Here is a 60,218-nt window from a genome sequence, read left to right as displayed (position 1 = left end):
TAGGTGATAATATAACACATCTTGTTGCTCATGTTGGGAGTGTCCCATTGTCTATGTAGGATGGAAAATTTTAGTATTTGGTTGATATATATTTACACAAGATGCATGAGTTGTGGCTAATATTTACATTTGGCATAAACATATTGTCCATGTAAATATGTAGTGGTTGAACAATATGCAATCATATGAAATTGTGACTGGCTTATTGAAGTTCAAAGTGATTGGTATGTAGAAAGTGTATGAAGCATGTCAAATCGAAAAAGAGGCATAACATGCATTTCCTCTCATGATAAACATGTAAGCACGCATTTACTTAATGTTATACATTTGGATGTGTGGGTTCTTATAAATACTGCATCAATGGCTAGATGTAAGTATTGTGTGGCCTTTATTGAAGATCATATTAGGAAGGTTTATTTTATGAAGGATAAAATTGAGTTATTCTCTTACTTTTAGGATTTTAAAAATCGGACTAAGAAATAAACAGGTGTGTAGATAAAGTGTTTAAGGTTAGATGGAGGGGGAGAGTACATCTCTAATGAATTCAATGTTGAAACCAAGAACATGCACATTGTAGAAATTTCACAAGCCTTGATGGCAAAAAAGAACGTCTCATTATTATTGGGCTAAAGTTGTCTCTACAACTGTGTATATTATGAATATGACTCCTAGTGCTGTAGTACATAATGTGACACCAAAGGAGAAGTTTAGTGATGAGAAACTAGATTTGTCATATGTAAGTATTTAGATGTATTGCATATGTGCATGTTCTTGATGAGCTAAGGAAGAAGGATTCAAAAGTTGAAAAGTGTGTATTTATTGGCTATTCCCTTGAACAAAAGGGTTACAAGTGTTATAATCTAGCTACACACAAGATAGGATAAGTAGAGCTATTGCATTTGATGAGATGAGCAATTACGTTATTGAAAAACAAATTGTTGCAACAAATGATGTAAAAGAAAAGGTGATTCAAGAAAATGTGGTTCCACAATCATAGACATTGAGTGGGCTAGAAGAGTCCTCTTTTAGTAGGCCTACTGAGAAACTATAGAGTGGTAAGTTGGATGCAAATAGCACTCCTACAAGTGTAGAAGCTATATCACAAAAGGAAAAAGAAAAAGTGATTGAGCCACTTGGTATGCTAGATGTTTATACACACTATTTACATGTAGATGGTGAGTTTGATTGCTTGGATCAAAGTATGGATGAGAAGTCTGGTATTACATTTGTTCGTACACCTTGTATAACGAGAACTAGGGCTGATGTAAAGGTATCATAGAGTGCTTTACAAGTGTGCAGGTCAATGTTAGTAAGATATCCCATAAATAGGTTGACATATGATGGTCATGTTGCTCGCCATTATGCATATATAGAGAATGCTATAAAATCAACTAAGCCCACTTGTATTCAAGAAGTTGTATGCACATGGAGAGAAAGCCATGAATGAAGAAATGGTTGGATTGGATGTAAATAAGACTCAAGATTTGGTGCCATTGCTTGAGAAAAAGAAATCTATAGGCTACAAGTGATTTTACAAAGTAAAGTATAATGCAAATGAAAGTGCCTTGATAATCCCAAAAAATAATAATTCACCATCCATGCCAATGTAGTTGGTGCATTAGTCAAACTAAAAGGCATAACAATGAATTGGTAGTAGTGACCAAATTGTCTTCTAATGCAATCTTTAAACACATAAACTAAATCCATACAAATTTGATGATATCTTGATTTGAGATTTGTATTACTAAAATTTTTGTTTTCCCAAAGTCTATCTAATAAATCGTCCACTCTTGGAATGGGCATTGATTTTTAACAGTCACTTTGTTTAAAGCTTTATAGTCAATGCACATCCTATATATTTTATAGTCCTTTTTAACCAAAAGGTCAAGTGCACCAAATGGGAAAGAGCTAGGTCAAATTTTTTGCCCTAATTTTAGCCTAATTTTTGGTTCTACTGCTCATCCTCTCTAGGCCAAGGTGTTGTAGCTGATCTTTGGCATGCTTAAGCTTCAATAATTATTGGCAAAGTTGGCATTCTCCTCTTCTCCTATTTTTGAGAAATCCTAGCCAGACATCCATGAAAGATTCAGCTCAAGCTTCCATTTCTTTTCAATTTCTTGAAGATTCTGCATCATTTCAGCCCGAGGATTCATTTTAGGTTGGGATTCTTGAAGAAATTACAAGCATTGAGCACTAATGGCCAAGGATTGAAGCTCAAGAGCTTCTATGGAGTCAAAATTTGGGGGAAACAAATTTAATTCTTCAATATTAAGTATCTAAAGCTTTAAGATTGCTTCCAAGCATTAAATGCACAAGGATTGAAGATTATTTCAGCAACATTGGGCAAACGGAGGCTTCATCAAACATTTGGGGATTAATCAAGCCTTCATAAAAAATACAAAAGGTATTCCTCTTTTTCTTAATCTCTTTCATTCATCCAATTGTTGACCTTCATCCAATTGATTGAGAGATTAGATAATTGTATGATTTCCATCAAATTTCAGTCAATGATTGCTTAAATCAAACCATTCATGAAATGCAATGTTTACTTGATGCATATCGGATCCAATATCAATGAATTAAAAGCTCCTAACTGAAATTCTAGAATTGCATTCAATTCAAATGATTAAGCCCATTGATTGATAAGATTGCCTACTCTAATACATTGATTATTCACCCATGGCAAAATATATCATAATCCGTTGTAAAAGGTTAAGTCAGCAGTAAGTCACTGCTTGGTAAGACCCTCTTTCCATTCATTTTGCAAAATTTCAATTCTCTTGCATTTCATGAAAACAGCTGAATGGAAATTTCAATAATGCATATCATGTTGATTGATTAGAGCAGTATGTCATTGCCATGTTGATATTCCCATTGAGGAAAAAGGTGGATGTCGGGGGAGATAGTGAGACAAAAGAGAGGTGACCCTCCCTCACTATTAAAGATCTCGAAGGGGTGAAAACAACCAAGTTGGGGGGAACTTTGCCCACCTCTCGGTGATTCGAAGCCCGTGTAGGGAGCTTGTCCTACCATTTTATCCCTCACACAAGTAGAGCAAGTGGAGAATTGAAGATTGAAGCACTTTCAAAGACTCAAGTACCTTCAAGATCAAGTACTTTCAAAGACTCAAGTACCTTCAAGATCAAGCACTTTCAAAGACTCAAGTACTCAAGTACCTTTAAGATCAAGCACTTTCAAAGACTCAAGTACCTTCAAGATCAAAACAGGGGATTTACAGGACACTGCAGGGTAGATAAAGGTCATTATAGGTATCATTTTCATGATTCAAGTACAAGTGCAAGTACTACAGGGTGCCCACAGGTCTTATCCAGTTTCCTACAAGGTTTGGTAGCCATTAGGTACTACCATTTTTCTCTTATAGGTGGAAACATGGTACTTACATGTTAAAATATGGTGCAAGCCTCGACAGCTCAACCTCAAAGATTGAATTGCATCATTTTTTATCCTAAACCTATTATGAAGTGATATAGCTCATCTTGAAGACGGCATTTTTTTCTTTGATTTGAATTAAAACTTTTGAAAATCGGAGTTTCGTAGCTCAAGTTATAGCCAATTTTCTGACAAGAGATACTCCAGGACTACACAAGTGGCCCTATTAACTGGAAGCAACGATTGGAGTTGCGAGCACACGAGTCATTAATGGAGTCACGAGCATGGATAACAACCCTTTACCAATCCCGATACCATAATAGAAATAAGATAAGTCTCTTAAGAGATACTGCGATCTTAGAGTATTCACTTCGTAAATTATTAGAACAACTTATATGCTAAAAACTGTTGAGAAAACTAAGAACTCAAGAGAAATCATGAGGAATTTTTCAAGAAAATTTTATTAAGAACGAGTTCTTAAGAAATTAGTCAAGGATATAGTTTTAATCTAGACGCTTTGATAGAAGATTTTAAAGACATGAAATATCTCTAAGTTGAAGAAACTGACTTAAGGCCAAGAAACTTGGGTAATAAGAATGTCATCATAAACCTTAAACTGAGAAGTTAGAGACCCCAAAATCTAGATGACGGTCTTCTTTCAAGCAAGAAATATACTGCGTGTGATAGTCTGCTTGCTGGAAATAAATTTTTCCAAAGTGTAAGTGTGAACAGAGGCTTGTTGGAGTTGCTAAGCGAGTTTGAGATTTATTCGGTGGGAACACCCGCTAGGAAGAAGGAGATTTAAGAGTGAAATTTTGAAGCTTTAATAAGCTTAATAACCTTAAGCTTTTTAAAAGCTTAATGGTTTTTATCTAATCGACTAGGATGGTGGCATGTCGTGGATGACGTCGACGACCGCGAGTACATCCTTCCGCCGTTGATCGCTGAAATTGAGAGCTTAAGTTCTTTCTTACGCTTTTTAAGCTTAGAAGCTCAAACTTAATGAAAGTTTCTTCTATGTTTTCTCTGAGAATAAATGACTTGATAAAGGAGCTTGAGAAGTGGTCCTCCACCTCTTTGGGAGTGGTCCTTCATGATCTAATAGCATAGTAGGGGCTTCTTCACCACCAGGAATATGCTGGTATTAATGGTTCGTCGCGAGACTACTTGTAGAGCCCGTTCATTCCAGGAGCTTTGCCTTTGTGGGAGATAGTAAGTGATTGAAAGCCCTTGATCTCATATTTGCTCTGATATCACTCGTACACAAATTGAATGATGTATGCATGTGTAGTGAATGTTAGAAGGTCCCCAAGAACAAAGAACTCTACAAAAGCTCATAAAGCAAAAAGAGAGGTTTGCACAACATGAGACAAAAAGAAAAATTGGATACAATCTCCCCCCATGCCTTGTGTGAGCGCTTCACAAGGCATGTATTTATAAATTTATTAATCTCACAATCGCCCCTTAGAAGATCATAACATGGCCCACCCCTATTTAGATCGAGTCCTTATAGAGGAAGAGCTACACATTGCCAACAGGATCAACTTTGGTGACTTCCTAAATAACCAATGTCCTGGCCTACATTACGCACATAGGTATTAGACCGCATGACATGGACCGTCATGCTCACTTGGAATATAACCCACATTTCTATGCCTGGATAATGCAACAGTAAAGCATCGCAAGCTTGCACTTAATACCCTTAATCCTTCATTCTCCAATCCTAGGAAGGATTCATATCCTTCCCAGGCGAGGAGGGGATAAGGTAGAAAGTAAAGGTTTAAAGGAATAAAAACCAACTTATGATTGAGGAAAATTGTCAAAAGTTCTTTTGGATTGTGTGGATTTCTTGAAGCCAAAGTCTTTATTATGTACTTAAGCACTTCGCATCTCCGTAGCTTATCGTCATTATCTGCTTATTATTTTGCAAGAGTTATCTCGGGAAAACTAATGGTAAATTTTGGTATTGTGACAGGAACCTACAATGGCAAGCCAAGACAAAGGCAAGTTTCCATCGCAGAAGAAGAATAGGCGAAGTACAGCCTAATGGCAGAGATCAGGGCCTTCAACCAGTTCAAGTTCAAGAACATCATGAACTTGGATGACTGGCAGGCCATAAGGGAAAAAGTAAGACCCAAGATGAGTATGCACAACAAATCAAAGATTCTATGTTGGATAATACACCTCGAGAGAGCCCTGAAGAGGCTCAAATGCAAGGTGAAATCAGTGCACTCAATAATACCATGTGTGAACATGAGAATAGACATACTCAAAGGCATATGGAGATGTTATCTAGAGTGGAGTATATGGTATTGTCTACTAATCAAACGAAGTCTTCCATTGAGAAGTTGGTGGGTTCCACTACCCAAATGAAGGCTTCAATTGATAAATTAGTAAAATCCAATGCTCAAATAATGGCTCAATTCTCCCAATGGATGCAAATGCCAATGGAAACCAAGGAAGTTAAGGAGAAAGCTCATTCAAACATTGAACCTTTAGTCCCACTTCAGCCACCTAACCAAAATGATCAAGGTTACGGTATCATTGGGTGAAGGGGTATTCCCAATAGTCAATATGAAGTAGGTGAGGCTTCACAAAGGCATGATGACTATTTGGACAGTTTGAATGGTGCTAATTTCCAAGCTTATGGCTTGATTTTCCAACTTCCTAGAGGTCATCTACCAACGAGAAGGTTTCATACTAGTTCTCAGCCACCTATTAGAAGAGGACCATCTTATTTTGGAGGTTCAATGCCTACTACCCATGAGCAATGTATTTTGGTATATCAACCTTTTCATGAAAGAGAACTGAAGGATAAGATCATTTTGGCAAAGTACAATGGGCAATCATCTTCACCATTCAATCTAGAGGAATGGATTTCAAACTTGGAATCTTACTTTGATATATTTCCTAGAACTGATGATATGAATATTAATTTTGTATCTTTGCATTTGGAGGGATTTGCATATACTTGGTGAAGATACATTAAGAAAAAGAACATACTTGTAGAGAATTGGGATACATTCAAGACATTTATGGCTTAGGTCTTTGTCTCTCCTCTTGAAAAAGAGAAATTGGCACGGAGATGGTATGGATTAGAGCAAAGAGGCCTAAGTGTACAGGAGTATACAAATCAATTCGTCAACCTTACCATGTATGTAGAGAACATTAGTGATGAAGCTAAACTCCACAAGTATATGTATGGTTTAAAACCTTATTTATCAATTGATGTTATGGCACAAAATCGTACCAATCTTTTTAAAGCTATTGAGCTTACGAAACATTATGGAAGGAAGTATAGAAGGGAATCTTCATTTTAGTCTAGTTATGGACAGCCAAGGAATGTTTTAAAACAAGGACAAGCTGGCAATGTTTATGAAAGCAATGATGCACCAAGTGGGAGCTCAAAGTACCAAATTATCCATCGCTCAATGCTTCAAGACCTCGAAGAAATTTTAGGATAGCAAATAGTCCAAGAGTGGATTTTAAACAAGAGGATAGCAAGTTCAAATCTACTTCAGCTAATATGAATCCAAAGTCAATTCCTATGGACCTCTACAAAGAAAGGAAGGAAAAAGGCTTATGCTTCAAATGTGAAAAAAAGTATACAATTGATCATGCAACAAAGTGCATATACAAAAATGTAAAAGCCAAGGTTCATAATATGCTAATATTTGAAAATTATTTGAAAGGATGACATCGATGAGGTCAATGCATTTGTAGCTACTACTAAAAATGAGGATGTTGAGGAAGAAGTTGGGCAAGAACGTTTTTATGACCCTGCCGACACTTTTCCTTTTGATCCAAGTGGTAGTGATCCTTTCGATTCGGGAGGAACTCGTGATGAGCCATTTGCTACCACTAATTGTTCCATTTCCATGGATACTTAGATAGGTTCTAAGAGCCCTGATATACTTCGTATAAAGGGTAATATTTGTTAGAAAACATGGATCTAGAGCATGGCAGAAGCTATGGAGGATGGAAGATAAATACACAACTCATGATGACATAGACTTAGATAGAATAACTGTTATACAAGTGAATTAGGTTCCCATATAGATTAGCTTGGACTCATAAACACATTCTTGTATAAGATGGACAATGATACTAACAATAACTCAAACTTAAAGTTCCATTACCTTGTTATGAGTATCAACCAAGTACATGCCTTTATAGATCTTTGGATAGTACCACTCTCATCATTGTGCATATGGGATTTTGAACATCTCTTCCTAGAGCATACATCATTTGTCTATCTTCTAGCCTCTTCAAGGCATATATCTAGCCTCTATGGGCAAGCATCATTTGCTATTTTCAACACCCCCCCTCAAATAATGAGACTCTACCCTTGCTAGCTTTTGCAACCCCCCCCCCCCCCCCCCCCCCAATGATGATATGGCTTGAGAGACTAGCTCTTTAGCAACCTAGTCAAGTTAAGGCTTGAAACTTTATATCTTTGGTAAGGGCTTTTACATCCACTATGGGAAACAATATCCACTATGGGAAAACAAGATCCACTATGGGAAAAATTCTTTGTTATCAGTAGCGGAAATTTCTTTTTCTTCATGCTTCTTTGGTATCGTTTGCTTTTCTTGATCTTTTAGGTGTCTTTGATCTTCTTGGACTCCTTCTTGGTCTTTATCCTTTTCATCTTTGACTTGTTCTTCATTATTTTGTGCTCTAGTCTTCTTTGTGAGGTCCTTTTGGTCTTGTTTCTCAGTGAGTTTGAAATGGGTACATTGATGTGACTTGACATGACTTGTTGAACTATTCCATAAATCTTGGGATACATAGCTTTTGGGATTTCATATGGCTTTGACTCATGGCTTGACATTACATTGGATTTTCTTCTGAGATCATACAACATCTTGTCCTTCATTTTGCTTGCTTTATCACTCCTTACTTTGCTTGTAGCTTCTTTGACTTTGACTTTGCTCTTCTTGTTCCCCTCAAGCAAAGGTACCACTAACTTTGAGTTTTGTATAATGACCAAGGTAGCTAGAATGTCTTCAAAAACTTCAAATAAAATCATTGATTGCTCTTTTATGTAGACAGCTTCATGTATTCCTGCAAGTGGGTCAATCAAGTCTTCCATGTAGTTGAAGTGAGCAACAATGATTATATCACTCTTCATGAGAAGTATCCTTTTATAGTTCCTTATATTTAGCATTTCCATGACTGAGAATCAGTTGAGATAGATCGGTGAATGAGTTGAAAAAAATTGTGTCAAAGGACACAACAGTCTTTAGTGTTCAGCAACACTATTTAGTATCAAGAGATACTAGCTTGTTCTTGAATCTTCCAAGCTGAATCTTGATATTGGAGCACTTTCTTGCTAATTTGTTATGGTTTTTTTGCTAGATATTGAGTGGCATTGACAAGTCTGAGCTGAAGGAAGTAAGGGTAAAAAGATGAGCTTGAAGTACTTGATGTCAAGCTAGATGATGCTTGATGTCAGGTGGGTTGCTTGATCTTCAGGACTACTCCAAATCTTCTTTCTAAGGTTTACACTTGATGGAACCCGATCATATCTGAGTGTCAAAAGCTTTAGTGTGTTGAGAACAGTGAGGAAATGAAGTGAAGAAGGAGCTTGAGGTGAGGAAGCTATGGTGGATTAGGGTTTGATAGGCAGGCGACTAGTTTTTAACTCTGTGCAGCCACCACAGTGAACCATTTGCCACAAAATTTGATGGGAAAGAAGCTTATATAACAAGCTTTGAATGCCCTATATCAATCGTCAACATCATGGAGTGTAGACATGGCGCAGACTATACGTAAGCACGTATGCTCAAACATGGCATCGAGTTTCAATTTCTGCAATGCTGGAGTTGTAGACTACCAATGTCTATGTTTGAAGTTCTAGGAGGAAGCTTGAGCAGAGGAAGATATCTCCAAAAGAAATCACTAGAAGATATAGCTTGTAGAGAGAGATCTAGAAGCTCCAAGGTGGGTACATGCAGTTTGGCTATGGCTGCCACAAGGTGATTGTGAGATTCAAGTGAAGAATGGGAGTCATACACTCAAATTGAGCTGGACTAAGATGAAGAAGAGCTGAGAGAAGTGAAAAGAGAGTTGGGCCATGCTCAGTTGAGCTCTAATACCATGTCAGAAAACACGGATCTAGAGCATGGCAGGAGCTATGGAGGATGAAAGATGAATATACAACTCATGATGACATAGACTTAGATAGACTAACTGTTACACAAGTGAATTAGGTTCCAAGATAGATTAGCTTGGACTCATAAACACATTCTTGTGTAAGATGGACAATGATACTGACAATGACTCAAATTGATAGTTTCATTACCTTGTTATGAGTTCCAACCAAGTACATGCCTTTATAGCTTTTTGGATAGTACCACTCTCCTCATTATGCATATGGGATTCTGAACATCTCTTCCTTGAGCGTACATGATTTTTCTATCTTCTAGCCTCTTCAGGGCATACATCTAGCCTTTATGGGCAAGCATCATTTGCTATTCTCAACAATATTCATGGAAAGGATGTGTTTATCCTAATAGATAGTAGCAGTATACACAGTTTTATGAATAAATCCATTATGGATAGCTGAATTGTCTTTCCACTGCTTATAGTAGCCCATAAGAGTTCAGGTAGCCAATGGTGAAAAAGAAATCAGCACTAAAATATGCCCACAGGTTTCTTTACAATTGGCTAAAACTTATGAAGCAAAAGTAAACCTGATAACCTTGGAAATGGGATCCATAGATATTGTACTCAGGTATGATTGGCTAATGACATTGGGAAAAATTAATATGGATTTCTCACTGTTGTATTTGGAGTTTACCCTTGATGGATAACTCATCCATTTACCGGGAATTTCTTGGTAAATCAAATTTTCATCTTATTACCATTCAACAACTCAAAAAAATGTACAAGAGGCACCCACAGATCTTTGTTTTTCACTTGAATAAAGAGTTTAAAGATCAATCCACAAATTCAACAAATCACCTAGCTTTGAAAGCTCTTCTTGAGGAGTATAGGGACTTGTTTGAAGTACCTACTTCATTGCCTCCCAAGAGACCAGTAGATCACCCAATTGATTTGCAGCCCAACTCAAAGCCAATTAATAAGCCACCCTACAGATTGTCCAAGTGTGAGCATGAAGAAATAGCCAAGCATATCAAGAAGCTTCTTGAAATGGGATTTCATTGAATCCAGTTCTTCAACTTATGTATTTCTAGTCTTGTTAGTAAAAAAGAAAGATGGATCTTTCAGGATGTGTATTGATTATAGGAATCTAAACAAGATCACAGTGAAGAACTAGTACCCAATACCCAAAATTGACGATTTTCTAGATGAGCTCAAGGGGGCTAGATTCTTTACAAAGATTGACTTGAGATCGGGTTTTCTCTCGTCAAATCCGTATGTGAGAGGGTAATGAAATCAAGACTACCTTTAGGATCGAGGGGTCTTCCATTTTCTAGTGATGCCATTTGGGCTTACTAATGCTCTAGCTACACTCCAGAGTTTGATGAACAAGATCTTGCAACCTTTCCTCTTCCAGTTTTTCCTGGTATTCTTTGATGACATTTTGATTTACAGTAAGACCCTTCAAGACCATTTATCAAACATAAGGAAGGTTTTTTATGTATTGAGGAATCATAGACTCTTTGCTAAGGATAAGAAATGCTCTTTCATGAAAACTAAAGTGGAGTACTTGGGACATATTGTTAGTGAAAAATGGATCCAAGCTGACCCCAAGAAGGTACAGTGTGTTAAAGATTGGCCAACACCTCTAATACCACTACTTCGCTTAGAGGGTTTCTTGGTCTATCTTCATTTTATCGCCAATTCATTAAGCATTATGCAGCTATTGCAACTCCTTTGACTGACAAGTTGAAGAAGTAAGTTTTCTTTTGGGATGCACTTGTAGACAGTAACTTCAACCAGTTAAAGGAACTCCTTACTTCTGCTCCTATTCTAGAATACCCAATTTTTCAAAGGAGTTTATAATTTCGTGTGATGCCAGTAGTCGAGGCATAGGGACTATCTTCTAATAGGAGCATGGAGTGATTGCCTTTGAAAGTCACAAGCTTACATATAAGAAAATTGCTATGAATGTTTATGACCAAGAGATGTTGGCTATCTTATATGCAATAAAGAAATGACACTATTATCTGTATAGTAGCCGGTTTAGAGTTCAAAGTGATCACAAGGTCCTAAAGTATTTTCTCACTCACTCCAATCCTACTTCTAAGCAGCATAGGTTGATAGCTACATTACAAAATTATGAGTTTGATATCACTCATACAAGGAGCAAAGACAATGTATGACTGAGCTACATAGTGATTGGATGGAAGAATTACAAGAAGCCTATCTCTTGGATGAAGAGCTCAGTCATGTTTTTCAAAAATTATAGCAAGGTCTCATGGAAGAAAACTCGCTTTATCAACTTAAAAACGGCCTAATCTTACTAAATGGCAAGATTTTATTCCCTCTACTTCTTTTACACTAAAAATTATGGAAGAGTTGCATTATTCGTCTTCAGCTAAACACCTTGGAGTTTTTAAAACCTATGATAAGATCAAAACTCTGTTTTTGTAGCACAAAGATAAAAATCGACAAATATATGGGTGAGGATGCATCGCGTATCATGTTGTCAGGCGGTCGTCACTCCAAGGCGTACAAGTAAGGCGACGACCAAGGCATAGACCTTGGCATAATTGGCAACGGGCTACGAAGGCTTCATTGGCATTGTTGGCTGCACATGAGAAGCTCCCACTAGCTTGTAGGAAAATCTTCTCGAGAGGTCATCCATCTCAACAATGTCGTCACCCAACTACACTTAACTACCAAGTGACTATCCACTAGGCTAGTTTATTTTTGTTGTTCTATAGTATAAGCATAGTTTTAATAAGCTTGTCTTGGGGGAGTTTCCGAAGTCTTTCTTCCATGAATTGGCATATAATACCTCATTAATAATAATAATTTTTTTCATATTTAGAGCTAGTTTTAAAAATGTGTACTTTTATTTTTAATATAAATCAATTTTTGGAATGTATATGCACATTATCTATTAAAATAAACTAAGAACATTACAACTTGGATGAGTTTGCCTACAATAACTCCACTCATCCTAGCACCCTTCGAGGCTATGTTTGGTTATAAGGTGCCCTTACCCAAAGTCATTTTCAATGAAAGAATCAATCCTCATGGGAAAGAAGAATTGGAAAGAATGCATACCCTTCTTTAGTAGTGTAAGATGAATCTTAGGAAAGCCCAAGACCAGATGAAGATGTATGCAAATGAGAAGAGGTGACCCTTAGAGTTCCAAGAAGGAAAATTAATTTTGTTGAAGGTGCCCAAGTCTCAGTATTCTACCTTGAAGGATGGATCCAATAATAAGCTTGCTCATAGATTTTATGTACCCTACAAGATCTTGAAGCGCGTTATTGAAAACTTGGCATATAGATTGGAGCTACCCTCTTCCACTAAGATTCATAATGTATTCCATGTTAGTCAACTCAAGCCTTTCTATGGTGATCCCATGGATACAATTAATGAGTTGCCTTCTATACATCCCTGAGGCTGTCATAGGTCAGCGTGAGAAGAAGCTTTGCTCTCGCTCTATCTTTGAATATTTAATTAAATTGAGAGGCTTGCCACTTGAGGAAGCTTCTTGGAGTCCTGATTCTATACTAGATGAGTTTTCTTACCTATAGGACACATTGGTGGACTGAAGTATACTAACTATGGAACCACTTATGATGCAAACAAGGTCCTGACATCAGATTTTTTTAGAATTATTCTACCCAATTTTTAGAATTATGCCACTTGCAGAGGGTCAAAGTAGACATGTGGCATGCTTCGTTTGGATACTTCTAAGAAGTTACTGTAGATTTGGTTCAACAGGGTCTGCTCTTACAACAAGTTTTCTACTTCATTTTGAGTCGATCATTTGAAGACTTTAAGGCTTCAAATACTTCTGAAGCACTTCTAAACATATATATAGCTAAGGTTTACTCTCATTCTTTCATTTCAGCCCATATGTCTTAATATTTCATTCATTTCTCTATGTATAGCTGAAAATAAATTAGTACTATGTTTCATCCATTCTTTTACAACTTTTCTAAGTTTGTTTTTGAGGGCAAAGACCTTTAGGACAAGATGCATTGTAAGAAGCTGGAAATAATAGATATTTAGTGTAGAAATAATAGTAATACCATGTCACACTGATATAGGTATAAAAGGGAGAGACATGTATTTTTTCACATCTTTTGGAAGCATTAATACATTATAGTCTCTTACCTCATTACCTTGCTCATAGCTTCTATGGCTTCTCACCCCTTCTTGTCTTTCTCTCTCCATTTCTAGTCTTTCTCTCTCCTCCTCACTCTCTCTCTCTCTCTCTTTTGCACTCTTTTTTCTCTCTCTAGTGCAAACTTCTCTCTCCTCCGTCTCTCTCCAATCCACTTCTTGACACATTTAGTACTATTTTCTTCTTCTCTATTTGATAAATGAAAGTTTCCCCCTAACTTGTTGACAAAAGCTACCCCTCTACTTATAGCACAAGCAGCCCCTCAGCTTGAGTTGGGTCCTTGCTTAAGCTACCCCCTTACTTAGCAATTGCACTTGACAACCACCAAACAAAACCAAAAAATATTAATAAGCTTAATGAACTCAATATACCTCAATGCTTGAGTGATCATGGCCTCTTGTTTTGCTTCAAGAAGGCTCCTCTTCTTGCCTTTGATCTTCAGTGACTTGCTTAGATGATGGATGCACAATGTCATGGCCACAAGGATGTTGGCTATGATACCAAGTGAAAGAAGAAGAGATTCGTGGAGGCTCATATACAAGATAGGCCATAGGTTTGAGAGAACAAAGAAAACCATCCATATCATTACATAGAGCTTGCCTCTTTAAATAAGCACATGAGTATATTGGATACATTGTATTGAGTCCAATTTGACTTTCCACCTTAGATCCTGATCCTTCCAACTCAACATCCTTATCTCTCCACACTCTAAGGTCTTGTTCATATTGTGTTGCATACAAAGAATGCACTGCTAATACAAATATTTGAACACTTCAAAGATGCCTTTCAATATACAAGCGATGTCATCATCTTCTTCTTGAGCAATTGGATTTTGTTATTGTTCACATTCTTGAAGTGCTTTGTGACCTCGTTCAAATTATGCCAAAGAACAATTTGTTGTTGCAAAATAATCTCAAAAAGAGGCAATTCCATATGTATTTTGTTCGTATTGGAGGGTCTCAACATTGTTGTAAGTCATTCACTTGTAGGAACAAGCTTTTAAGAATTCCTATAGAGTGAAATTTTTGCATGGGGGCATATTCTTGAAAACTTTAGTGCTAGAACAATATTTGCAAGTTCATTACATATTAGTGAAGGCTTGAAAATAGTATTTTCTTGCTTTTATACAAGAACAAGCTTTAGGATACTTCTTTGGTTTTGTTGTCATTTAGTTGAGAAGAGAGAAGGATGGTTTATAATGTGATGGAGATATGGTTAAAACCCAATCCACACACACACACACTCTCTCTCTCTCTCTCTCTCAAATTCAAATTGATCGCTTGAATAAAATATCTTTTAATAAGCTTTTAAGGCTTAAGGATTTACAGTTTTATGCTTTTGAAAAACGTGGATCATCAACCAACACAGAGTGTCACTAAATTATACGCAAGGCAAATCATCATTGTCAACCATCAATTTGATATGGAGATAAATAGAAGAGGAACGAGAGTGGTTTTATAATCACCTTACAATGGGAACATAGTGGTATGCTCTGATTATGAAATCTTCCCTCCTTTAAGAAAACCACTATTGGATGTGGCGAACCATTAGAGTGATTTTCTTCCATAGTCATGGGTTTGGAGGATAATATGGGTGGAAAGAAACCTTTGGGTTGCCTCTTACCCCGAGAGAATAGACCAAGCATTATGCAATGTCACATAAATGCACATGTGCAAAGAGTCACAAATCATGCAACAAATAGACAAAATCTACAAATATAAATAATATAAAAATAATCTTATTTTCATAGTGAATCTTGGTAAATATCATAACATTACAAGCTTAGTATAATGAGTACCAAGGAGCTTTGACATAGAACTATAAGGGGGAGTTATCCTTAAAGATTCCATATCTACTTCTAGAGCTACATAAAACTTGGTTGAAAAACTCATATTCACTAAATGCCGACATGAAGCTAAAATATGACAAGATAAAGAGATGGACGAAGCAAGGAAGATTATCAAATTACGAAGTTCAAGCAACCCTAGATTATAACTTTATTTAGTTTTTGCTATGAAAAACTTCCAAATACCTCCATGCCTACCCAAATTAGTCTATCAATAAGAAATACATTGCTTAACCAATTTCTTCTTCCTCACTCCATGTAAATGCATGGTATTAGTTATGGTATATTAATAAGCTACTTAATTATCTCTATACTGCTTAGTATAATGAGTACCAAGGAGCTTTGACATAAAACTATAAGGGGGAGTTATCCTTAAAGATTCCATATCTACTTCTAGAGCTACATAAAACTTGGTTGAAAAACTCATATTCACTAAATGCCAACATGAAGCTAAAATATGACAAGATAAAGAGATGGACGAAGCAAGGAAGATTATCAAATTACGAAGTTCAAGCAACCCTAGATTATAACTTTATTTAGTTTTTTCTTTAAAAACTTCCAAATACCTCCATGCCTCTACCCAAATTAGTCTATCAATAAGAACTACATTGCTTAACCAATTTCTTCTTCCTCACTCCATGTAAATGCATGGTATTAGTTATGGTATATTAATAAGCTACTTAATTATCTCTATACTTTCGATGAGTAAATTACCTTTTGAAAAAACGAGTGTTTTTGCAAAGATGTTCACTAGGTACACAATAGTGAAAATTTTTAATTATGTTCAATAATCAAAATACAATTTATCATATGTTATGCTCTTTTTCCTACTAAAAATTCCTTAAACACATTGACATATAAAAATTTAAGCTTTGAAAATAGATGTTTGGAAAAATCTTTTGAATGTTTGGTTTACTTAATAATCTCCAAATTAGCTTGGATTAGATTTGGAGCTCTATCAATATTTGCAAAATGCACAAAACCATTTAAGGAATATAGTGGCTAGCATACCTTGCATAAGTGCCAACATCTCATTGCCTTTCCCTTCTACACTTTTGCTTGTACCTTTATTATCATTCATCAACTTCATCTTCTTCCTTGTATATGCTACCACATCAATTGCCATTTTTCTCTCTAGCTCAACCACACATACTTACATTAAAGTGATCAAATCTTTCAAAGCCTTTCAAACCGCTCCAATAGACATCCCACCTTAGACTTGGTTCCAAAGCTAATTTGTGTGGCACATGTTGAGATGTGAGAGCATCTTTGATACCATCTTACACAAAGGGTGCATCCTTATCTAGACAAGAGCTCAAACATAACCCCCTCCCCTAGATGTTGCACTTACATGTAGGGCCTCTTAACTCTGCAAATTAGGGCTAAATACTGAAACAATGTTGTTTATGAGAGCTACATGAAGACATTAGCTATGATGCCTTGAAAATAATGGCATTTGAGATGGCCTAATTAGGGATGTGTGTGCACGCACATGCCTATAGCATTCTTCGTCTCATTTCTTGCATTGTATCCAAATTAGACACATCTAGCATACTATAAACGCTTTTGACTTTGCATTTATCTTTGAAGATCATCCTCACATTGGTTGCACTAGAGGCTTGTTATTGTGGGACATGGCTTCTATAATATTGACCAAGGTTCCAACTGTTGAGATAATAGCTTGATGGTTGGAGATTATTTGCACAACTCCAATCACTGTGTGCGCGATGCTACAAGATTACTCTAGGGTTCAAGGGCTTCAACAAGTTTCTTTTACTTTTTGTTTTGCCAACAACCATGTGGCTTATTTTGGCATTGTCCCTTGAGTTGTGCACATAGATTCTACATCTTGGCTAGATGGCTTCTCGTGCATGTAATTATGTGAATCCCGCCCGTGCATGTGAACAAGTGAGCTTAGCATAACATTAAGGAATTCCATAAGATGAACTTCATGATCAATGCTTTAGTGGTTCAACCAGCGAGCTTTTTAAAATCTCAACTTACAATTTTCCCAAAATTAGCATTGGACTCCAGGATAGTTAAGAAAGTTTACAAAAGCCGATGTCCAAATGACAGCCAACAATACCACACTATTTGTCAAATATGACATCACATACAAGGAAGATGCTTTGCCCAATCTTTGACTCACACATATTACATGTAATGTTCATCAATGGACATGTTATAATTTATTTCACATATTTGAAAGGGCTTGCATTGGAAGTGCTTTACAATGATTGAATGTGTGCCATGTCAGGAGGTCTTGAAACTCAGACTAGAGTCCCAAGGTTGAATGAGATGCCCTGATCTTGCCAATAGGCAAGTTGAAATTTGGCCATTCCAGAAGGCACATCATTGTTATTATTATAAAATACAAGACTTGAATCCCTGCATTCACTTCAGGGCTACAGCTACATTGCCAGTAACACTTTCCCCCCAAAGTCCAAGGCTAGGTGCTATTTCAGTGGCCCTTACCCTAACTAGGTAACTGTCACAATAGCAGCAGCAGAAACAACAGCAGTAACAATATATGAGACGCAACGGTGTTTCCTTAGATTTACTCAACAATAAACCTGGGAAGAGGCTGGGCATTCAAGGATGTAGAAGGTGATTTACCTCAAATTTTTATCTTTATTCAATGGAGTGAAAATAAAATACATGGTACCAGGTGAAGGTGAAGGCCCAAAAAAAGGATATTATGCTTTCACCAATGTGATTGATTTTCCTAACTCCAGCTTTAAGCATTGCTATTTAGCCCTACCAGGTATGCCAATGATTGAAGTTGTGACATGTATGAAGCAGCTACCTAGACATGCCAGAAAAGACAGCACAAAGTAGCTGAGAAAGGCATGCTATGATTTCAAGCTTGTAGCCTTAAATGCACAGAGTCCATATACATCGACGCAGTCTCCATATCCACCAGTAAATATAGAACCAGGGGTGAAGGTACCTCGATGCTACCACTGCATAACCATCTTACAACAAATGGGCGAGAGATAAAGATGTTTACATTTCTCCTCTAAGGCTGAGTAAGAGCTCAGGCCCCAGAAAACATGGCAATTTTGGTAGGTCACATGCATGATCTCCATCATCCACTTCATGTTTAACTCCTCAGAAGCTTGATTCATAGCATGCGATAGATACTATCTCAATCCTCCCTTTCCATCCTTTGAGATGGAGGTGGACTCTTAATGCCTGCAACAGTGGAAACCCACCATCAGTGACGGAAAGAAAAGGCTAGGTTGTTTCCTAGATGTCTCTGGTTTTAGCGTTGGCCAGAAGGTCCCTTGACATCTTGATATTCTTAAATTCATCAATCTTAACGAGGACAAAATAGTCTGAAAGTTTCCAAATTGATGGCCAAAAGAACTATGATAGACAAGTTTGTGCCATACTTTCTCCATCACGAGCTAAAATCTCATGCCATTCTTGAACTAGAGCACAGTAGAAGCAGCACATATGAGCACAGCAGTCTTCACAGCATCCACCCTGTCAAAATACGATGCTTTTTCACTTACTTAATCAATATGCCCATCTCCCTCTCTCTCTCTCTCTCTCTCTCTCTCTCTCTCTCTCTCTCTCATGCAAACACAGAGGTTGAATCAAAGATGAACCTCTGTGTGTGTGCGTGTGTGCACCTCTCACAATGCCAAGGTTGCCTATGGATACAAAGGCAACGTCGAAGATGACAAAAGGAGTAAAGCCTTTAGTATCAAGGAGTAACCGAATGCCCAGGATTTTTAGCCCTAATCTTGCCACTCTCTTTCTATGCAACAGTCTAGAGGAAGCCAATACCTTGGGGGGGGGGGGGGCACGTTGTTTGGGTGGCGCGAACAAAACTCAATTTGGACATTAAATTCTGTGAGTAGCATTCAAAACATGCAGCCAAGAGGCCTATACCTGTGTATTGCCATGGGAAATCCCCACATTCTCCATGAAAGCTTTTGCAATATCTGCTAATAAATACTGCTATTAAATTCTGTGAGTAGCATTCAAAACATGCAACCAAGAGGCCTATACCTGTGTATTGCCATGGGAAATCCCCACATTCTCTATGAAAGCTTGTGCAATATCAGCTAATAAATATTGCTGTGTATAAAATACTCGGAAGGAATGCCAATTTTTGTGTCCCCATTCCCCATCCCATCTATATTCCATGTGCCTATAAGTCACAGCGAATGTCAATTCATGGCCATCTCCTGAGTCACACCCCTATTCCCCATCCCGATTTCCTATCTCATGTGAATGTGATGCAGCCAAGAGTGACCCACACTCTGAATGTAAGTAAATACATGGAAACCCGTAGTTAAGCTCTGGTTTCTTTTTTGTGACTTTTGTTTAATGGCAATGCTTGTAGCATGGCCCTACCTTAACCCTCGATTCTTTCTCTTTAAGTGACTTTTGTAATGAGATGAATTGTCTGTGTATGGATATTTCTTGTATCCACTAATGGGATATGCTTAACGTAGTCGCCTTGACTCATGCATTTGTTGTAAACAATAGAAGGTCCATAGTGCTTAGCATTAGTCGTCCTCGGTGGCAAAGACCTCACCGTATGAAGGATTTTGGGATACCCAATCATGTTTTGCCAGGTCTGTGAAGGAGGGAGTTTGCACAGAGTGGTGGATGCAAGTAAAACAAGTGGGAAACTATTAAAGGCCTTTCCTTTGAGGACCCATAGTGCTCTGCTTACAAAGGAATGGAACCGAATTACACGTATTAAGAAAGGTGTAAGTTATCCGTGCTTTTATAGTGGGTTTGATTCTCAAGTGCAAGCCAAGAAGATAAGAAATATTCATGGACATCTCAAGAAGTCACACCCTGTTGGTTTAGAGCTAGTGGATCTGGAGCATTAGAAGATGATTTAGAGCTCAGCAAGTACAAGCCTTCGGCCTGTATAATGTTTTTTCCAGCAAGCACCTTCTGTGGACTATCCATCCGTCCATAGCTACTACAAATGGGGGACAGGGGACGCAGACAGGAAACATGATAGGAATGGAAGGTGTAGGGCATGGGAATAGGAACTTGAAAAACAAATCATAATTTTGAGGAAAAACGCTTCACTATTATTCAAAGACATTTCAAATGCATGACTTAGCAAATTACAAATGTCAAGATTCAACACTTGAGGCTCACTAACTAGTCACTATATTTCAAAATTTGATCAAGTCAAAACATGCTCGAGCCTCGAGCCTCGAGCCTCGAGCCTCGAGGGCTGCTGGGGCTCCTCCAAGATGTGCATGATAGCATCCTCATCTCTCAACTCATCTGTGACCTCCTCTGTTGGTTCCTCAATTCCCTTCCTTTCCTAGGCTCTCAGGCATGCCCTCCTACCTACTGACTGCTCAATCTGCCACTGAGCAAAGCGATCAGCCTTCCCAGTCAGTCTTGCAAAGCACATGCAAATTTGCACTCACAAAAGACAAGATCACTAAACTTCTACCTACTGACTGCTCAATCTGCCACTGAGCAAAGCGATCAGCCTTCCCAGTCAGTCTTGCAAAGCACATGCAAATTTGCACTCACAAAAGACAAGATCACTAAACTTCTACACAGTGAGGGCACTTATCCATAATTTCTCTAAACAAGATGACCTGACAACGTAGCTAAAAATGTGAATCACTAACCACTAAGCTCAAGCCCATCTGATCTGAAATCCTCCCATAACAAGGCAGACCCCTAGTGAGCCTGTCCTCCTGTGCATCGACACAACCAAATGAACCACTGAAGGGCCCATAAGTTGCAATTCGGTCCCTCACTATGCATCTTATGGCAAGATCATGTGCCATGCGCTCCAAGATGTGCCTACAATGATCAGCTAGGGTGTTTTTTGCTAGCAAGCAATCAGTCAATCAATGATGCCACTTGCGAGAGCCTTTCAATGTATGCCAATTTGGTGACACTCTAGTTGTCCATCACTCATTCCCTCAGAGGTTATTGGGAGCAGCTTCAAGGGGACTCTCACAATTGACAAGAGCTTCAACAAAAGTTCCTTTACACCCCGTTGCCATAGTGTCTGTTTTACATTGCACAACAACAAGCCCCAATGGTGTTACACTCCTCCACCATGGCTCCTTTCTCCCAACAAAACCCCCACACCCCCAACCACTTCAAGAGGCCTTGTACAGCCCCAATGGTGTTACACTCCTCCACCATGGCTTCATTCTCCCAACAAAACCCCCACACCCCCAACCACTTCAAGAGGCCTTGTACATATTTGATTTGATTGGCATTCAGTTCCAGCTACACTGTGAGCACTTGTGCTTCATTGTATTTTTCTAAGTAATATATTTAGCCACACCTTACTTTGCCAAAAACACAAAAGGGCACTTATTAGGAAGGATACAGGACAGTTAGAGAATATGTTCTAAAAAGGTTAACACGAAGAAAGACAAGGCAATTCTTGCAAAGGAGGAAGCCTCTTCTCATGAGTATGAACGGGAAGGAAATTATGTTGATCGTCAATGGGCATATTAGGCTAATGCAAAATAGCCCCAAATCACTCGTGTTAACATCTTTCAAACATATATGCAAATCTTTTTGTATCTGGAACTTTATTTATTCATTTTCAAGAATGTCATTTTAGCCGCTCTTTGGATTTGGACATGAGGGGCGACTTGTTGGCATGTAGCTCTCAAAATGCCATTTAACAATTACATGTCACATGTACATCAACAGATTTTTCCATGGGAATGAGGGAATAGCTAGTGGATGCTAGATCGGGCTATTTACCTTTACAATATCCATGTGAGGCCACCTTACAATGCCACATATGCAAATCATGGCTATATTCTAGAACAAAATCTTGATGTACCAAATGTAGCCAAAGCATGTGGAGAAATACTAGAGTGGTGGAGATATTCTAGTTGGAGAATCTTCCTTGGACTTATGCTTTGTACATAGCATACATAAGGCACAAAACATGCATAAACACTTCTTGACTGTAGTCTCAATCATCTTACTTTTCCTCATCCATGTACTCCCCACGGCCCCACCCAAAACAAAAAAAGAGCCCACCCCAAGAGATAAATTCTCTTAATAACTACCTCAGTCAAAGAAGACCAAGGTAAAATACAATACAATCTTTGTATAGAACAAGAATGACACCTTGCAAGATCACAATAGACAGTTTAACAAAAAGGATGTGTGAAAAGCCAATCAAGAGACCTATAATGCTAAACCATAAGTGGCTCTGGATGGAAGAAAGTACCAATGTCCCCTATATCAAGATACTTCAAAAAGGTAAGAATAGACAACACAAGGGCTGTGTGAAAAGCCACTCAAGAGTCCTAAAATGCCAAACCATATACGATTCTGCATGGAAGAAATTGTGTAAGTTCCATGTATTAACATTACTATTAGTCATGCCTTGACAACTTCTTGAATCTACTGCAACCCACCATAGCCACATGCAATTAGGCTTAGCATTAATAATCAACTTCTAACAAGCTTTGCATACCGCTAGAACCACCTGTAGTAATGTTGAAAGGGACTGACATCAGTCAATAAAGTTCCATTAAGAAATATTGTTGTATTATTGAATGTCTCCCTTTAAATGAATATAGGAACATCACACAAATCCTATAAAGTGTGGACTCTTTGTGTCTGTATAAGGCGTGGAAGTAATCAAGGAATTCACTATCAACACCAACTCTATTGTAGAACTTTTGAATTAACCACATATATACAACATGACACCACAGTCAACACTCCAATTTTTATAACAGTCTTAAATGTAAAGATAGATAAAATCAACAATGACTACCTTAAACCCTTACCTGAATATTATACCGTTTTCGCAATTTGCGCCGGAAGCAGCAAGTATAGCAGTAGCAGCTCAACACAAGTGAGTATGTCATAAAATCATTGCATGCATCTTCAGGAGCTGTTCACGGAGCAAAATGAGTAACACCTCCCTTCTTGAAAGACCACTATAGTACGAAGCAAAGCTAGAAGTTGATGTGAAGAAAAGACTGTAAACTAACTGCAGCAAGTATGGATTGAAATAGTGTCTGTAGACTAGTTAGAAAGACTCCACTCAGTCAATGCAGAATTATCTTTCAGTATATAGATATATTATCCGTACACTAGTTAGAAAGCCTAAATCAGTCAATGCTTAACTACATCTGAGTATTGACAGCTGATGGAAGATGCTTTTGATCCAATCACTATAATGTGCTTCAAAATATAACCTGATCCTCAAATTTGCCTCAAAAATCCATGAATCTGACTTACTAAGGTTTTTGGTTGTTTTTTAATGTGTGCAAATGAAACCTAATTTTGCCATTCCACATTTTTTGGTGGAACATCAGAAAACATATGAGTAATCAGGAAGAAAGAGTTGTTTTCTGCGTTTACAATCTCCAACCTACAGAAGCTTATCATTTATAAAATCCAAAATGGCCCTCTAAATAGTATTTGGCCCACTGGAAACGTTTACCAACTCAGATCAGCTGAAACTCTGACTCTGTCTGTTCATTTATAAGAGTTGACAAAATATGCATTTCATATGCATATTGCAGGCATATTTAGATATGGCATACATGCAACACACAGATCACTGAACAATATTACCATCAAAGAGAGTGTTTAACAGCCCATCTCAGCACAAGGGAAAGGAATTGATTAATTTGCTTTGCAGAAATTCTAACAATTGGTGTTAAAATGCTTATTCTATTTGTTTGTGTTTATCAGAATGAGAGCAAACTATTCTTTGCTTGGAAGACTCCATGTTAATGTGAATTCTCTTCCATTTGTTATAGGTAATGTTTCCCACATGTGAATACTCTTCCATTTCTTATAGATAAGGTAATGTTTCCCACATGTGAATACTCTTCCATTTGTTATAGGTAATGTTTCCCACATGTGAATACTCTTCCATTTCTTATAGATAAGGTTTTCCACGGTATAAAAATGCACACAACAAGGTATTGTTAAATTCTATCCACGCATTTCCACAGCAGAGAAAAGTGTGAACGAAAACACATTCAAGTTACATGGAGGTACAATTGAAACCACTCTGACAAGAAATCAAAAAGTCCAGCTAAAAAGAAGAAGAGCTTGTATTAATTGGTAACACACAAGTTTGTATACTTACTGACTTTTCCATTTGATGCAAAAGCTGCAATATCTGAGAAAGTGCCACATGGATACATACAAGTAGAGATACCTAGTATTCAAAAAATGCCCATTAGGTCACCAATTTGGCATTATGAACAGACCACTGAGAAAAATAGAAAGATGCCGTTCAATATTTACTTAAACTTTAGTATTATCCTGAGAAACACAATGATAATATGCCATGATACTTTTGCAAAACAAGCTGGGGCTCTCAGCCAGGACTTTCTCACCAGACAGCTTTGCAACTTAAGCACCTAATCAAGAAACAAGTAGTACTCTTTTATGAATGCATTTAATAAAACAAATAATTCTCCAACATAATAAGGGTGCCCAACCAGTTGTAGCTCAGAAAGGCATTAAATTCACTTTCAAATTTTCCACAAAATTGAACAGTCAATATGGAGGTCACTTCTCACAAACTCAAGGTATTCACCCTTGCCGAATATCCAGTTGCCAAACCTCAATGACCCCCCTACACACAATCCTCCCTGCTTATCATGGCATCTCCAACACCTCCTCCACTCCACACGGCCCAGACCACCTTTCCAAAAGTCTCTCCCTCTCTCCCTCAAAGTTTAACCAACAGCCAACCTTTGAAGATAATGATGGAGGCAAGACTGACAAGTCTGCTCGATTATATTGATTGATGGTGATAGAAGACACCCTGTGTATAGGTTCAACCTCTCATCCTCCCCCAAGCAATCAACAAGAATCCAGAGTAGAAGAGCTCTCACCTCTTTCACAATCACAATCAGAAGTCAACCCTAGAAGTATGTTTTCTATTGAGGACAAGGCACACTTTAAAAATGATTGAGGGGCTATTCTTGACATGATTGATTTATCCTAGAATGTAAGTTTCCTTTGGAAATTCACCATCTCAAAATATCTTGCTTCCTCAAGATATGTGCCAATCAAACCAGGAGTTACTTTCTGAGGAAACATGAGAAAATAGCCAAGTTCTTAAAAACATGCCCTTAAAGTGGCACACTATCAAAAAGTGCATATTCTTATCTGCCTTGACATATTTTGGACAAGATTTTTCTTATAATAACTCTGGGAAAAACAGCCCTATTCAAAAAGCCATTGCACCTACCTTGAAACTTCCATTCGTACTCGTAATTCATTGGTGACGGAATCTCTAGTTCATAGACAAGGTTGGCCATATTGGAAATGCAAGGGGGCCTTTGTCACGGTAAGGCTTGGGGTTCTACATGGTCAAACCAACTTGTGAAAACCTTCTGTTTAAGCATGCAACAGTGTGAATGCAAGATGGGTGAGTGACCTATGAAAGAGAAGTTTGCTCCTCCCATTGGCAATTGTAATCTTACATCAGAGTCCAAGGATCTATACATACATGGTAGGACCTCAACAGGAGTGTGACTAGAGGGATAGTGCCAGAAATACAATCAACACTTCTAGTGAAAACACTTATTTGGCAATCAACTAAATGGGCAATATATCTCTCCTCACAATCTTCCTGTTCCAATCTTCCCAACATGTACATCATTCAGCTATTAGAGCATTCAAATTTCATGCACAAGCAGTTCTGGTTAAGCATCAGAAAAGATATTTCTGACTGGTAAACCAACATACTTGTTTATACGTGTTCTTCTTATGTGTTTGAACAGGAGTTTTGCTTTTCCCAACTCAAAGAATATTAGTGCTTGTTGTGCAGCGTGTTGTGGCAGCAGACATCAAGGAGAAACATTAGAAAGCACTGCTTAGTTTAGTACCCCAAAAAAAGAAGGGAAAGAAAAATTTGTCACTTGCTGCTAGTCTAACATGAAAATTGCACTCCAGTAGTAAATGCACATTGTAAGAATCATTAGAGCACCACTAGCTTGTAGAAATTCCGACAATCCAAAAAGCCAAAAACACTTAACTTCTTGTAGTCAAAGGAACCTATGTTTTACCATTGAGATTCACTTTGGAAGAATCATCGTTCTTCATGCGGCAACTGTTAGAAATGGAAAAATTTTGGGTGTACCTAGCACTTACACAAATAAGGATCCATACAGCAATCGTAAAGACTATTGTGCCAATCATGCTCTGTATGCATCTGCTTTCTTGTCGAATTCTGTTCTGATGATGGCCTGCAGAAGAGTACAGATCATTTAATTAGCCAGAAAAGAAGAGCTGAAGACCCTGAAGAAGGAAAGCCAACTATTCTGCCGTTGAAGGAATGATCTTCAAGCTATTCTTGCAATGCTCAGACATTGTGTAATTCTTATGCTTGGATAATCACAGACAGGTGCATGTATCTAACCATGCCCTAACAAGCAGCTAGTCACATATTATGCATGAGTAAAGCATGAAACAAAACAAGCCAAATCTTTCATTTTATAATAGTCACACTGACATAAGCCAAAAGCATACCAAATGTCAAATGTCCACCAGTAAAGCTGGCAGCCTGAATAATGTAGGACTTACTGCTATTAAGGAAAGTGAATGCAAGCATGTGGCTCCTTCTACAGCATACAAACAATGTAACCAAATATCACCATCTGAAATAAATCTAGTTGCAAGATCAAGATGAACCCTTCATAGAATGTAGATACTGACTTCCTATACTGCCGAATGACAAGTAATACTCTTTTGCATTAGCATCAACATGGGGAACTATATATTGAAACTTCTCACAAGAAAATCAACCAGAGAAAATAACAAAAACAAGTAAGAACTTTATAAGAAAGCTCACAGCTTGCTTTTGAAAGTTAATAATGTGCAGGATCTAAATGTGAGAAAGCTAGACTTCCGAAAGGAAGCTGTCCTATTGACTCCGCCTTTTTGCATCCTTTTAAAATCTTAGTCTACAAGCAGAGAAAATTCCTGAGTGCATCTCCATTTCCATCATGAATGAAGGTAGAATAGCAAACCTGCATTGTATTTCTCCAATGTGATAGACTGCTTAAACCAAACTACAAAATCAAAATGTATAAAATCTATATGGTTTAGACAGTTGAAGAGTAGGTTAGCTTGATTGCATAGTTATAGTAAGCTATCATCAGCTTTAAGATATGACACCAAACTACAAGATCGAAATGTATAAAATCTATATGGTTTAGACAGTTGAAGAGCAGGTTAGCTTGATTGCATAGTCATAGTAAGCTATCATCAGCTTTAAGATATGACAAGTCCTCCCAAAATATAAAATCTAATGCAAACATAATGCCACACAAAAGCCAGTAATTCTACCAGTAATTCACCAGCTTGTTTTATGACTAGTATATAGATGTAAATCTTGAATTTCTTGCACATCATATGAGCTGGATAAACATAACACCTTGAAGGAGGACTTAACTCCTCGAAGTGTTCGTAGCCTTCTCCCGAGTTCTCTTGGCTAACTTGTAGCTCTTTGGTCAGAGGAATCTGTTTCGAATAGTGTGATTTTGAGCTACTCTTCTGAGGAAATACATTTTCAGTTACCTCTATCAGATGATGAATCACATCAGCATTATCCATTTCCATGGTTTCTTCCACCCTTTGGAGCTCTACTTTGAGCTTCTCATTTTCTTTCTTAAGCACTTCATCAAAACGTAGACCTGGATAGCTTCGTGAAAGGGACTTCTCCAAGATACGGGCATCCCTTTCAGTCACCTCTGGCTTCAAGATTGTCTCATGAACCTTCAACTCTTCTTCATCTAATGTGTAAACACGCTCATCTTTCTCTATAGCCCGCAAGCGTTCCTGCACAGCACCAAAAATTAGAGTGACCTCCCTCAGTCCATCTTTCCCTCTCTTATTCCCTCGCAAACTCCATCCATCCCTCACTCACATGAGCTGCATAAAGACAGCTATCGCAAATTGAGTCCATCCCAAAACAGGTAGATATTGTTTAAAACTGAAAGAAAGTGCATTCAGTACCACAGTGAAAACCACATACCAATGCCTAAGGGAGTCTCAAAATAGCTGGACTTCACTTTTTTCCTTTTTTACTTCAATTGTAGACGAATGAAAAGCCTGGCAAGAGAAGCAAGAGAATAACCCTGGAGTCACCTCTCATCGTCCAAATTGTCAGCAGAGTCCAAAATGACTTTCCATAAGCAACCACATAGACAAACTAGGTGTGCCTCTGTGATGGCTTTACTGCTAAGCAGGGAAACATACTTACAGAAAAATGATCACAACAGAGAGATCCCCCCTCACAATCTTTATGATGGTAGGTCAACAACACATTCAATGTGGTGGAATAGACTTGAAATGGCACTTCATGGCTTGACATTACAGCATCCAATTGGAAAACCATGTGGAAAGGAATATTTCACACAGAATGTACTAAAAGATCTCCCCATAAAGATAAGATAACATACTACAAAAAGGACACATTTATGGAGATATCTGAGGGTTTGGAAGGGTGGACTACCAATTGCAAAAGTAATTATGTGGCATCTTCACACAGAATGCATGTTTTGGCTGTATCAGATCAGCATCCTTTCCAAGCCTTGGGATCAGCCAAAAAGGATTTTTAGAAACTACAGCATTGCATGAGCCATGGTTGCACAAAGTGTGGTCCCTCACACACAGGCTTCCCCTCATCATACATGCCCTTTTACAACCTTCTCAGCCCTTGGTCCCTTTAGGCTCCACCTCACCCACCTCCAGGCTCCACCGCCCCCCCCCCCACCCCGTCTTCACCTTTGATGTGCCCCCCTGCACTCTCATCACATCTGCCTTAGACTCACTAGCCACCTCCACATCCCTCCCCTTCCGGCCTCTCCAAGTTACTACCACACCCACCCCCTATAAAGCTGACAAGATGTGCACACCCATGACTTCCCCCAAGCAGCAGCAATGCCCTTGTGAAACATCCCAGTTAGGAAGCAGCTCCCAGCAATCTTCACCTTTGATGTGGCCCCCTGCACTCTCATCACATCTGCCTTAGACTCACTAGCCACCTCCACATCCCTCCCCTTCTGGCCTCTCCAAGTTACTACCACACCCACCCCTTATAACCACCTCCACATCCCTCCCCTTCCGGCCTCTCCAAGTTACTACCACACCCACCCCCTATAAAGCTGACAAGATGTGCACACCCATGACTTCCCCCAAGAAGCAGCAATGCCCTTGTGAATCATCCCAGTTTCCGGCCTCTCCAAGTTACTACCACACCCACCCCTTATAACCACCTCCACATCCCTCCCCTTCCGGCCTCTCCAAGTTACTACCACACCCACCCCCTATAAAGCTGACAAGATGTGCACACCCATGACTTCCCCCAAGAAGCAGCAATGCCCTTGTGAATCATCCCAGTTAGGAAGCAGCTCCCAGCAATCTTCACCTTTGACATGGCCCCCTGCACTCTCATCACATCTGCCTTAGACTCACGGGCCACCTCCATATTCCTCCCTTCCAGCCTTTCCAAGTCACTACCACATCCACCCCCAATAAAGCTGACAAGATGTGCACAACCATGACTTCCCCCAAGCAGCAGCAATGCCCTTGTGAAACATCCCAGTTAGGAAGCAGCTCCCAGCAATATACCCAACCACTACCACATGAGTTTTTTTGCAATGGATTCTTGGTCTTACATGAGAATTGCAGAACACATAGTGTTCCTTTTCCTTTGAAAGTAGGAATCTTCAACGAGAAGGGGGTTATCTACATTGTTGCTTTGTGCAGGGACTTCACTAATCTCCAATTTTGGGCTTTACCATAGGTTCCCTTGGTACTTTATGACTCTAGCCTTTGTTGGCCTTGTTGTAACGTATCCCCAGCTAGTGAAGGACTTTGGTTGCCTTTTTGCCCCCTGCTTCCTTCATCCTTCACAGATGTGGTGACAAAGGCAAGAGTACCAAAGGTAGGGGTGGCAATTGCATACATCAAGAAAATACCAAAAGAGTTGCAAATTGTAGTTGATAACTCCTCATTAATCAGCAGCTCATTGTCACAAGGTAGCCTGGGTAGTGTCTCACATGCCATGCTTTTGGACATCGGGCCTCAAAGTGCACCCACTTCAGGCATAAGCCCACTTAGCAGGAGATCAATTGCTACACATAGGCACACCCTATACTGGATGATGATGGATTTACTAGAGTCCAGCAACAGGGTCAAACAGCCCCCAGCACAATCGGGAACCTCAAGAGGGGCCACGCTGCATCAACATAACCCCCCCTCAAAACCACCCTCCAACCCATCAAGGTGAGCATCACCATCCTTACTCCTATCAGTATTACCCCAGATCCCCCCCTTCCAAGAGGTGACCAGCTCCCAATGAACCCCTTTGAGAGCAATTGAATGGACTCCCCCATTTGCAAGAGGCTCCATGTATTCATCAGCAGCACGAATTCCCTCATCTGGCCCAAGTCCTTCCACACGAGTTCAACTATCATGGACCTTGGTCATACATGAGAGTTGCGGGTCAAGGGTGTTAGAGCTGGACATTCCCCAGACAGGCAGGTGCAGCTGGTACAGCAAGCAGCAACAGGTACAGCAGGTGGGGCACATAGCAGCTGACACGTGTCAGACGGGCAGTTGAACTGTCCAGTCAACTGCATTTAATGCAGCCAACCTGTTATTTCTGGCCATTTATTGCTGGTCTACTTATTGGCCTCGGGCTTCACATCCTCTGTCAGTTGTGCTCCCAGTTTTCAGGCTGCAGATCGTGGAGACTGCCCTCGGGTTCACAAAGAGTAAGATCTTCGAGGTGGAGACATACACAGGCATTCTTTCTGCACCATTGTATATACCTCCATCCTTATACAGCATCTTCACTGCAGATTTTGTGTTTCACTCTCTCTTTCTCTCTCTCTTCTCTCTCTGTTCAATCTTTGTCTCGGTCATTCACTTCCACATTGCTTCACTCTGACATGGTATCGGAGCATTGAAGGACTGACTGACCTAGGACCTAGGGCGGACCTACCTGAAGAGGAGATTTTAGCGTGACACAAGGCTGTGTTTTCAGCGTTCAAGGGCAAGTAAGAGGGCTATGCATCAAAACAAGGCTGAGGCAAGCGTGGGTGTGGGTGTGCAAGAAAGGAGAAGATTTGCTGAAGCTGCTGCTGGTTTTTGCTGTTAGAGAAGGAAGAAGGCTGTGTTTAGGGCCTTCAAGTGCAAATTTAACTTTTCATCGCCTTTGGTAGGTGAAGAAGGAGCGGGACAAGCAATAAAGAGCCCTAGCAGGCTGCATTCTCATAGTCAAAGGGGGCTGCTGTGTGTGTTTTGTGCAGGCATGGTAGGTGAAGATGTCTTTTGAGGCCAAGACAGAGTTTCAAGCAATCATGGACCAGAAGGTGCCCATGTTACCAACTCTCCCATTAGATCAAAAGCTCAATGGCAAGAATTACCGCATCTAGCGACTCATGATGCTTGCCATTCTGGAGTCCTATGATTTGGTGGGGCTTGTTACGAAGGCTATTCATTGTCCTTTTTCACAAGACAAGTCCAGACTCTCTTCCAATGATAGGGTGGAGTTGGCAAAGGCTCAAGCACATTGGGATACACTCAATGCTCACATCCGCTCGTTTTTATTTCTCTCATGCACTACACTATTATCTCAAATACTGAGCATTTGACGATGGCCCAGGAGATATGGCTAGAGCTTAATCAGATGTACAATCGTATGACTGTCATGAAATGAGTTTCTTTAGAAGTGCAGATGAGGACCATGAGTGTCAACAAGTCATCTTCTACGCGGGATCGTAATAACAAGCTGAAGTAGCTTCAAATGCAGGTATAAAACACAGGGAAGGTGATCACATCTGAAGACTTGGCAATAACTCTTTTTTCACAGTTACCGCCCCGTCTCAATGGTTGTTATTCTGCCATGATTGCTTCCAGGCGTTCTGAGACTTTTCGGTGGGAAGAGTTGGTTCCTATGGTCTTCGACCAAGAGGAGCACTTGAAAGGGACCAATGCTTCTAAATCTGAACTTTGGTTGGCCAGTCCTCTCAAAAGAAGGGGAAGAACCAAAAGAAGGAGAACAAATCCAAGAAGGACAAAGAAGAGGACTTCACTTATCACATTTGTGGTAAGACACGTCACTTGAAGAAGGATTGCCCCAACAAGAAGAAGAAGGAGAAATCTTCAAAGAATTCCAGAGCAGTGGCTACTCCCTCATCAATTGTTTTCCTCCACTTGGAGGTGGTTAAGAAATCGACCTTGGTAGCTTCTGATGCTGCATTGATGGCTCCATACACTTGGGAGTGGATTGTGACAGTGATCCCTCGCAACACATGCTCTTACAATAGGCGTTGCTCATTTGCGGCCTTCACATGGCCAGATTCTCATCGGCAATAGTCTGTCTATTCCTAATTCAAGGACGGGGTGACGTGTATCTTATTCCAAATGAGCGAGGTGGTGCCCATACATCTAAGGTTCTTTATGTGCCAGTCTTGGGATACCATCTACTCTTGGTACACAAGATTTGTACCCTCAACCTTTTCGTCGAATTTGATGTGGATTCTTTTCGGATTCTTAATCACGGATTGAGACATGTCCTTTCTTCAAGTTATGAGAAAAATGAAGTCTATAAGTTACGGTCTTCTTCTGCCTTGACTTCTCTTCTTCTTACCTCACAAACTCAGTCCGAGCTTTGGCATGCTCGATTTGGCCACGTCAACTATGATTATCTTCGAAAGGCATCAAAGGGACAACTAGTTCAAGATTTGTCAGATATTGTGGTGAGCCAACAACCTTGTGTATCCTACATCCGTGGGAAGTAAACTTGTAAAGTTCCCAACAAGGCCTCACAAGGGTCTTCAGTACCCTTGGAGCTTGTTTCTACCGATCTCTATGGAATGATAAGGGCGGAGTTCCTTCCAGGAGCTTGTATTTCATGCTAATTGTAGATGATTACAACATGATAACATGGGCTTATTTCTTGAAGCTAAAGTCAAAGGCTCTCTCCAACTTTAAGGATTGGTTGCTCTTTGAGGAGAACTGATCGGGCCAAAAACTAAAGACCTTACAATCAGATAAGGGTGGAGAATTTGTTTCTAATGACCTTGCTCGTTTTTGTAGAGATCATGGTATTCACCACGAGTTTGCCAATACAAACACCCTCGGTGGCCTCCAAAAGACAGGTGTTTGTGGACAATAGCTCGCACTCTCAAGGCTATCGATTGTATGATCCGATTAACTGGGATGTCCACACGAGCTGTGATGTTAGGTTCATAGAAGTTCCAACCTTAAAGGGGGGTGAGGAACACCCTGTTCTTGGCGATCCCGGTGATAGCTAGACACCAACGACTGTTCCTCTGGAGCCTGTGCCTCTTAAGGACTCTTCTTCGAATGAGAAGTTTAGTTCTCAACCACCGAATTCACTGATTGCTCCCCCACCATCGGTGGACCTTGAAACTTCAACAGATAGAGAGCATCCAGGTGAGATCCGACCTCCTCCTCATTGGGCTTGTGACACTCTTCATGATGCAAGGATTGAGGGGGTCCCTAAGGAGTGGTAGACACAGGATGGCCCGCGGCATTCTTAGTGGAACCAAGCACACCACATGGAGCTTGTTTACATTAATTACTGTTTGATGTCTTGTGTCATGCAGGATTGAGAGCCCACCTCCATGAAGGAGGCTTTACAACATGATCATTGGCGGAAAACAATGGAGCAAGAGCTAGAGTCGATTGAGAGAAATGACACTTGATATCTTGTACCAAAGCCTCCCCATAAGAAGATCATTGGAGTCAAATGGGTCTTCAAGACCAAGTATTACAGTGATGGCATGTTGGACAAGCACAAGGCTCGCCTCGTTGCTAAAGATTTTACACAGTGCCAAAGCATTGATTTCCATGATACTTTTGTACCTACAATGTTCACGCCGTTCTTGCCTTTGGCTGGCCATAGGAGATGGCCAATCTATCAACTGGATGTGAAGTCTGCCTTCTTAAATGGGAAGTTGAAGAAGGAGAGCTATATTGAGCAACCTCCAAGCTTTGGTTCTTCTAATGGTAAGGTGTACCGGTTGAGAAAGGCTCTCTATGGCCTTGAGTAGGCTCCCTATGCTTGGAATGAGAAGATTGACTCGTTCCTCTAGGAGAAATTGGGGTATCAACGTTCCACAACCAACCCCTACCTTTATGTTCACACGTCAAGTGGAGGTCATGTGTTGTTTGTCCTTTATATGGACAACTTGATTGTGATAGGTGACCATACTCAGATGTTCAAGCAAATGAAGGCAATACTTCATGAGAAGTTTGAGATAATGGATATGGAACTTTTTCACTTCTTTTGAGGTCATGAGATCTATCAGACTCCGAGGGGGATCTTTCTTTCCCGGCAGCAGTATGTACAAGAGCTCTTGACTACGTGTGCAATGGAGGGATGCAAGTCTCTTACAACTCCTATGGACCCGAATTGGAAGACTACCACTCATTCCAATTCTCCTTTGGTGAATGCTACCCATTATAGGTAGTTGAATGACTCCTTCATGTAACCAGCCTTCCTCTATGGATAGGGTGGTAAATAACCTAACTAAGCACTCTTTACAACAATTAACAAATTCACAAAACTCAAATGCACACTTTACCATATAATCTTGGACATTGGACACCCTATTGGCCCCAAAGCTGAAGCCCCTTTCGGTATTTATTTAACTTAATTGAAGAAGAAGTTGATGTACAATGGGATTCTCCCAATTCCTTTCGATATTCCAACTCCCCTTGCTGTCCAAAATGACCAACAAGTCTTCAATCTAATTCGCCTCTTGATTCGTGTAGTCAATTGGCCTTCACTTGCTTTGATAGAGAAGGAAAATGCCCCAAATTCATTGATTTGCTAGTCTCTCCACTTGAATTTGCCTAAAAACAGCTTTAACTCTATTGAATCCAAGTCTTGGAGCTTTCAATTTTTGACACGCTTCTCGAGGTTGTTACTAAACCCTATTTTATGTTGCAAATTAGGGTTTATAGCAAAGGAATCTGAAATTTCTCAACCTCTGGTGATCTCAATGCTATAATCTTTGGAGCAAGGCTGTAGAAAGACTGGGAGATGAGAGAGAATGTTGAGGAGAGAAAATTCAGACTTCTTTTGTGAAGAACTAAAAAAAATCTATCATTTATTGCTACTGCCCTATCTCAACAACTTGTAGATGCAAAGAACTGAAGAAAATCAGTCACTTACTACTGCTGCCTTGTCTCAACAACCTATAGATGTTGTCACCTGCTGTTGATTGGCCTTCTTCTACCCCTAGCTACCTCGAAAGGTCCTCCAATAGCTGCAAATCAGACTAGTAGCATCTCCTCTCCCTCTCTTGCAGAGGCTGAATCGACTAAAATGCCTCTCTCCAACCTTTAAAGACTTTTTTCAGTCTTGCATGGGCATTTTTAACAAGTGGCAGCCTTCTCAAATGGTTTTTCTAATATTATCCATAATTAAATATTAACTTTCAGTCTTTAAATACTAAAAATTAACCTAATAATTATTTCAATGCCCTAAAAAATAATCTGACTGGCCAATAATTAAATTAGCTGGGCAACTTCCATTCTCGAGTGTCTCTATGTCATCTTTGACCATTAGATTGACATTAAGTATCATTAAACGCTACTTCTCTAGTGTTACCAACTAATACTTATGGCCAAATGAATGACCTAGGCCAACAACTAGCACCAAATACCACCAAGTACGTATGCGGCATAACTTACAACAACTTTTGTCTTTGACATCTCATGGTTTCCTCGAGTCTCGGGCTCGTAAATTTATTTAACCCCAGTTACATCTCACATATGCAACATTTACTTAACCATGTGATTAAAAATTAATCCATATGTTAAGTGAGGTTTCAAAAATACATGTTCTCATGACAGTCCTCCCCCTTAAAATCCTTGCAATCGTCCTCAATTGCACTACCAGATGCATCAAAAGTAAAATAATGGACTAAAATTTCCACAAGGCATCATAGTTAACACAACATTGCACAGTATTGCTCAACCTTTCCATATGCCCAACACATGCTGAAAATTACCAACCAATCAAAACATAACATAAGACTCCAAAAGAATCTCAAAAAACATTGCCAAATTATCATGATGTGACATGTCTATTTCTCATGAGCTTAACTCATCTTGCAAAACCAAACCATGGCATAGCATAACCAAGCATAAACCAAGGCTAAAACATCAATGGCAACATAACATATGTTGTTGTCTATGGAACCAGATGTAAACCATTGAAAACTGAGCATAATCTGATCACAAACTAATAACTTACTAATCTGAGAACTGATCACAAACTGCTACAAATGTGACCCCAAATTGATTACAAACTCATTGCAAAAATTGACCAACAATCAATGCAAAAACTGACGCAAAACTGATCCCAAAAGTAACCATAAATGATTCTCAAGTTGATCAAAAACTGAGCTGAAACTTAGCAGAATTTTGAGACAATTTTTGTCTTAAAATTGAGGCAAAATTCATGCCAAATTGATCATAAACTCATGCAAAAGTATAGTTCCAATGCCCGGGTGAAACTCATACTCATCTACATACATCTCACAATGACTAGTACACTAAGTAGTGACCTCATGGCAAACATATTGTCAGTGCAGTACCTTGGATCCATACTGAATACAATCAAGATCCACTACATACAAGAGTTGTCCATAATTGAAGCAATGGAAATGCTACCATTAAACGCCAATTCTCTAGTGTCACAAAAAACTGACACTTATGGCCAAATGAATGACCTAGGCCAACAACTAGCACCAGATATCACCAAGTACGTATATGGCATAAGTTACAGCAACTTTTGCCTTTGACATTCTTTGATTTCCTCAAGTCACGAGCTCATAAATTTACTCTCACTCCAATTACACCTCACATGTGCAACATTTACTTAACCATGTGATTAAAAATTAATCCACATGTTAAGTGAGGTTTCAAAAATACATGTCCTCATGACACCTTGATCTGACTTCTTAATACTCGTGTTGACTTATGTTATGCCATAGGTGTGCTGGCCGGGTTCATGAGTGAACCCAAGATGGTGCATTGATAGGCTCCTTAGAGAATTTTGTGTTTCCAATTGGGGGTTCTTGCTCTTGGAATCTATTATCCAGCTAGTACAAGTGCTATAGCCTTGGTCCTTCAAGTATAGAGTCATTCAGATTAGGCTAGCGACGTGGATCATTGGAGGTTCACGACCAGTTATTGCTTTACCTTGGGTGCTGGTGCTATTTCATGGAGCAGCAAGAAGCAACCCACAGCTGTCCTCTCTTCGACTGAGGCAAAGTATCAAGTGGCATCTTCTACTACATGTGAGACTGTGTGGCTTCGCAGGCTCTTAAAGGAGTTGGGTTGCCCACAGCCCAATCCTACTGTTCTTTAGTGTGATAATGAGAGTTGCATTGCCTTGGCCAAGAACCCTTTGTTTTATGCTTGTACGAAGCATATTGAGATCCAATACCATTTCATTCAGGAGAAGATTCTGGATGAGACTATTTCCCTGGTCTATTGCAAGACAGAGAACAATCTTGTAGACCTGTTTAAGAAAGCACTTTCTCAAGCTTTACTTTGACAACACTCCAGATCCCTTAGCCTTTTGCCATATCCAAGATCTAAGAGGGGATTTTAGAGCTAGACATTCTCAAGGCAGACAAGTGCAGCAAGTATAGCAGGCGGCAATAGGTACAACAGGCGAGCCACGTGGCAATTGACACGTGTCAGGCAGGCAAACTACGACTGTCCAACCGCACTATTTTTATGTCCAATCAACTACATTTAATGCAACCGACCTATTATTTTTGGCCATTTATTTTGCTGGCCTATTTATTGGCCTCAATCTTCACATCCTCTATCGATTGTGCTTCCAGTTTTCAAGCTGCAGACCGTGGAGACTACCCTTGGATTTCAAGGGGAGAGAGATCTTCGAGGTGGAGACATACGCAAACGTTCTTCCTACACCCGTGTATATATCTGCATCCTTATATAGCATTCTTCACTGCAGATTTTCTATGTTTCACTATCTCTTTCTCCCTCTCTCTTCTCTCTATGTTCACTCTGTCTTGGTCATTCACTTCTGCATTGCTTCACTCTACAAAGGGGAGTCCCCACTTCCATAAGAGGGGAGATTCTTCGTAATTCACAAATCTTGAAATAGCAATGCATGCCTATTGGCTTCTCTGGACTACTCAAACTACTACTCTCTACAGACTGCTCACTATAGTAAGTGGTTTGAGGTGAAAGTGGTGGAGGTGGTGGAGGTCATATACGACCAAGCGATGAAGCATCTGATGACAATGTGGTTGTGGTGTTGGGTTATGGCTGCTTTTGGAGTATTGTGCCAAGCACATGATGGGCAGCAATTGGAGGTCTAGAACAAACTTCTTTCATCTCATCATTCTTCTAATGTAAATCAACTAGAGCTGGAACAGAGGTTGCTGATATGTGTATTCTTTTGCATACCACACAATAGCCGCATCTTCCCCTAATTGAGTGGCCCCTCACCCGAGCAACTTGATACTACATGTGGACAAAGCCACAGTTGACAATTGAGGCACATTCCATGGTTCACAGGAAGAGCATCACTCCCCTAATACACCCATAAGCTACTATGGGGGAGTGGACCTCCCCTTCTAAAGTTGCTACCAAGAATCATTGCAACGCAACCTAGTGTGTGCATACAAGAGAAATGAAATGAAATGATATATTATTATTTGCAAAAGGCCAAAATGGCCTATGGGATCATGAGTTACAATCATATGTACTTAGTGTGTGCATATGAGAGAAATGAAATGAAATGAAATGATATATTATTGTCTACAAAAGGCCAAAATGACCTATGGGACCATGAGTTACAATCATATATATGATAATATAACTATTTGAAAGGAACAACAAATGTAAATGCACAACTAAAGAAAGCTAAAAGCTAGAAGCCAATGCTTAAAAGGACAACCCTGGCTGGTAAAGAAGGCTCTAGCTGATACAATCATATGGGGGTATACAATGCCTAGCTCAAGCCTGAGGAATAAACTCCTATATCTGCAAATGGATGTGTCACCAACATTTGTATCAGGGTCTAGGATGTCTTAATCAAGTAAGATGGATAGCTCAATCAATCAAAATCCCTCATGTTGTGTAAGTTTAGGCCGTATCAAAGTCCCCTCGATGATTCTCCCCTATGTGGACTAAGACCCTGACTGCTCTGAGGCCTCCTAAGTCTCTCGTGAAGAAATCTATAAGCTACCTCTAGATAGGGCCTTGATGTCGTGGAGCTCTATTCTTGAGGAGTGTCTCACGAAGAGAGTGAGTGAGAAATAGAGATACAATGTAGACTCCAAGTGTGCAAAAGACACACACGTAGTTTTTTTTCTTGTGTGTGTGTGTGACACCTAGGGTTAGAATAGTGCTATATATAGACAACTATATGTAGCACCAACACACCCAACTTGCACTCGTCCTCACCTTCAACCATGCCAAACATGAACCTATCATGCAAGGCCTAAATCTTTCCATAAGCATGCATCCTAGAACATGAATAGCCTTCATTTTAGTGGAGGGCAAGGTACCAGGAAGTTGGCTATCTAGAGAAAGTTGCAACTAGCCCTTGCTAGACCCACCGACATTATGTTATTTCAAGAGCACAAGCTCTCCTCTCAAGCAAGCAAGCTCAAGAAGGTGCTCCCAAGAGGTTCTTCAAGCTATTTGGAATACTTAATCGGCACCCATGGGTAGAGTGGAGGTGTTTGCCACTTGATTGGCTCGAGACTACCATTTTTCATGAGAGACCATTGGCCCATCATCACAAGATAAGCCTAGTGGCTCAAGTTAGACATTGGAGGTTCTTATGTTGGGAGTCCTCAACATCTATCATTGACAGAGGTCAAAGCATGGGCTATTTTCTAGCTAGAGTTAGTGGGTGGTTTGCCCAAAATGGATTCTTAGATTTTTGGGTTGGACTATTGGAGGTTATTGAAGAGACCCTAGAGGATCAGCAATACAAAGCACGAGCTTTCAAGTTAATGTAGATAGAGAGCAAGAGGCCGAGAAGGCATTCCTTTTTACAATGGCTTCTAGAGATATCTAGAGGGACACAATGGGTGAGATGAATCACTGGACTTCTCCTCGGGCTATAGGCAACTAGGAGGTAGCCTACGAATGTCTAGACAAGTTCTCGATGGTGGGATCTCTCTCAAGAGGAACAGATTGGGCAGCCGACAAGGACCACACCACCAATTCACGCACCTATCCTTCTTGAGCTGTTAAAATTAAGGCATGCATTCATCTCAAACTTACATGCATTAATACCTAATTTAGACTCCTTAAAACAGCCCCAAAAAAAATTTTAAATCATTTCCAAAAAAATAAAAGGCTTTGTCTTGAACAAGACAAATGCCCATAAATTCTCTATTAAAGGAGTCTCTGTGGGCATTAAATTGTCAGCATTCTCTGTTTCTATTATCATCTCCTCATTGTAAGCTCCATCAAAGTCTAAAGGAGATGGAGGAGCTCTAACATGTTATTGCATGTGCACACATTAGGCTTTGTCGCTTGCTGCTGGTTTCAGCCTGTGTACAAAACCTTCATGAAGTGGATTTCAATTTTGCCATGCGGCAGCCTAGGTGGCATCATTCATATCATGGGCAGCCAATTTTGAGTCATCCCAGTATGTTGGGCATTCAGTCAGCCAGATTTTATGGCTGGAGCAGGTCGGCTGGCATGTGTGCAACAGGTCATCCTGTTTTTCATATTCTTGCCTATATAAGGCAGTCACATTCAATCTCTCATTATCCCAGCAGCCTTTCGCCCAAACTGTTACATCATTGCCAGCATTAATCCTCATCATCTGCCATCAGTACGGCGCCCTCCCTAATGTGGCACACGTGCAGGGGTTAACTGCTCACAGCATATTTATTTTCAGAATCCATATTCCTTCAGATTCCTTCTGCATTTCTTGCTCTTGCCTATCTAAGACAGTCACATTCACTCTTATTCTTTCAGCAGCCTTTTACCTCAGCTGTCATACCATGATGCCTGCATCATCCTCATCGTCTGCCATCAATCCAGTACCCTCACTGATGTGGCACACATGCACACGTTGACTCCTACTCCAACAGCACTTGAGGACTCCGTTCTGCTCCCTCTACAGTTGTCCTTTACCATTCAGCATTTACTTCTTTACTCTACTGCCCAGAGGACTGTGTTTTTCTCCCTTCACTGTGCAGATTCACTACAGGTGCTGCCACCTAATCGGCTAGGACAGTGCACTCATCTTAGAGCTTTGCTCCATTGTATCAGTATGATTCAGTGTTCATCATTCTTCACTCTTCCTCTAAGTTTTCTTCTCTTAGCGTTTGCCGTACCCACTGTTTCTTCCCACAAAACCTACTGTCGCTTTGATATGGTATGAGTGCATACCGTCCCGTCACTATTCTTAACATGGTATTAGAGCAGAGGTGCTAAGAGAGCTAAAGATCCTCTTCATCATTGAAGACAAAGGGTGCGGGATCAGCAACAATCTCAGATTCCCTCCTATTTCTGTTGCACCATTAGGAGGACACCATTATCTTCTCCCTTCCACCTCCCTTTACACATTTGACACACCAATGCTATGGCTTCTCCATAGATAGAAGGACAAACCACTCAACGCTCCTCCTACGGTGGCAAGAACTGTCATACCACCAAAGATTGTCGTCATGGACATTTGTTGCCTACCCCACTAGAGCACACGTCTTCCCCCCACCTCTTGTGCCACTTGACCCTCTTGGACCACAAAGATCATTTTGCATCAGCTCTCTCATTTTTATGTTCGAGCCAATGAGATGCACATGATGCACACTAAGCCCTTATGAGCAAAAGGAGGCTCTATGACCACACCAAGCAGTAAACCCACCTCGAGACCACTGCAATGTGCTACGAAGGTTTCTCTCACCCATTTTCGGGTCCAATGGCTTCCACGTCCACGGTTCTATAGTCCGCCCCACCAAGAGATTGGTTGTTGGGTACAATCTCCTCCCCAATCTACTCCTTCAAGAGACAATGGCTGTTTGACTCCTTCCACTCCGGCTTCATAGTCTGCTCCACCAAGAAACAGAGGTCGTCGACCACATGTGGCTCCATAGGAGGTACCCATTTCTTCTCCACCCTTGTATGTACTATGGCTCCACGGACATCAACTCTAATGCACGTATCAAGTAGTTTATGTGTGATACCCCTCCGTCCCATCGTCTTAGTTTCAAGAGACTACCCCTGGGTGCTATTTGGCTTCTGTCCCATTGGAGCCCCAAATATCTTCTTTGGCACTACTTATGGCATTTCCTTCATCATCAAACACTCCAAAGGCCGTGTTCCAAGAGTTTTCATTCCTCCAACTTCAAAGGGGTTCCCTATTCATCATGTGGTCCTTCGCACACCCTATCAAAAACCCTTTACCTTCTTGGGGTGGTTGACATCACGATGTCATCTTGTCAATTGATACCTAGGATCTACGAGTTCTACCTAGTTAAGGGCCTTGGATATTTCAGCCATGACTTGGTGGCTAGGCCTTCGTATTCCTTCTAGTATGGAGATGGGCACTTGTGGCTTCTCTCCCAAGGTTAAGTTTCGGACCCTCTCAACTCATCCTACCTATTGTTCTTCACTACAAGTCTCCTTTCAAGTGGAACACTTGGATTCAAGGGTAGATCTTCTCTTCTCGCTCTCTCACCTCTTAAGGCACCTTTTTGAGTGTGAATAAATGAAAGAGCAATGCAACGAGGGTGTGTGCTTGAGTAAATGCAACGGAAGTCTAAAGCAAGAAAAACTACATAGCAGCAGTCATTGGGGCTTGGACAGCTAGTGGAAGAGGGCTGATGGCTGAAACTTGCAAGACAAGGATGGCACTGGATGGTGGACACTATGGGGCTAGATGGTGGACAGTCTATCTATTTATAGATGTGGAAGGATTCTCCCAAATTAGGGTGTTGCATGTGGGATACAGAAACTCTCTAGAACCACTCCCTATTGAATGAAACTTTTGGTCTACTGTTTTGGGGCTGTTTTAAAGAACATGTTATGACTTTCTAGCTCAACAAGAGTGGTTTGATGGATGTGTGTAGGAGAATTTGTATATTGAAGATAAGTCTGTGTTCTATTTATAAGCAATAGGGTGTCTTGGACGGAGCCCCAAAATATGGGTGGCCAGCCCTTTTTGGGATTGTAAGTGTGAAACTGAAAGGAATTAAGGACAAGAGATGAATTTAGTGAATGGGTTCTTAACACCCTTTTTACTTTATGTTTTACTTTGTAACATCTCACTACTGACCTCTCATTTGCAAATTCTAATCTCCTTTGCGGAGTTTTGGTATTTCAATGTAGAGCTAACATGCAAGTTTGCACCAGTCCTTCCTAGGCTGGAGAGAGGGAATGCACACTGTTCCTTTCACGGTTTCACTATCCTAGGAGTTTTGCTCTTCTACTAACATGGAGGCTTCTCCTCTCAAGGTGGATCTTGCAACATCTCTCTTGATGCTATCATGGTGGTGACTTCTACTTCGCTCTTCTAGTCAGGGTGGTTCATCCTCCTTTTCATCTTCATGGTTCTCGCCACCATACAAAGACTAACATGAAGCTTCTCTTCCTCTTTAAACATCAACATCCAGGGCCATAGTTGCCAAGAAACTTGTTTCATAAGGTTAGAAAATGCATTTTATACCTAGGAATTTCATAAACGTATGAAACTGTTGGGAATAAAGGGCCATCATGCTCTTTTATATGTGCACAAGTGTCAACACACCCTTAGCACACTTGTACTTTCATATATATATCTATCTAAAAACCTAAAGAGGTACATTCGTCATTGTATCCACAAGTCGTGCTCACTCTCAACTTTGCACTCTCTCTCTCTCTTTGTCTCTCTATTCTCATTCTTACGCAGATGAGAATAGCCTAGGGAATGAGAGAGAATGCTAAGAGAAATTTCTTATTATCTTCACATGAGAGGGGTGAAATCTCCTACTGCCTTGTCTGGACAACCCCAAAAGCTATCACCTACAGCCAAGGAGTGCTTGGATGCAACCAACTACGACTCCACAATTATCACCTACTCCTCTTGGAGCTATGGATGCTATCATCAGCTGCTATATTGCTTCGAGAGGCTGCCAAAATCCCCTTGAGCAGCTAGCGACCTATTTTTCTAGCTCCTTCCCCAACTTCTCCACACCAAAATGGACTCACCTCCTCTCTCCCAACCTCCCACTAGCCTTTCCTCACTTACATGGTCAAGTTTTGCCAAGTGGCAGCCTTCCAAATCTAATTTCCAACTTTATGAAATTACTTTTCAGAATATTAATTTTAAAATTTTATTTAATAATTGTTTATGGTCCAAAAAAAATCTACCTAACCAAAAATTAAATTGGCTAGGCCAATTTATCACCTAAGTAAACTTGAGCACTCATTAGCCTCGAAACTAGTATTAGCTAATTAATTAGCCATAAGTGTCACCACTGACACTTATGGTTAATTAAACATTCTAGACCAAATTCTAGCAGCAAGTACCACCTAGTGCCTATTAGGTGTAACTTGTTACCACTTTTGCCTTTTTGCATCAACTAATATCTTGAGAACCTTAGTCCCACATTGTGAAATAACTATCCTACACATCACATATGCAAGTCACATTTGCACATTTGATTAACTTTTAATCAAATGCTATGGAAAGCATCAAAATTTCACATCCCCGTGACAAACCACCCCTTCAAATCCTTGCAACCATCCTCAATTGAACTGCAATGTGCCAAAGCAAAGCATATTGCATTGGAATTTCCCAAAAGGCGTCATAGTCAAAACAATATCGACCACTATTGCTAAACCGTGCTAATGCCAAACACTTGCTGAAAATTTCCAACCAACATAAGTATAATATAAGATTCATAAAAAATCCAAAACTTTTGCCAAAAACCCATAAAATGCATGTCTCACTAGCATATCTCAACTAGTGTAGCCAAATAACCATAGCGAAGCTAAAACTGAGCATAAACCATGGCTGAACTCTCAATGGCATTCATAAAACATATTGTCGTCCATATAACCAATTGAATGTCACTAACAACTAATAATCATCCACTAAAAACTAGTAACTAATAATCAATCTCTCATGATCATACATTGACGCAAATTGATGCATATTGATATCCCTTGATACAAATGTATAGTTCATAGAAACAGGGAACGCCCGTTCCGGGCCTTAGGAACAGATTAACGCGTTCCGGCATGTGTCTACCAGCGAAACGCCCATGGAATGTTCCTGCTCGTTCCCAGCCCCGTTCCTGCCCGTTCCCCACCGTTCCGGGCCGTTCCAGCAGCCGTTCCCTGTTTGGAACGGCCGTTCCCTGGAACTGCAGCAAGTGTGGACAGACGACTGGAGACGACTGCTCTTCCACCATGCAACACCGTGTCTGGAACTGCAGCAAGCGTGGACAGATGACTGGAGGCGACTGATGTGCGATACGTAATAGGCAACAGCTGCACGCAACGGGGCGACTGCACGGCGGGCACGGCGACCAGCGCGTAACGGCGAAAGGCGGGCGTCACAGCGCACGATTGACGGGTCCATTGACCCGTAGATTTTTTCAAAAATTCAATCTTTTTTTTTTAATCTCCACCCATTGACGGGGTTTCGCACGTGTGAGCACAAGATCTCTTATCTCTTCAAAATCGGCTCAGAAATTTGGGGCTTTTCTCGAATCTGGGGATCTCAACACAGAATTGGACAATTTGACTCAGAAATTGCAAAGTCGGTGCACATCTACCCGGGAATTTTGGAGCTTTTCACATTTTATTGAAATTCTTTCAATTTCACTGAAATTGGTGCACGCAAGACTTCGAAAATTTGGGGATTTGTCCAGATTTGGTACGAGCAAGATGCAACAGTGATATCACCCCACCCTTCTCACTTCCACCATGCAATCTTCCAACTAACTTAATCTCTCTCTCTCTCTCTCTCTCTCTCTCTCTCTCTCTCTCTCTCTCTCTCTCTCTCTCTCTCTCTCTCTCTATATATATATATATATATATATATATATATATATATATATATATATATATATATGTCGTTCCCGTTCCCTAACTTTAGGCGTTCCCCCCGTTCCGGGGGGTCTCGTTCCCGTCCTCGTTCCCCGTTCCTGGTAACTATGCCTTGGATGCATGTTAAAGATATCTAAGATCCACTATACACTAGAGTTGTTCACTAGAGGAGTGGAAGTGCTGCCTCCCCCTTGAGCAGCAAGCAATGGTCTAGACCCCTACTTTGTTAAACCTGACTGAGCCCAATCTAAAGTCGCCTCTAATTGAAAACCCTCAAGGTAAAGCTACAACTAAGGATGGTCTATCAAGCCATCCTCTTCCATTCATTTAGCATCCATTGGTAAGTAATTCTTAAACTTCACCAAATATCTTTTGGAAACTTTACCTCTAATCTTTCTCTCTTTGTGTGCCAATATCTACTCGAATACCAATGTCTCATCCAACTCCTAAACCTCTAGCTCAATTTTAGCAAATACATCCTCAAGCACATCACCCACAAAAAGGCCTAAACAAGCTCACATAAGAGGCATTGTGTATCCGCCAGTGTGAAGGCAATTTCACCCTATAAGCAACATCTATGCACAAAGCCCTATTATAGCAATTGTGTTTTCTCTACCTTGTGTTTTTTGTCCTCTCCTACACTTCTCTCTTCTCAACCCTCTCCTCTTCTTGCTTTGGTCAAATTGGATCATATAAACAACTTTTTGGCAAAAGGAAGCAGTGGATGACATCGATTTGCACCTATCTTTTGCTATTAGTACAAATTATTAAAGAATACACATGGCAAACTGGTATGATTGGCAAGATTGGATTGACATAAATACCCACAACTTTCTACAACACTCGACCTAACATACACGATGCAACATCATAGGTGAGCAATATACGCACAATCCATGAATACTACATTGGCGAGCTATCAAGCGCATTTTTGGGTATCTACAAGGAACACAATCATATGTTTTGCTATTTCCCAAAGGGAAAGACTTGCAAATGTATGCTTATAGTGATTTAGATTGGACTAGTGATCAAGATATAAGCCATTGTTTCTTTCTAGGCTAGTCACACATTTCTTAGCTAAGTAAGAAGCAATCTATTGTGGCTGGTCATCTTATGAAGCTGAGTACCAAACAATTTTCACAAGTGGAATGTGTTTGGTTATGATGTGTATAGGTACATCTTCATGTTCGTTTGGAGAGACGTACTCTTATTCTTTTTGACATGTCAGTCAAAGTGCTATTGCAATAGCACAGAATCCAATGTTTCATGCTTGTACGAAACATATTGAGATACATTCACTATATGAGAGAGAGAGAGAGAGTAAGAGAGATCACATGTAGGGGAAATCTGCACGATCTACATTTCCACACGAGAATTTTGCATATATTCTCACCAAGGCATTGTCGCGTTGATTAGCTTTTTTTACCAGCCTACGAAAGGATCCCATGAATATTATACATTAAGGTTTCTCACCAATATTAGTTGCACAAGTAGCTAAGAAGCACACAACTAGGAACTATAAATATCCCTCAAGGACTTTTGTAAAATTAGTGTTGGTTTTTGTAGCCATCTTGGCACGATTCCAAATGCCATGAAGCCTCAAGAAATGATGATAATAAGTGTTTGGTCCCTTCTTGGAAAAATCGACACATCAATATTTTCAAGGAACTCTAAAAGAGTTTGGTGAAGGAGATTGCAAAGGGTGTTTCATGGAAGGTAGTCCAAAGATTACTCAAAAATGCATCAAAACAAGGGAGCCTCAAGAAATTTTAACATATGAACATATCGTTTTGAGTTTAACCCTTATAACATATGAATGGAGGCTTTGATAAGAATAAAATGAAGCTTTTAACTAAGCTTGATAAAGGCTAATATAAAGAAAAGCAATCGATCTATATACATGATAATGACATGGGTTCTTTAACACAATTGGGTGGCCTAAAAATGGCAATTTTAGACATTGACTTGATCAAGCATGAGTATGGCAAGTAGCCACAGCATTGCCAAGTGTTCCATGAGGTGGGTAGAGGCATGAACATGGGCTGCAAGCATGTACAACAAGCCTAGTCTTGAAGGGCATGTCAATTTATAATGAAGCTTGATAAGAGCACTATAAATAGTTGATGGAACTTGTTGTAGAGAAGGGAGCCATTATAATGCATACAAAAGTCCTTCCTTCTTCTCATTACTTCCTTCTTCCATCATGTTCATATCATGGGCCAATGAAGTTGTTGTCCTTCTTCCCTTACAAACTATCTTCCTTCTCTCATTCCCTCAAAAACATGTTAAGACTTTGAAGACTAATGAAGAGTTCTAGTTCTGTGCATCTTGGAGGTTTCAAGCTATTCAAAATGCCAATAAGAAGAGACCCTTGAACAAAAGTCATCAACCATTTGACATGTGCTATTGTTGTCCTAATTTTTTTTGACTTGATGCTTTATAAAGTTTATCTACGGTTTAGTAAAGAGCTCTCTCATTGATCAAATTATTAAAACCCTTTGCTAAAGCTCTTTTGAAGCCAAGAAGGAGAAACCAAAGAAGTTAAAAACCTTGCAACTACAAGTTCATATTGTAATCCTTAACACGTTTCGGAGTGGAATCATTGATGTGACACTTTGCTATGAAGAGATACATGTGCGATGCATTTGGCATGTTGTAACAATATAGTGTTTACTTGTGAGCTCTCAACTAACATTTGTAAGAGATGGCTCTCTATTTGATCTTGGCATTGTCTCCTACAGTCTCTGCTATGATACTTTATGGGTACGCATATCTAAAGGCATTTCTTGGCCATTCTTCGATCAGTGGTGGACACGCATCCTAGAGTTGCCACCTTATGTTCAAAATGTCATTGTACCTAAAGACCTACTTGAGAAAGTCTATGGCATCTCCATGGTTCTGAAAGGAGAGTGTACTTTGTCAAATCCATAAGATTTATATACCCCCTACTTGTAAAGAAGCCTCGTCAATGCAACCTCGAGAGACACATTTAATGTACATGTTTGAAAGTGCACAAGTCTAATCCCTTCAAAAGCAAGATTTTGACTACTACACATTAAATTGTGTGCTTTGGTTTGTCATTATAGTTTCGGTTTTTATGAGAAGTATGGAAGTACAAGACAAAAACTAGCTATAGAGATTATCTGTGTCGCTCTACCGACACTCATCAATGAGAAAAATTTGAGAAATTTCGAAAATACTTGACTTTTGGTGATTGATTCACTCCTTGTACATCATCACATTGGCACTATAGAGGGATGTTAGAATTCATCGATTTTGGGCAAAACCCAATGTTTTAATGTGTGGTGTAGAATCTAGACACATCTAGGTTAATAAGAAGTATCACTACTTCTAGAGTTAGTTTGACTCTAGTTGGTTTAGGTTTAGATCAAACTTACTTTAGACCTATTGTAATTTCGTTCCATTATTCTAGTACTTACATCTTGCTATCCATTCCAACTCCCCGCCTTGTGTTTACTCTCTCTCTTTTTTTTCATAAAAGGTAATTGTATTAATTACGAAAAAAGGTACAAGTTTCCATGATTACAAGATACACGAGGGCTCTAAGCCAACGTGTGTAAGATCCCAGTACTAAGCCACACAAAAGTTACACAAGTCATGGCAAAGACCTAGAGGAAATTGCCATATGCCAGGGAAGCAAGTCCTCCCGAGGGAGCAAGTCCGAGTGCCGAATGAGATCTATCTGACAATGCAAGAGACCTTTAAGCCGGGCAATGTGTTTCGGTACATTAGAGGCGGAATCAAAAAGAAAGGCATTCCGAGTGGTCCAATTGTGCCAACATCCCCAAAATCTGAAAAAGTGAAACAAGATCTTCATATGCAACTGTGGCGGTGTGGGTATTTTGGCCGCACAAAAACCCAATCAAAAGGGTTTAGAGAGGACCCCACCACTGTACGCCAAACCTGTGACAAGAGCGACCAGATCTTCTTGGCCAGCGGGCAAGAAATAAATCGATGCCGGGCCGATTCCACAGTAGTGGTACAAAAGAAACAATTGCCATTCGAGATTCGACGCTTGGAAAGAGCCGAGGCAAGAGGAAGACCACCAATCATCACCCGCCAAAGAAAGACCTTACATTTGAACGGTGTCTTATTCAACCAGCCCTCCATCACCGTTGCCTTCCACCATGACTGAGATTTCCGCAAACCCCATACAGAATTAGCTTTAACACCCAGCCATTGATGATCTTTAATCAGAAGATGATACACCTGATTAGCAGAGGCCTTTTCCAGACTCAACCAGCCTACAAGATCCCAGTCCTGCCAAGGATGATCCACCGCAAGGGCAGGAAAAGGTTGCCTGCCCTGAAGTACCAAAAAAAGCTGCTCCCATAAGTCATGGTATCCACGCGGAATTCTGAAAAGTCTCCTGGCCGTACGAAACGATGCGAAGACATTATGACTGGCAAGGGTGGCATCCGCAACTAAAGTCACACCCAGACGGGCCATGCGGTTAAATTTTGGTCGAAGCTCATGTTTGTCTTCCCATGAAAGTAATCTTGAGACTGCCAACAATTCTAGTTGAAAGGAGTTAGTATGCAAGCAGTCCTCCGTTGGATGCCAACTCGCCTTTTGGAGCACCACTTTCCAGGAGCCGACCAAATGCAATAATAGAGAAGAGGAGGGGCTGGAAAACCGAGAGTCTGCATTAAGGACATGCCACCAGGAGCCCCAAATTTGTGTACTGCCATGCCGAAGCCCGCTGTCCTCCAGAAAATAACGGGCTATAATGGTCCACGGGTGATGATCCACGCACATAGCGCGAAAAAGTGACCAACGAAGGGCCAGCATATGAGTTTCAGCATCCAAAATAGCCCCACCACCCAGGCGTTTGGGGGTACATGTATGTGACCACGAAATCCACGAAACACCTGCGTGCAATGAATCCTTCTTCCATAACATGAAACGAATAGGGCGAGTGAGAGCCTTCAAAGTAGTAGGAGTCCAGGGCAGCAATGGCAAGAAATATGTGAGCATTGGCAACATAATTGTCTGCACCACTTTGAGGTGGACATGAAAGGGCCACGCTTGCGACTTCCAATACATAAACTTAGCTGCTAGTTTCTGTGAAATCTACTCCAGTAGCTGCTTTGGCCGAACATCAACACCCAACGGGTACCCAAGATGCCTGACAATGGAGCCACGAGGAACAACCTGACCCTGCCAGCCCAATGACTGTAAATCCGACTCCGTGCAGCTGAGAATGGCTGATTTGAAGGCATTGATGCGAAGACCCGAAGCATGACCAAAGAGTGTCCAAACATCTAATGCCTTGCGAATGTTGTCCTTGTCTGCACGCAAAATCATAAAGCTATCATCAGCCAAAGATTGGCTAATGAAGTGCTGCCCCAAAGGAAGAGACAATCCGGCCAGCTAATCAGAAGCTGCCATTGAAGATAACATTGAAAGAACCGGGTGAGTTGCTAGGGCAAAGAAGAGAGGACTCAAAGGGCAACCCTGTCTCATCGAGCGTGCAAGGACAAATGGCTCTGTAACCCCACCATTGAGCATAACACGCGAAGAAGCCTCAGCACTAATGGTGTAGATCAATCGGGACATCCGAGTATCAAAACCCATAGCAGACATAAGTTCAGCAATGAAAGACCAATCTAAATAGTCAAAGGCCTTTCCCAGATCCAATTGAATCAATACCACTTCCTGACTAGAGTGCCTTGCATAGTCAATGGCCATTTGCACATTTAAGATATTATCCAGAATGTTGCGGCCCTTAATGAAACCATATTGAAGAGGATGCACAATAGCTGGAAGGTGCTTGTGGAGCCTATTCGCCAAGACTTTGGAAAAGATTTTATACATCGAGCCCATCAATGAAATTGGTCTCCGCTGTTGCAAAATTGACAGAGAAGGAACCTTTGGAAGCAGTTTGATAAGGCCTTCTTTCCATGAGAAAGGCATGACCCCTGTTTCCCAAACCTGCTGAAACATAGCCACCAATGGCTTCACTAGTTGGGTAGCCGAGCTCTCAAAGAATTCATTGGTGAGGCCATCCCAACCAGGGCTTTTATCCTTAGGCAGATGTAACAAAACATCCATAACCTCCTCCTCACAAATATCTGCCTCCAAAGTAGCTCGCATATCAAGTGGAACCTGATGGCGGACCAGATCATAGAAGACTGAACATGCATACGTAACCTGGTCAGAAGGCGACGGAGAAGAACCAAGAAGATCCCGAAAATAATTCCTGCACATATCGACATTGGTGTGCGGATTAGTGACCATGCGACCTTCTGAATCCTGAAGTCTGGTCATATTTTCTCGAGCAGGAGAAGCATGCAAGGCGCGAAAGAACTTATGAGTCTGACAAGCACTATCTTGCAAATTGTCAGTCAATTTGTGTAATTTGGCTTGCTGATAGGATTTCAACTGAAATTCTTTAATAAGATCGGCCAAACGCTGCGCCAATGATAACAGAAAATCATCATCTGGGATATCCACCAATAGAGAACGAACCAAAGCCAGTAAGCCTTCCGCTGCATGTCGACGCCGCCGACAAAGAGAGGCATGATGTATCCCATACTGGCGAGCGACCCGTTGCACATTAGAGACCAGTCGTTCAAAAGAAACTGTGCCCTTAGAGGCAAAGTCCAATAAAAATCTCTCAATCAATTGCTGCATATAGCCCTGAAAGATTGAATGCTTCAAATAAGAGGAGTTGAAACGTAAAGGGAGTCTATCCAACAACTGCATAAAAGGTGCAATGGGTTGTGCCAGTATCTCAAGCTGGAGAGGGAATGGTCGGACAAGACATATTGCTGCAAGACTTTCATTTCCAGCATCTCAGGAAGAAAATCATCATCCTGCATGATGTACATTCGGTCCAACCACGACCATGTAGATGCATACTGTGCGGAACGGAAAGTAAACCCTAGAGATGAAGGTTGTAACCGAGACCATAGATCTTGCTTAAGTGCCGCAAGAGCAAAGGCATTCCACGCCCGACTTTCCAGAGCATCCATCACCGAATGCCTTGAAGTGGACTGTGAAGAGTCAACACACATATTGAAATCTCCCATCAAGAAACCCCTTCTGCCAAGTGACATGGAGCTCTGCAAAGTCTTCCAAAGATCCCGGCAAGATAAAGGGTCATTCGGAGCATAGAGGCCCAGCAACCATAAGATCTCTCCTTCAAATAAAATTTCAATTACCACAAAGCGGCCCTGTACATCATTTTTAATAAGAACAGGCCGATATTTCTCATGGACAATCATAAGCACACCAGAATAATGCATAGCATGTGTCCCTGCATAAAACAAGCGAAAACCATGGCAATCCACCACTTTCCCTGCTTCACCATGACTCTTGTGCTCCACCGCACACAAGGCATCCCACTGATTCTCATGCAAGACAGTCCACATGGCATATTGCTTATGGCGAGAACAAATGCCTCGCACATTCCACCTGGCTATCTTCATATATCTATAAAAAGAAAAATCAGGAAGGAGGCACCGCTTGCCTCAATTTCACCTTGTCTGCTAGAATGTCAAGGACACCATCATCCAGAAAATCAGCTAAGACTGCAAAAGAATTCGGCCAGCCAGCTTTAGAGGTAGATGGGATATCCACTGTCTTGGGGATGGAGCGGGGATAACGACGATCCCAGGGTGTAATCACATTGCCTTTAGAATCAAATGCCAACTTAGCAGGCGAGCCCTTGGGACCATCTGTATATACTTTCCTCGTAGACTGATTACGGGGAGCAGAAGGAACCATAGTACGCACAGCATGCTGTGAAGAGAACATTTCTTTCCTGCACATATACGTGCGCAATTTGAATCCTGTGACACAGTAGGTCCAGAATCCGGCAGAGCAACATCCAACTTCTTACCTTTTTTGGGACGTGCCTCTATCCATTCATTGCTACGGGAATCTAAACCCAAAACCTGTTGTTTACCTTTATCCAAAACACTGGATGGCTGGGTTTCCTCCTGTGAGGGAGCATCAAGCACCATGTCATCCCTGGGCGGCACAACATGCACATTATCTGAAGACAGTTGTCTCTTTGGGCATTCGGCCATGAAGTGTCCCAATTTACCACACGAAAAGCAGTGTCCCGCAAAGTTACCCCATTTCAAGCGAAAATGCAAAGGATGCATACCAGAGCAATTAAGGTGCAGCCATGCAGGCCTCTTCCTGGTAGTGTCCCATAACATACACAAACGGTTTCTATTCATTGCCCTTAGGCTTGGGAGGACCAAGATCGTTCCCACAATGGCCATGGCATCCTTTAACAATGGCGGCAATTTTCCACCTCAATCCACACCGGGCATTCACGTTGAAGCAGGCACTGAAAGTCTGCCATAGGGCGCCATGGCACAACATGGACCAAACGGCGATCAAAGAACAATGGTAGTTTGGATAGGAGCTTAGCCCGATGCTTGTCCGAGTTCAACAGTACCTCATAGAAGCCTCGAGGTCCAACAAAAATCTCCTTAACACACTCCCCTCGCAATAAATGGTGCAGCCACTGGCGAATATGGGAAAGCACTGGGATCCTGCCAATGAAGAAGAGTATAACTGCACGGTCATAAAACACTGAAAAAGAGCGCACGACCGTTTTTGGATCCACCGTTGCCTCCAAAACCTCTTCAGTTCCCGCGTGAGAAAAAGCTTCATGATTATGCTGGACATAGTCGCCAAGCAACATATTGGCAAACTCCAGCAAATGCTCCCAGTCAATCTCCTGGAAATCCACAGAATCAGAGGCCACCCAAGCATAAGAACAATCCTGATGACCGATTGTCTCTTCGGGCGTATGCTTGGAGCGTTTACCCGCACACTGAAAGTTAGGAGCAGGCGGCATGTCCTCTGTACACGGCACCATATCCTCCGGTTCCTCTGCATCAGAATCCGGACCAAGAGCGGCCACCGTTTGTTCAATAAAAGCCATGTCCAGGCCAGCCATGCTTCTCTCTGAGCAGAGGCGGAACAGCAAAATCAGTGCACCACCCAGCTGCAACAACAGGACTGCAACAGAGAACAGGACCAACACGCGCAGATGAACCGGGGTGCCGAACAACGGGTCAAACATGGGTGTGGCTTACACGCAGCTGCGGCAAGCCTGCACACTGACGCAGAGCAATCAACGGGGCAAGCACCAAGGGGTCAGGCACAGGCGGTGCAAAGTGGCAGGGCGCTGCAGGTACCTGCGACGGGCAGCGTTTGACAGGCGGGGCAAACGTCAGGCGGGAGGCGGGGCATGCGTCAGGCGTGAAACAGGACAGACGTCAGACGTCAGGCGTTGCAGGTACAGGCAATGGGGAGCGTTTATCAGGCGGGGCAAACGTCAGCATTTGACGAAGCCAGGCAGACGCTGGGCGTGGACGAAGGCGAGCACAAGGACAGACCACGTGCCAAGCTCGACCAACGCAGGTACAGACAGACGACCGCTGTTGCGAGACAGGCGTACGACGGACGGGTGCAGACGGGCGCAGCCCAACAGGTTCAGCGGCTGCACAGAGGCAACGACCTGGATGCTAGGTCACGGGGTCCGCCATCTCTCTCTCTCCTTACACACACACACACACACACACTCTCTCTCTCTCTCTCTCTCTCTCTCTCTCTCTCTCTCTCTCTCTCTCTCTCTCTCTCTCTCTCTCTCTCTCTCTCTCTCTCTCTCTCTCTCTCTCTCTCTCTCTCTCTCTCTCTCTCTCTCTCTCTAACAAAGGGCTTAACAATCTCAAAATATTCCTTAATGAGCTTCCGAGAAAACCTAATAAAACCCAATAAACATTTCACCTATCTATCATTCTCAAGGTAGGCCAATCAAGCACTACTTGCACCTTCTCAAGATTAATCCTAATGCCATTGATTGAGATTACATGACTATGGTAGAAAAGCTTTGTATAAAAGATTTCGCATTTGGATAGCTCTGCCAATAAGCGCTCTTACCATAAGAGATATCAGAGAGTCGATAATGATGTGCATGTTCCTCCAACAACTTACTATATATAAGTATATCATTCAACAAAATAACTATCCATTTTATGAGGCATGGACACAATAGATCATTCATCATGTGCTACAAATAGATGAGGCAATCCACAACCTAGCTATAAATAGCAACATCTAATAGATCACTACCATCACGCATTGAAAGTTTCCACCTTGTTTCCATAGGTGTGCTCATAGGTTAACAATCATATATACTTAACCTTACTAGCAACTTCTGAACATACTATGACTAAGACAACAATACCATGGGTTGAATTGAATCCCCAAAAAATAGTGAAGCAGCCCCATATCTAACATATCAAAAGTAGACTCGATTCAACCTTGAAACTTGTAATTTTACTCTCATTTGGTCCAATAAGCAGCACATTATCTACATAAAGCATGATGATTATCAAATCCCTCCTTTCTTCTTGACACAAAGGGTGGGTTCAATCGGTCTATTTGGAATCCTTGTGCAATCAAAAATGCATCTATCTTAAGAGTACCAAGAACATGGAGTTCTTTTAAGCCATACAAGGCTTTATTCACCTTGCATCCTTTGTGCTCTTGGCCTTGCACAACAAAGCTTGTAGGTTGTGCACTATACAAATCCTCTTCCAATTCTCCATTCCAAAATGTTGTCTTTATATCTAACTGATATACGTGCCAATTGAAACGTGGAACCATAGCAATCACACATCCAATGGTGGTCATCCAAGATGTAGGAGCAAATGTCTCCTCATAGTCAACCTTGCATGGCTAACAACACCAAGCAACTAAATGTTGATAAGTATACTTCCAAAAGTTAGATCATTTCGAGATGTGACCATAGAGTGACAATGTTCAAATGAAGATAAAGCTACGGTTGCAAGGATGAACAAGTTATCATCAAAGATGATCATATAGTTATTCTGTTCACTTAGCCCACGCCCCCCCCACCCCCCCCCCCCCCCAACAAAAGCAAGCATATTTACCCACCTTCCAAATAATGAGATCCATTTATGATTTGAGCTCTGATAATCAAGTCTTACCCACAAAAAAGAAATGTGCATGTGCATGCATGCATGTGTCTGACAGGGCCAATTTGGTGAAAAGTCTGTATATTACAGGTAGACATGTGCAGCATCATAACTGTTTGCAAATAGTACAAAATTGTAGTGGGAACAAGGGTGTGCTTACTACTTACCCGGTTATTATCCACCAAAGTAATGAGAGGGATCAACCCAAGCAACCTGTCAATCTCTGCCTGACGTTCCTTGAACTGAGACACAGTGACCCAGCCCAAAGCTAGCAAGTACAAGTAACTCTTGTTTTTGCAACTATCCACAAGGATATAAGCCTTCTTCAGTGCCTCTTCGAGTTCCTCTAATGGTTCCCTAGTCTCAGGCCAAGCCTTGAGATCCGAGAGCTTGAGCTGCTCCAGCAAATTACCTATCAATTTGAGGTGCTGGGCAAACTGCTTGCAGTTCTTCTTGTGCATGCGAGCATTGCTTGCTGCCTTGACAATCAGAGCTATTAGCTTGACAGAGTCTAGGCCAGTAAGCTGGGCTGCTGTGGCAACGTCCCCTAGATAGTTCCAGCTGACGTAATGCATCTCCCTTGAAAGGTTTGGGCTTTCCGAGTGTGATCTGAATGATGAGCCTTTGGGTGCTCTCACTAATCAGGAATCACATACTCTGGAATTGCTTTTTTGTTGACTGGTCACAATCAAGATGATGATGATGATGATGATGATGATGATGTGTTGTTGTTGTTGTGAAGCATCCAAAACTCATCGAAAGATATGAAAGGAAAAACCGGTCTTACCAGCAGCCTTACTGGCAGATAAACTCGGACTGCACCAGAAAAGTAGCAGGTCATCACAACCAGTTGAAACAGAGTATGAAGCAGCAGGGCATCATAACCAGTAGGACTTGAGCTTATAGCCTGAGCTATCCATTCCAGTGGGAGAACAGAGTGACTTGAAATGCACTATACTCTTGAGAAACTTAAGTTTCACAAAAACTGGCTGGACAAAAGATCCAGCTCTTCTGTAAAGCTTCCGTGGATATCTGCTGAGAGGAAGGCTCAAGACAGGGGACAAGAAGGTGCAAAGCTAGGCTGGGGAAGCTACATTGTACCATATGTGAAGTTGGGTGAAGAGATATGGGGGAGAGGAGAGCATCAACACAAGGGAAAAGGGGGGGGGTCATGGGCATGGCCTGAGGATCCAGTTAGGCCACTGTATCCAACCAAGACGAGAGAGAGATGGTTGAAAAGGGACTGGGGATAGCCCTTTACTGGTAGGATGCTGCAGCCAAAACTCCTGTCTCACAAGACAGGTCTATTTCAACAGACTTGAATAGCTAGCAGCACGTTCATACAAGTGTCCTCTCCTCCCCCCTTCTTGATGGGCTGTCTTGGCATGTATGCCATGGGTCCCCATCCTCCCTCCCCTCGATCCTTTTTCAATGATGAGGCAGCACACCACTTTGCTTCTCTCCTAAGGTTCTTTTGCAGTTTCTGAGGATATGGCCATGGCTTTAGGAAGGAGGCTCATATGCATTATAGTATATTATGTCTATGCTAGTGGAGAGTGAGTGATAGGCCTAAAGGCCTGCTCGTGAGTCATGACCCAACTTTTCCTGCCACGTCAGCTGTCCTCTGCATTAATGGTTCACGTGGAGAGATTCAGCACCCTCAAACTTCTCTAGTCCTTTCTTTGGTATGGGTCCGGTCACATGCAAAAGAAGTTACAAGGGTGGTACAACCCCTTAGAGAAGTTGGAGTGCATGCAAGAGGCATATGATCATCCCTTGCCAGAGCAGAGACAGTCATTTCGATCGATGCACATAGAAAATGACATTTCAATGCGTTTGGATCAGCTAGAATTTGAATATATTGATCAAAATTTAGTAATGCCCTTAAAAATAATGGTGAAGATTTTGTGTATTTGAGGTGAAGGATTAGCATTTCATACAAATTTTGAACATTAAAACTAGTAGCTTTGAGAATGCCTTTACTTTTACCCATCCAGAGAATAGCTTTTCATGAGCACTAATCCTTGTTGGGGGTCTAAATTTCCCAATCAAAATTTGAAAATCCCCACGGCCCTTAATTTTCAAGGACAAAATTTAGGTTGCCAGAAAGTATCAAAGATTTTGATATGGCTCTCGATTGTCTAATGGGATCACCTTACATTGCGAAAAGCTTCAACTTTTTGTCCAACAAGCTAGACATTACAAGAATAAGTGCACATCCCATCATATATATGCTTAATGAAGATTTCAACTTAAGCTCTACCATAGCGCCTATTAATATTGCAATATTTCAAGTTGATGAGTATAAGAAAGGCACAACAAAATGCCAAGCTCAAGAAGCGGAGCCCTTCCCATGTGATTGTGATTTATATAATAAAGTGTCGTTTTCAGTAGTTAAATCAAGGAGTCCAATTTTTAAAAAGTCATTGGAGGTCATCCCAAACATAATATGATTTGCCATTTTTTAACAAGGGCCAAAGATTTTGGCTTCACTTTTATCAGCACACGCACTTTGTGTGTGGGCATGCATGCACACTTGTGTGTATCATATGAACAAGAGCAATAACCTTTCGAAATGAAAAGCGAAGGTTAATATGTAGAATTCCCAGAATAGTGAAAAGTGAAGGTTAATATGTAGAATTCCTAG

General features: G+C 40.8%; 1 protein-coding gene across 3 annotated transcripts; it reads right to left on the bottom strand.

Moving 5' to 3' along the window:
* Positions 1 to 18,354: 18,354 nt before the first annotated feature.
* LOC148028104 (protein MID1-COMPLEMENTING ACTIVITY 1-like) lies at positions 18,355 to 59,019 on the bottom strand. Of its 3 annotated transcripts, XM_087689787.1 has the most exons (8): positions 58,359 to 59,004; positions 57,739 to 58,249; positions 27,919 to 28,322; positions 26,634 to 26,728; positions 24,613 to 24,684; positions 23,294 to 23,400; positions 18,911 to 19,004; positions 18,355 to 18,710 (listed from the first exon to the last, which is right to left on the bottom strand). In XM_087689787.1, the coding sequence occupies exons 2-8, from the start codon at positions 58,144 to 58,146 to the stop codon at positions 18,664 to 18,666; spliced, it is 1,227 nt and encodes a 408-aa protein (XP_087545913.1). In that variant the 5' UTR covers positions 58,147 to 58,249; positions 58,359 to 59,004; the 3' UTR covers positions 18,355 to 18,663. The 3 variants fall into 3 exon arrangements, 2 of the variants coding, with proteins under 2 accessions (XP_087545913.1, XP_087545912.1); XM_087689786.1 differs by having other exon boundaries at positions 57,739 to 59,004; XR_015692683.1 differs by lacking the exon at positions 18,355 to 18,710 and adding an exon at positions 27,012 to 27,103 and having other exon boundaries at positions 57,739 to 59,019.
* Between the last annotated feature and the right edge of the window lie 1,199 nt (positions 59,020 to 60,218).

Source organism: Lygodium microphyllum, chromosome 12 (genome assembly GCF_053477565.2).
Source record: "Lygodium microphyllum isolate KBCC chromosome 12, Lygodium_microphyllum_v1.1.10, whole genome shotgun sequence".
NCBI classification, from domain to species: domain Eukaryota; kingdom Viridiplantae; phylum Streptophyta; class Polypodiopsida; order Schizaeales; family Lygodiaceae; genus Lygodium; species Lygodium microphyllum.
The sequence above is the reverse complement of the archived record's forward strand: the minus strand, read 5'-3'. Positions and strand labels throughout refer to the sequence as shown.

What these genes read in the sequence shown, in the direction of transcription:
- LOC148028104 (XM_087689786.1), bottom strand. Translation starts at nt 58,146, where the DNA reads ATGCATTACGTCAGCTGGAACTATCTAGGGGACGTTGCCACAGCAGCC. An exon ending in CTTTGGTGGATAATAACCGG is followed by an intron (nt 28,323 to 57,738) that starts GTAAGTAGTAAG and finishes GGTGCTGTGCAG; the next exon opens with GAACGCTTGCGGGCTATAGA. An exon ending in GAAAACGGTATAATATTCAG is followed by an intron (nt 19,005 to 23,293) that starts GTAAGGGTTTAA and finishes GTATTTTGACAG; the next exon opens with GGTGGATGCTGTGAAGACTG.